The sequence below is a fragment of the Leptodactylus fuscus genome, chromosome 2 (genome assembly GCF_031893055.1).
Source record: "Leptodactylus fuscus isolate aLepFus1 chromosome 2, aLepFus1.hap2, whole genome shotgun sequence".
NCBI classification, from domain to species: Eukaryota; Metazoa; Chordata; class Amphibia; order Anura; family Leptodactylidae; genus Leptodactylus; species Leptodactylus fuscus.
Window position 1 is genome coordinate 121619292 of NC_134266.1, and position 60948 is coordinate 121680239.

Sequence of the window (60948 nt, forward strand, 5' to 3'; positions counted from 1 at the left end):
TTTGTCTTGGATGATTTTTTCCATGGACACCACCCTAATGTTGACATTTTTAAGTTAAGTGGTGAATGGTTACGATTTTCCAAAATGGCGACCTCCACTTGCTGGATGGTATGTTCATTAATAGCAGAGTGGGGTTGCCCTGGAATTGGAGCTGTTTCCACCGAAGTACGACCACATTTGAACTGACGATGCCAGTTCTTGACTACATCATATGATGGGGAATCATCACCATAGACCTCTTTCATCTCATCGAACATCTCCTTTAGTGTGTGGCCTTTCAAGGAGAGGAACTTGATGACTCTGTATTCCACTGGGTCCATTATCAAACCTCACACTACTTCAGCATCTGTAAAATCAAGACCGTTATCAGTTCCGAGTTGCAAATTAGCAAATATCCTATAGGGACTTATGTGCAGTTTCTGTATCCTGTGGTAAATAGCAGTGTGTCAGGGGAAATGTTTAATGAATGCCCCTCGTAATTACATTACGCAGCTCCTATGAAACAGGCGGCGTGCAATGTAAACAGTAAAGATTTCACAGCACTGAACACTACATCCCCTTCAATCAAGGTGCTTAGAAGGGATCCCAGTTTTTGGACTCCTAACAGATCTTTTATTAATTACCTAATCTGAAGATAGCTTGTCAATATAAATGAGTTGGACAACCTCTTTAACATCAGCAGAAGTTAAAGCACGAGCTGGTTGCTTTATGACATAGGTTCACAATTCACCAATTTATGTGATGTGAACCAGGGTATTTGCAGTCTGTGTTTAAAATTTCAGTTGGAAGATGGGCTTCTTTATCCAGTACATTTTTAAGAATTTCATTAAAGTGACTGGAAGCCAGGTTGAGACAGTAAAGTGAAGAGATGGGTGGGAGGCAGCGTAGAATGTCTGAGAGGTAATAAGTGTCAATGGTGTGTAGATTCCTATATATATTGTGGGAGGATTGTCTCAGTAGTAGCAGCGGACTCAGTTAGAGATGAACACACACAGAATTAAAAAAATAAATAAAATCAGGTTGCAACAGGTTTTACCCATACGCATATCCTATTAATATTATAAATGTGAAAGTTTGTGAGTTTGTGGGTTTGTGTGTTTGTATGTTCGGATGTTTGTTCCTCAATCACGGAAAAACCGCTCCACCGATTTGGCTCAAATTTTCCAAAAACATAGTTAATACACCCGATTGCACAATAGGCTACTTTTCGTCACAATAACGCACATACGTTTTTCCCAGGACCCACGCAAAAAGCCAACTCACATCACTATCTCTGCAATCTCACACACTTTGGACCATGGGAAGCCCTAAAACTTCATATTGCCCTCTACAGCCTCGCCCCTAACCCCACACAATCACATATACATATACGTTACCACTTTGCCCCTCACCTTAACGATACTCCAGGAGGCTCTCTTTAACGCTCCGGAGCAGCCATGTTTGCCGACCCTCACCGCTCTGACAATCCGCGACACCGCCCACCCATGTCAATACCCCTAGGCGGTCTAATAAATGCAAAAAAAAAAAAGTTTAAAAAAAGTAAAAAAAATATTTAAAAAAAAGGATTAAAAATTCAAATCACCCCCCTTTCCCTAGAACACATATAAAAGTAGTTAAAAACTGTGAAACACATACATGTTAGGTATCCCCGCATCTGAAATCGCCCGCTCTACAAATCTATGCAAATATTTTTCCTGTTCAGTAAACGCCGTAGCGGGAAAAATGGTCAAAAGTGCCAAACCGCCGTTTTTTCACTGTTTTGATTCAGATAAAAATTTTAATAAAAAGTGATCAAAGCAATAACATTTCCCGAAAATGGTAGAACTACAAAGTACACCCGGTCCCGCAAAAAAAGACACCCTATACATCCCCGTACACGCACGTATAAAAAAGTTACGGCTGTCGGAATATGGCGACTTTTCAAAAAAAAATTTTTTTAACAGTTTTGGATTTTTATTTAAGGGGTCAAAATGTAAATAAAACCATATAAATTTGGTATCCCCAGAATTGTAACGAAACACAGAATACAGGGGACATGTCATTTTGGTTGCACAGTGAACGCCGTAAAACCAAAGCCCGTAAGAAAGTCGCAGAAATGCATTTTTTCTTCAAATCCACCCCATTCTGAATTTTTTCCCTGCTTCCCAGTACATTATATAGAATAAACAATGGTGGCATCATGAAGAAAAATTTGTCCCAGGAAAGATTAAGACCTCATATGGCTCTGGGAGCGGAGAAATAAAAAAGTTATGGGGTTTAGAAGGAGGGGAGTCAAAAACGAAAATCAAAAAATGCCATCGGTGGAAAAGGGTTAACTTCAAATACTTCTGTCCCAAAGTCACTATGTAAGGTTTCTCACAACACCGTATAGCAGCTCAAATACAAATTAACTTCAACACAAAAGTCTCACATATTCTCTGAATTACAGCAAAAACAAGATACAAAGTTACATTTCATATCCCATACCTTATACACAGTACGAAAACCTTACCCGCGCCTGTATATACTCACTTCTACAATCACCGCAGACGAAGTCGTGGGTACCAGCTAGTTTTACAATATTGGCAAAAACAAATTAAGTCTTAACTTTCAGGCAAAAAAAATAACAGAACACCTGCTCGTCTGATTCTTCTAACTAAACAACTGTACTGGTGGCTAGCTTCAGCCACACGGTCAACATAAAGAGCAAAGACATCCAAACAGTGGAAGCAGATCACACTGGAGTCTCTCCAGTCCTCTGAAGGCTGAGACAGAACCCAGCTCCTCCTCTCCACCCCAAGAACTGAGGACTTTACAACCTTTTATAGGTTTTTAATGAGGCTAAACTCCAACATGTGCCTGAGGACCTCTCCCAATCAAGAACTTACATATCAACAGAAAAGAAACACTTCTCAGAGATGAGGTTTTATTACAGTTTACCTGTATTGTAACTCTACTTACCATACATAGATGAGGAATCTGGCGACCTTCCAGAACCTTACCTTTCACCCTCACAATATATATATATATATATATATATATATATATATATATATATATATATATATATATATATATATATATATTAGTGTATTCTTGTGAAGGACAGAAAGTACTGATTTTTTTTTAAAAAGAAAAAGTTATGATCAGCGAGAGAAAAGTTAGTAAATTTTGAAACTGAAAAGAGTCAAGAAAAGCAGATTAATGGTATTGCCATCTTTTCTGTGAGAGAAGTGGAAAGTTATGAGAGACCAAAACAAGTGGTTACTGATAGAAACTGGGAGGCAGCTGGTTTGACAGGGGTGTTAATGGGGATGGTGAAGTCAACTATGATGAGGGTAGGAATTTCACAGGCTATAAAGGGGGAAGCCAAGAAGCAAAGTGGTCCGGTGAGGTGGTAGATCACAGCTACTCGCAGAAAGGGTGGGTGGAAAAGTCTGATTATGTGGACCTCAAATGAGTAATGGTATTAAGAGAACGACCTCAAAAGTGCACATCAGCGATAGAAATATGCCTACCCTTCACCCTACATACCGTCCAGCTTAAAAAGAATGGGAGAAATGTAAACCAACACAGCAGCAACGGAGGCAGTATCATACTTCTGAATCCAGAGTCCAGTGAGGGCTTAAGAGATTTAGTAAGGAAGAATATATTCAAGCTTGTTGTACAGTGAGAGCGTTCCAGAGAGAACAGTTAAAAAGGACAGAAGAAGGATAAGGAGAGAGGATATGGTGAATATTAATTCCATTAATGGGAGTTCTATGTGGACTTGGAAAGTTGAAATTAGTGAAAGGAAGTGGATGATGGTTGGGAGAGATGTACCCTGGAGCTAGTAGGAGCAGAACAGTCAGAGACAGAAGGTGGGTCAGTGATTTATTTGTGCATTTCTGCTTAGTTCCACTCGTTAAAGAAAGTGGGGAGATGGAAGAAAAGAAGAACTGATGTATATATAGAGATGGAAGGTAGTTTTGAATAACAATAGCTTAAATAACAAGTGATAGTGTAAATTTTGAATAAAATTTGTAAAAACTTGTTTTTTGTGAGCAATTATAATTGATATTCTTTATTACCCGTCTTTATTTAAGTGCACTTGTGATGATGATGGAAATGCATCCCCCATAGGCCGTGCAAAAATTTATAAGGAAGCTGAGCTTTAGAACTAGGGCTAATTTAGGTAGTTAAACAATGAATCCATAAACTTTGACTATCAAGACATTTTGGACAATTATATGCTTCTAACTTTGTAGGGACAGTTTGTAAAAGTGCCCTTTGTGTTTCAGCATGACTCTGCCCCAGATGTATAAAGCAAGGTACGTAAGGTATGGTTTGATGAGTTAAGTGGGAGAAACTGACTGGTACGCAAAGGCCAATAATAATAATAATAATACATTTTATTTATATAGTGCCAACATATTCCACAGTGCTGTACAAGGTATCAGAATCTTCAAACACCATTAGGCTAAAGCCCCATGTAACAAATACTCCACTGTATGAATGGACAAAATTCCAACAACAAAACTCTTGTAGCTAGTCTTTCCAGAATAGAAGCCGTTTTAGCTTCAAGGAAGGGGCTAATTTTATATTAGTAAAACCTGTGGATTTAGAATTGATTATTAACCATTTTCTTGTAATGAAGAAAGGAAGGAACAGCAAAACAAACCTCAGTCTTTATTATACCGATTCTACAGTTTGTAAAAATATGCCATATGTGGCTCTAGTGCGCCAATTGACTCAAATACAGTCCTCAGAAATGAAAGCACACAATATGAATATTGGTGGTCGTTTTATTAGGACATTTTTCAAACCCCAGATCGCATTTGCAGAACCCCAGGTGCTATAAATCCACTAAAAGTGAACCCATTTTGGAAACTATACCCCTTAAACAATTCATCTTTGGGTGTTTGACCATTTTGGACTCAGGCTTTTTTATTGAACTTATTTAACCCCTTCCCAATATCCGCTGTAATAGTATGGTGCTGCTAGGAAGGACTTCTCACAAACCATCATACAGTTTCTAACCCAAAGCAATCTCAATACTAGACAAAACACATACATACCCAACACAGCACCAACTAAGTATCAATGTATGAATAACACACACACAAAAAAAATCAGTTTTAAATCTAAATAATTTATTGTTACAAAATTTTAAATGTTAAGCATAATGGTATCAGAAAAACACAAACACATAAAAACATTTAAAAACAACACATGTCAAACAACAAGAGTGGAGGTCGCATTGGAATAAGCAAATTCAGCAGATGTATAATCTGCTGGAATCAAGAAGTCTCAATAGTAGCGTAGGGGATGAAAACAGCCACAATTAATATGTGTATAGAAAGGACCTGTATTCTGTATATGTAAATATAAAGAGGCTCCTATTGCCCACAGTGTCACAAAATCAGGGCACCTAATTGAAAAATGTTTGTGACATTACAAAAATCATACCCACATCACCATTGTGTAGTTAGAGCATATAAGGTAACAGAATCAATGTGAAGTTACACACACATGCCAGTATTACACATGAGCCAGCCTACACAGGGCAAGGAATATAATGCATAAACATCTTTTGATCGTCCGCCTCAGGCAGCGCGGGGGAAGGGGGGGTTGGGGGTGCTAGTGGTAACATGACAGTGAATACAATGCAGTATTATTTGGTGCAGTAATACTCACAGGAGACTTCTTCCCACATTTCCTGTCTCTTCCCTTTGGACCGTCATGACCACTTCTTCCAGTTGTGACTTGACTCTGTAATGTTTGCAACACAGACATCTTTGACTCCTCACTTCTCCATGCACCCAACCCCGGCACAATAGACTGTGGAGTATAATAGAGGTTGCAGGGGCCACAGTGGAACCTTCAAGCTCTATTATGCTCCACAGTTGCACACCCATTAACTAATATTATACTCGTGGGTCTTTTCAGACCCCCGAGTATAATAATCGGAGCCCCAGGGGAGGTGAGGGAACATAATAAACAATGTTACCTCTCTAGGATCCGATGTTAATCCTAGCGGGCTTCGGGCCTATATGGTACTGCTAGCACAGGCTTTGGGCCTATATGGTAATATCCCAGACCACGTGACATCTGTCTGTATCGGTGCCTAATTTACTTAGTTTTTTAATCACAATAGGTTACGTATCTTTAATAAAATACGAGCACTTATTGTTCTTTCTTTATTTATTTTGGCACATTACCATATAGGCCTGAAGCCTGCTAGGATTAACATCAGATCCCGGAGAGGTGAGTAACGCTGTTTATTATGTTCTCTCACCTCCCCTGGGGCTCCGATCATTATACTCGGGGGTCTGAAAAGACCCCCGAGTATAATAATAGAGGTAGTGGGATGGTGGCCCGGGACTGCTCACTACCGCCCTCCGCGGCCTATAGTACAAGGGGAAGTGCGGGCGGCAGTGAGCGGGCCCGGGGAGGTTGGTAAATAGGCCACTACTTGCTGGGGATACTCCAGCAGGTAGTGGCCTACTATATAAAAATCTCGCCGCTGCTCCCGCCTCCTCTTCACCCAGCAGTAAGAAGTCTGCGTCTCAGCATAGGCGGCGTGATGACGCCACCTGCGCTGACACGCAGAGGTCTAAAAAAGCGCAAAAGAGGGGCACTCGAGTTGTTTTAAGAGTGGCCGCTCTCCTGCGTTTGTTTAGGGAAAAAAGTAAAATAAAAAAAAAATTGCCGCGGCTGCCACCGCCCATCCGGAGCGCCAACTGAAGCAGTTGCCTCACCTCGTCTCATTAGAAGTGTAGTGCTGTGTGGAGGCATATAATGTTAGGGTGACTATAGGAGGATTATACTGTGTGGAGGAACAAAGAAAAATGAGTGAGAATGGGCGTAGTCAATGTAAAAGTGGGTGGGGCTAAATTTGCCACACATTTTGTCCCTCTTTCTGTCATCTGAAAGTTGGGAGGTATGTACAATGGATGATAACGTCTAGGGCTTTTTCTTTGTTTTAACTCTTGTGTAAACACACTCATACTAGTATGCTTTCAGCAGTTCCAGGATCGTTTAAAGGGGCTCTATCAGCAAAATTATGCTGCATAAGCCCCACATATGCGTGAATAGCCGTTAAGGCTATCCAGGCACCATTAATGTTATATTAACCCCCCCCCCGTTTTAAAATAAAACCATAAAAACATATATACAAACTATACTTATTGTGCACGGTGAGCGGTCATGCAAGGTCCGATGTCGCCTTCCTCTTCTTTCGGTGTCACTCTCAGGTCCTGGCTCTTCCCCGGCTTCATCGTCCTCTTCGTCCGGTGGGATTTGTTGAAATCCGATGCATGCGCAGTAGCGCTCCCTCCCTCAATGGCAGTACGCTCACGTCTTTGAGGCAAGTGATACTGCGCACGCGCCAGATTTGAACCGATCCTGCCAGAAGAAGAGTACGATGAAGCCGGGGAAGAGCCAGGACCGGAGGGCTTTGCCGAAAGAGGAGGAAGGCGTGCCAGAAGATGGCATCGGACCGTGCATGACCGCCCACCGTGCACGATAAGTATAATTTGCATATATGTTTTTATGGTTTCAGTGTAAAACGGGGGGGGGGGGGGGGGCTGAATAGCCGTCTTATAGGATATTCACACATATATGGGGCTCCTACAGCAACATTTTGCTGATAGAGCCCCTTTAATATAATACTGACTATAATAATTTCATATAATACAGACTATAATAATAATAATTTCATATAATACAGACTATAATAATAATAATATAATACAGACTATAATAATAATAATATAATACAGACTATAATAATAATATAATACAGACTATAATAATATAATACAGACTATAATAATAATATAATACAGACTATAATAATAATATAATACAGACTATAATAATATAATACAGACTATAATAATTTCATATAATACAGACTATAATAATAATAATTTCATATAATACAGGCTATAATAATAATAATAATATAATACAGACTATAATAATAATAATATAATACAGACTATAATAATAATATAATACTGACTATAATAATTTCATATAATACAGACTATAATAATAATAATTTCATATAATACAGACTGTAATTTTGCCACCTTCACATCTCTTTGCAGCAGAGGCTATCGTTTATTTTACTACTCTACTGGTTTTGGAGTAACCTTTGCCATGTCCCGCACCTGCCTCAGCAGCCATGACGTTACCTGTCTAGCTTACACTGTGGTCCGCCCCTCGCCAGCACCTGAGCAAATCACGCAAAAGCTCGCGGTACCTTGTATAGTTTGGTGGCGAGATGTTGTTGTCCGCACGGTAGTTCCCAGCATGCTCTGCGCGCGCAGCGTCTTGTGGTGCTCTTCGCACTAGGCTTATCACAGAGTCTGCGCCGTGCCCGGAGCTGGAATAAGCCATCGGCAAAGACCAGGTGAGTGGAGACTACGGTGGGGACGGGAGGCCGTGTTGTATCCGGGATGTGGCTGTCTTCTTATTCACTGCGCCGTGTGGAATTGACGCCATTTTCCAGCTTGCTGGTCTTCCCGCCGTATCTTGGTGTAAGCCCGGGCATGTAATTGTGTCAGAGGCGGTCTCGGCATCGATAGTCTGTGATGTTAGGCCGCAGTTTTTGTGTATCTAATATTATAAACGTTTGCTTTCGATTTCTGTCGTGTCTGGGGCAGAGGGCTTAGAGGAAGGGGCGGGGGGTGCTTTATTAGGCCGGGCATGGGCTATGCAGGAAATGGGGAAAACTTCACCACATGGATGAGCAGAGAGGATGAGAATATCATACAGAAGTAAGGACTATCTCTTATGGCCAGTATAGGCATGTTGTGGTAACATTGCCGGGGTCACCAGTAAAGCCACCATTACTTATAGGGCTGGTTGTGTCAGGCCTGTTGAATGCACAAATAATAAAGCAGGTCGGAGATGGGGTAACATTTACCGTAAATAAACCAAACCCTTATACTCTCCTGTCTCTGGCATCTCCACCGCTGACCGTTGTGCCTTACTTTGCCTTTGTCGCTTAAAGAGGTTGTCCAGGTAATTTGTATATTTTGGTGTTGGTGGGGCCTGACCCTGGTGCTCCAGTGTCCTCCCAGCGTGGTCTGATCCTTCTGCTTTGGTGTGTTCATAAGGCAGATTACTCCCTGGCTGTGACTTGATGAATCCCTTCCACTGAAGTCACTGATTGGCCTCTAGAAGAGACTCATGATGTCACAGGAAGTGACATCACCTACCCTTCACTGTGGCCTGTGGCTGCTGATTGGCCTCAGCAGTTATGTGTGGTAGAAGCCACCAATGGACTGAGGAGACATGACTGTGCAGGGAGGCATCGGAGCACTGTGGAAAATGTAATTATGATTTTCTTTTAACTTTTTCCACTGCCCTGGCTCATTTAAAAATTAAACAGGTTGTCCATTTTTGCCTGGGCAACCCCTTTAAAGTCCTGCACCCCACATGACTGCTGAGGCCAATCTGGGATGTTAGCGGTGGCAGGAAAGAACCTGGCAACGTCACTTGTATACGTCACCTTTTCTGCTGCCACTGATCTCCGCTCAGCAGTCATGTTCGTCACAGGACTTCCAGCAACAATAGCACGGCGTATGTCCAATTGCCTAGTTTCTGAATGCAAACATTTTAATGATTATTACGCTGGGTTCACACCAGTGCTCGATCTCCGATTTCAGGTTTCCGTCTTCTGCCACCGCGTCTCTCTCGGTGTCAAAACCCACGCGGGCAGTTCACGTGTGAACTGACCCTAAGGCCCCTGACGCCTTGGTCAAAGTGGGCTGTTTTCTAATGTCCGATACATGAAAGAAAAATATATTATTTTATACACATTATAGTGACCATCCCTTCCTCATTTTCTCTACTACACAGCTCATACTCCTGTACACGGTAACATTTAGTCAGTGACAGGAAAAGCTCTCGATACAGAAACGAGAGAGAGAATGGAGGATTTCAAAGAAATGATCCAAATTTTAATATGTAATTTAGATTTTCAAACTGAATTAAACATTTTTGGAAAATGTAGTGCAGTTTTATTACTGTATTTAGTATCTGCCCCAGTATATAACACTTGTATAACAAACTTACACAAATGCTGTTTCCCTATAGGTAGGTATAAAGGAAGCAGAATGTCCACAGAGGAAAAAACTGCTGAATTTCTGTTTTTCCCCACAGCGCTATTTTGTTGTGGCCCACTACGTGGGACCTTAGCCCTAATGCAGCTTCAGGGACTTTGTGTACCGTATACTCCCGATGTATACCATTTAAAAGCATATTGTTACACATGTTGCCTGAAAGGCTTGCTGTATTGTAGATGTCAACACAACAAAAGTTCAAAGGTCATTCTGCTTCTGTTGGGTGAATGAGATATATGGGTACATTTATAATCTATACCAGGATATGGAGCTCAGGTACAGAGTGCTGTGAGCCTTAGTGATCACAGATAATGCACATGTGTTAATGGATTTTCCACAATATGTAACCCCCTAGACTGGTGTTTACTGCTCATCGCAGCTGTCCAGCATTGCTTTCTTCAGTCGGTAATAGTAGAAGCCAAAGAAAATATTTACATTGGAGCAAAGTGTTTGAGTAATGTGGAATTAAAATCCTCTCACTTGCTGAATCCCTTGCTCCCCCCTTAAACTATAGAGATGTGGAAGTCAGCATTTAATTCCGCATGGATGTAGTTGCAGAGTGCAGAAACTTCTCATAAAGAAGGCAGATATGTTTTATTACTGCATCTGCCTTCTTGATCACTGGACATATAGATCAGGAAGCAGCCAATATATCAACCTCAGTTGCTGGAGAAATCAGCAATAAAAAGTTTCTTATGGAGGCCCAGTGTTAAGACATTGACGTCTACTCAGTGTGTAACTGTTCACTGGTTGTGACATCACAAATCCCTTCTGGTGAAGCCACCAATGAGCAGCCTCAGGAAGAGATCCGTGATGGTAGTACTAGTGACATCTCAGGCCCTTTGCTGTGGCTGCTGATTGGTCTCAGCAGTGACGTGTGGCTAGGACTTCTCCTACATGTCAGCACGGGACCCAGAATACTGTACGTCTGAGGGAGGCATTGGAGCACTGTGGAAAGGTGAGTGTGATTTTTTTTTTTTTTTTTTTTTTTTTTCTGTTTGGTCATGTTGCTCCCCCCCCCCTCCTATCTTTAGGTGAATTCTGCCTTGAAGAACCCGTTTATAAGAATGGGAGAAGGAAAAACGCAACACTATTTTTAAAGGTGCTCTACCAGTAAAATTATGCTGTATGAGCCTCACATATGCCTGAATAAGGCAACTCAGGCACCGCTAATCTTATTTTAACCCCCCCCATTTAAAAATAATACCCTAAAAACGAATATGCAAATTATACTTACCGTGCACGATGGGCAGTCATGCACTGTCCAATGTCATCTTGCTGTCACACCTTCCTCTTCTTTCTACTTCCAGCGACGTCCTCCTGTCCTGGCTGTTCCTCTCCTTGATCTTCTGTTCTTCTGGCGGGCTTGGTTCAAATCCCGCGCGTGCGCAGTAGCGCACCCTCCATTTTTGTAGTAGTTCTTATTCCCCCTTAGAAATATTCGAGCATACTTCGCATGCGCAGTATGCTCGTGAACCTCTTAATTCCGGAAGAACAGAAGATCAAGGCGGGGAAGAGCGAGGACAGGAGGACATTGCTGGAAGAAGAAAAAGGAGGAAGGTGTGACAGCAAGATGACGATGGACAGTGCATGACTGCCCACTGTGCACAGTAAGTATCATTTGCATATTTGTTTTTAGGGTATTGTTTTAAAACGGGAAGGGGGGGGGGGCATTAGAATAAGTTTAGCGGTGCCTGAATAGCTAAAGGCATATGTTGGGCTCATACAGCAAAATTTTGCTGATCGAACCCCTTTAACACTGTTTTTGAGACTGTTTTTTGCAAAAACATCAAAAACTGCAAGCGTTTTTTTTTTTTTTTAAAGGGAAGTTTCCAGGGCCATACAGTTTGCTGGAGCCAAAAACTGCATTATGTTAATATTTCTTTAAAAAGTCCTCTTCGTGTGAACATACCCTTAAGTGAAGTATAGGTTCTTTGTTTGTTCTTTTATTTTGACTCTTCTGACACTAAATCTCTAAATACCATTTTATGTTATGCCAAAATCCTGTAATTATGTTCACGAACTCCCCATGTGGAAACACTATTGTGGAAACACTTATTACTTTTCTTACATGGTGAATGTTTGTTAGACCCCAGCTGCTTGGCGCTTGCAACTGAAACATGTTCATATTGATGCTCTGCAGCTGTTCTAGATGGAATCCATTTGTTGGGGTTATCTCTGGAATATAAATGTAGGTCATTGTTTGTAATATCATTGTGAAACTCAATTCTTGCTTATTAGTGCTAACTGATATCCCTTACATGAGGAACATGCAGAAGCTTTCCAGTTGCACAATGAAAACCCTTTGTCAGTGGTAAAATGTGAATTATCTGGTTTCCTTGCTAAACATTTTTTTATCTATAGAATTGTTTTCCTATCGTTAAACTTCAGGCCGTACCTGTCATTCCAGCTGATCTTGACCTATAGACTGTGCCCAGGAGAAGTTTGGGATAATTTTGTGATTTGCAAATGCCTATATACAATTAGCCTCTGCCCACAACTTTGTCTGTGTGTTGTTGGGGTTGATGATTTGCCTTATATTCAGCAAATTGCTGTCGAACTTGTTCCTTGTGCCGTGCTTGTGAGTTTTTCAGCATATCAGCGGTTGGCTGGGACGCCATATAATGAGCGTGTTTCCATTGTTCCCTCATACATTTGATTGTATTTAGGGGTCTGTGGAAAAAGGGCAAAATTAGGATATGACCTATATTTTGATGGTTCCTTGTCAAAATAATGCTGCTGTGTGATGTCTTTTAACTGAAGTGTTACGACCTTTATTCACGGTTATGTGAATGTAGCTTTGCAGACCCCATTCTAATGAGGAATACTCCTCTAATGTGTGCATCTTCTATGAGAACTGAGGATCTGGGGCTTCTTCCCAAATCTTTCTATCCTGTTATTAGCCTAGCCACAGACATCCCCCTGCAATTACCCTCCATGCCTGAAAATATTAATTCTCGTTCATAATGGGGGGGGGGGGGGGGGTCTAAGTGTTTGAATTGGTTTTCAAAAGTTCCATTCACCAGCTGTAAAATTTTAGGGTGCTTAAGTCACTCTGCGGTGACAGTGTTTGTACTGCTTTCCATATACCGACTGGACACATTCTCTGTAATGTAAAAAAAATAAATAAAAAAATTGTAGGATGGAAAGTACTACAGGAATCAGTCCAGCTATTCTGGGTAGGAAGACTTGGGTAGAAAGTACTTTGCCAGACAGGTGAGCTGTATTACTATATGTGTAAAGTCACTCCCATCAGAAAGTCCAACTGTGTACAAACTGAGCCATTTTTCAATAGAAGATGTGCCACTTGTATAGTTAAGCATTCATAAGAGTAGGAAGGACATTGCCATTTCTTATCTTCAATAGCCCTCATTGTGTTTAGAGTTCAAGGTTCTGTTGCTTCATTTCAGATACTTCAGCAGGAAAGTTGCAACTCCAAAGAGATTTATTGGTACTTTCTCTGCTGTAAATTACGTCAGGCCGGCTGAAGGGTACACTTCATTAAAACATTGTATCTTTTATAGTTTTTACAAATAAAAACCATGTATTTAGCAGTCCTTGAATTAAAGGGATATTCTCTCCTTGGACATTTAACATGTGTCCACAGGTTATAGCCACTACTGCCTGATTAGGCACGTGCCATATCTAAGTTGTAGAATGGTGGCTTTAGCCATACCTTTTTTTCTAACATATTGAAATAATGAGCAGTTGACTGCTACCCGTCCTTTTATTCTTGCTTGAATCTGGCAGACTCCTAACCTCTTACTGATGTGGAGCATATACACCTATCAGACGTTTATAAAACAGGATTGCCCCTTTGTGAACTGTCTTAACATTCACATGTCTTGGAAAGGGTCTTGACAGTTCCTTTAGAAAGTATAATTCTGAAAGATTTAAGGAGGTGTAGAATTTGTAACAACATGAGCATTACCCCTCATTCACATCTGCGTTTGTATTCCGTTCAGGGAATCTGCATGGAGACGAATGGAATACCAAACACAATTGCAAGCGCTGTGCAGTAAAATCACATGGAACCCCATACACTATAATGAGGTCCGTGTGCTTGCTGCCAGATCTCCGCACAGAACATACGGACAGGAAAGAAGTTGACAATCTACTTTCCTGTCTGCATGATTCGTATGGGCAGTGCGTGGCAATTGCACTTTGTACTCCGTTTGGAGGGTCACCATGCCCGAACGGATTACCAAATGCAGATGTAAACGAGGGGTAATCCAAGAACTTCTAATTAATGGTGGGGTTTCCTCTCTTAGGCTACATTGACACAATTGAGGTGAAAAACGTCCATGACATCTGAATATAGCTTAAAGTGGTTGTCCAGGCAAAAATGGAAAATCCATCTAATTTTTAAATCAGCTGGGGTCAGTGAGAAAAAAAAATAAATGAATAAATAAATCATACTCTGTCATACTCTCTCAGGTCTTCTCTGTCCTTTGCTGACGCATGGCAGAAGTCCCAGCCACATAACTGCTGAGGCCGATCAGCACAACTCAGGAGGAAACCCATGAGAAGTCGGCTTCATTAGTCCCTAGGCTGCTAGATCATGGGATGGCCACCCAGCAATCATGTTTTTGAGGCTGCCAATGCTTGACAACGCGCACAGTCTATCGCTTGAATGCTGCAGTCTCTATTGACATGGCATCTAAAAGGTTAAATGCACAAGATCAGACCTTTTCTGATCCTGGACGTTAAGTGCAGGTGCCCGGCACAAAACTCTTTTGCAAAGCTTTGATACATACGCTGTAAAAAGCAGAGCTATGGATTTCGTAGGCCAAACCACTAACTGGCTCCTTTATTTTTTCAGCCTGAGGCTAAGGCCACATGATGTGGAAACTCAGCTTTTATTTTTTTTTCTCTGTTTGAGCCAGTCAGGAGTGGCGTGTAAAGGAATAGAAAAATATAAAGGAAGTACCTGTACCTTTCCCTTCTGCTAAATCCACTGCTGGCTTTGGCTTGAAAAACACTTTTGTCACAATGTACAGCCTTTTGCCTGACAGCCGTGGTCAGTCAGAAGCAGTAAAGCGCCTCTAATTCATTAAAACAAGCTAATGATAAGTAACAAGCAACATGTAAGCAATTATATAATAACAATAGTTGTATAATCTAATTAAAAATAATCATTTCAACGTCACTCACTAACTTATGACTTCACCACATAACTGCAGAGTGTGGATGATATTGCAGCTTGTGGACTCTCACCAGCAATAACCTTCTCATTGTGGGCACTTAAAGGGATTCTACCACTAAACCGACATTTTTTTCTAATTACTACGTCGGAATAGCCTTAAGAAAGGCTATTCATCTCTTACCTTTAGACATGGTCTCTGCGGCGCCGTTCCTTAGAAATACCAGTTTTAACCGGCACGCAAATGAGTTCTCTGCAGCAGTGAGGGCGGGTCCCACCGCTCAAACGGTGATGGGGGCCTGCCCGAGAGCTCACTCCAGCGACGCCTCCATCTTCAGCTGCAACCCCGCCTCTTCTGTCTTCCGTGTCGGTCCAACGCCTGTGCAGTACGCTCCTGTATTGAACTACAAGAGCAAGAGCGGCCTCCCAAAAATGGCAGCAGTAGGGACGCCGTTTGAGCGCTGGGGCCCGCCTCATTGCTGCAGAGAACTCTTTTGCATACTGGTTAAAACCAGTATTTCTAAGTAACGGCGTGGTGGAGACCACGTCTAAAGATAAGAGACGAGTAGCCTTTTAAAGCTATTCTGATGTGGTAATTAGAAAAAATGTTGGTTTAGTGGTAGAATCTCTTTTAAACCTTGAGATGCCTCAGTCAGTTGCCCCTTTCACCGATCATCAAATAAACATGGTAGGTGTCAATGGATCTGAAAATACCTGAACTATGCGAATGATTAGTGAATACCATAGTGACTCTAGATGCACCACTAAACCAATGGTTACACGTGGAGCTCAGTGGACCCCATTGACTATAATGGGGGCGCCAATATTAAACTGAAAAGACACTGCAACAGTCTCCAACTGAGACTCTGTTGCAGATGTGAATTTAATCTGAGGGGCAAAAAAAAAAAAAAAAAAATAATTAAAAGGTGTCACAATTAAAACATCAAATGAATATAGTTTTTGTTATCACTAAGGTTGTACAGACCGAGAATATAAGCGACATGTCTTTACTACATAGTGGATATCTTTAGCAAAAAAACCTACAATTGTGGCATTCTCTTAGGGGGCGTTCACACTACCGTCGGTGTCCGACAGGTAGTGTCCCCTCCTAGTATCCGATCAAAATCTGGCACGGACATTAGGAGCGGACACTAGCTGTGTCCGTGACACCTGTCATTTATTTAAATGGGAATCGGGTGCTTTTGCACTCCGTGCCCTTCCTTCCCTGTCCGCAAGTGGAGAAGTCGGACATCTTCACTTGTGGACAGGGAAGGAAGGGCACGGAGTGCAAAAGAACGCACCCGATGCCCATTTAAATAAATGACAGGTGTCACGGACACAGCTAGTGTCCGCTCCTAATGTCCTGTCGGACACCGACGGTAGTGTGAACGCCCCCTTACAGGTTTTGTTCTTGTTTAATTCCACACCACTCTATTTTGCCAGTAGAATTTCCCATATACAATATTTCCCTTTTTTTTTTTTTTTTTTTTCCCTTTATTGCTTCGCTTTTTATAGTTGAATAGTAGTTGCTGACAATTGAATTGATACAGAAAGACAAAGTACAGTAGATTGGAAAATGATAGAGCTTTTCATTATACAAACAATTTATCCTTTGTCTCTGAAATCAGATAATCCCTTTCAGTTTCACTGCTGTCCTGGGGAGTGCTACAGTCTGAGAATGTGGCCCTCTGGAGACAAAAGTTTGCTCCTTTCCCTTGTTTTAGTCTTTGAGAAACTGATAATTCAGGTAGGGAAACCATGTATGGACCACTGCATGTAAATTCTAAACTATATTCTTTTTCTTCACAGCTTCAGAGACCTTTCTTCTACATGAGTTAACTGTTCTGAAGTGTCTGTCTGTCTTAAGGTAAAAACTTTTTTATATTAGTAACCTTTTTTAAAATTACATTTCTGTATTTCAGCATTAAAGGGGCTCTATCACTGGGAAAAGTCATTTTTAACTAATCAGATCCTTGCATAGGCTTTATAAATGCTATTCCACACTTACCTTTAGTATGTAAATTGCCTCAGTGGTTTCTGAATAAGTCTGTTTTTATTCATATGCTAATGAGCTTCCAGCCAGCACAGGAAGTTCCCACCAGCAGTCATCTCTGCTATTATCTCCTATGTGCGTGCAAACAGGAAGCTGAGTCATCAGCAGCAGCAGCCTCCCATAGGAAACAATAGCAAAGGGGTACACGATCTATCGTGCACCAGTCTAATTAGCATATGAATAAAAACAGACTTATTCAAAAACCACTGAGGCAATTTACATACTAAAGGTAGGTGTGGAATAGCATTTCTAAAGCCTATGCAAGGATGTGATTAGTTAAAAATGACTTTTCCCAATGATAGAGCCCCTTTAAAGGCGCTCTACAAGCTTAACAGACCACTTAACCCAGAATCTAAACAAATAAAAAAATAATTTTCCTGTGTGACATCTCACATTATGTCCTTAACTTTATTGCTGTTCTTTTGTCTTATAACATAAATTACACAAGCAATAGTAATCTTCTTTAGGGCAGCAGCCATATTTTAACCCCTCCTTCTCCCCTGTAATGCTAATGTACATGAACCAGGAAGGTTTGTAAGAGAAGAGTGGGCTTATACTTTATACTTTGGGTCTATAAAGTGCATGTGTCCATTTTGTCAGATTCAATCTCCCTAATAACTGTATGAAATAAGTACTGTAACAGTGCAGTAGTATCAGCGGTATAGCAGTAGCAATGTCAGCACTAGTGTACACACAGTGACACCAGCAGGCAAATGTGTAATTATGTTTTCCTATGTCCCTGCAGTATTATGCATATTTACCTTTCAGGAGCTTTGGAAAGATGGGTAATGACCAATGGATAGGCATTCTAAATACTAGACCTCATTTGCTGTGATACTGTATGTATATGTGCTAACTATTATGACATATAAGGGTCCTGATGCTTAGTCAGTGTAAGTTTTTCAGGGATATTACACGGACCCACTCTTTTCTATGGCTGCATATACATTCCTGTTTATTATTACAGCCGGTGTATGGGGCAGTACCTATACCTGTCAGCCTTGCAGCCTGAGCTCACTGAAGGAAGTGAATGGGTCCATGGAGGCACAGTGTGAACACACTGTAATGTGCATTTAGTCTTGTACGAGAAACTTTTTCTCTACATGGGTCTCCAGAAATAACAAGGTAAGTCTACATGCACAATACTGAGCAGTCACTGATCCGAACATTGAAAATGAAATGACAGAGCTGCAAGGACAGACAGGTATAGAACCTGCTCCATATTTTGCTGCTCTTCAGTTTGGCCTGGGCATAAAGCTGTAAAATCTATGGCTGTTTGTATGGGCCCATTGAAATGTACAGGTCTGTACTTTTATCTGCAATTGTAGATAAAAAAGTATGGTCGTGTGCATGTGGCCTAACAGAAGCACAAATGTAAATCCAGTCTGTAAACTTTTAAAGTTTTGCCTTTGAATTTTGCACTTTGTAGAATTTTTCGTGGATTTTATTCACTGCAGTACAGAGATTGTCTAAAAGCTTGTGGAATGCCTGCCATCAACTGAAGATTTTTAACAATGCATATCTGTAACAAATACCGTGTAAGGTCTATTTCATGACCTCACAAAATATGCTGCTACTAAAGCTATACCAGAATGATGCAGATCACACAGCTTTAGGCAGCCTGCACACCAGTTTGCGAGTTCAGTGTGCTGTCTAGGTTTTTCCTAGAACTATGAATACAAGTTTTTATACCAGATTCCCAAATAATAAAACAAAAAACAAACCTAAATGTAAATTAATTTTAAAATATCATTGAAGTCAATGGGAGTCTTATTTTTACACGTGTATTTTGCCAAAATACATGCGAGTTTACTCCATGTGAACGGGCCCTTAAACTACATGGCCTATAGGGAGTATGTTGTAGTCTTTATATTGGTTCAGGCTCCTGATGGGCAGTGCAGGGTGATGATTTCCATTAATGTATGTAAAGCATACACTACAAAACCTCCAGTGAGAGAACAGTTAGGACACTGCCACGCATACTGAGGTATAATAACACCTAGTAATGAGGAATCTTGCTTTAATGCCAACAATGTGTTTTTCAAAAATGTACAAAATGATTATTTGTACAGTTAAGTACAACTATACCCTCAAGCAATGGGGCATGGAGCAGATTTTCAAGCTTACCAAGTTTCACCCTGTAAGAAATTGTTGCTTCTCCATAATGCAGATCAACAGCATGTCGTTTTTGCATTGCTTATGTCTGCTTTTTATCAGCTAGTAAAACGACATAAAATATGAAATGCATAACAAACTGTCTTTAGTTTCCCATATGTGTACATTGACCAGTGTGTAGCATTTTTCTTATCTGCAGTGTCAGTGAGCTGGTGGGTGCCAACTGGCTGATATGGTGGCTCTCATATGCTGCACATAGAAGAGATTCTGCTCAGCCAACTCCTTTTTTTATGCTAGGTCTGGTACTCTGCCGGAGGACCATAACAATGGACAAATGGGCCACTAACATAGCGGATACAGACAGAACCCATTGACTATAATCAGGTGTGGATTCTTTACCAGATGAAAACATGCTTGTAGGATATGTAAAAATAAATGCATTGTGTGTGATTTTTGTGCATTTCATGGAGGGAATGCACAGAAAAGCAGAACTGACCACTGTACCTGTGAAGCCATCTCTAGTGAGCGATCAAACATTTGCTAGAAACAGCATCAGCATTTGTGTGGCTCTCTGCGCACCACTCCCCCCATATAAATCTATGGGCAGCATGTTACCTGATCATTTGGTAAGATATCTATCTTGTCTAAGGTCTGGTTCACATCTGCGTTCGGGAGTTCACTTGGGGAGACCAATACGCATTAAAAAGCGGTTACCTAAGAAACCACACAGACCCTGACTATAATGAGGTCCGTGTGGTTTCACTTTTCTCTCCGCAGATCCCATTATAGTTTATGGGGTCCGTGTTGGTTCTTAGGTAACCGCTTACTAATGCGTATAGATTTCCATTCGAGGGGGGAGACTACCCGAATGCTGATGTGAATCTGGCCTGATCTTTAGAAGTGAATTGAGGGTGAATGATCATTGCCTGAGAATAGTTGGGAGGATCCTGATGAATGGCGCTTTCCCTCTGATGAGTTTCGTATTCACATGTACTATTTCTTTGTACCATGAAAGAACGACTGTTTCACAGTTGAAGTTGTACAAACTATCTTATTAGGAAATGCTGACTTCAATACTGCCCCACAATTTGTCACTTTCCCTCTAGATCCCACATCTAATGGTATATGTTCCACGTATTATTGCTGTAATCTATACCTTTCTTATAGCATTTTTCATCAAAGTTGTGTTTTCTATCTAATATATAGACTTTTTTTTTAGTGGCAGTCCATCAGTTTGTGTTTCCTGATGAATTTCCAGTTTCTTTTGTGTTGCGATCCCCCATTGAGGATAACCTCCAAGCTGTGCTCTGACTTTAATAGGAGATTGGGTGGAGTTTCAACTCTGCAGATTTGCAAAACTGTTTTGTAGCCGAAACCAGGAAGGAAATTTGACCTTTCTGGTTCTGCTAGCGAGGCTCTCACATCATTCCTGCTTCTTTATTCACTGTAAGTTCTGGGATGGTTTCCTGACTGCGATCCTCGTCTTTAGAAAGTTTGTGTGCCTTGTAAATTTGTAAGCTTAGCATATCTGTAAAATGATTCACCGCTTCTAGTTATGATTACTTGTATATGTATTCTCATGGTGTAGTCCCATATAAGAGCTGCGGAGTACAGATTTACTCCAGTTTCAGTGTCTCTGGACAATCTAGATGAAAGGCGCACGATTACATTACATGCTTAACCATTTCCTTCTCCGTCTGTATCTGCAGCTCACTGCACTGTATATTTTTAGGGTAACAGAGTATTGAAAACTGTAAAGTTCTTTAATAGTACCTCCAGTTTTATATTTTTAATGCCTATATTTCCTTAGTAATTTGGATATATTATGGTTTTTAGTGTGAGTCTATAAGTTTATTTTAAGTGGTCTTTATGCATTAAGCCTTTTAGATCATCGGGAAACTTCTGTACATACAAACCAGATAAACGTTTGTTTTGTTTTTTAAACCCTATATGTCAGTTATCAGAGTGCAGGAGTTATACAAGTGCTAGTCTTCTGCTTCATTTTGTGTATTGGTTGTATTGCCCTTTACACTGACGTGGCGTATCAGTGTGTTGGATACGACCCAGGAGTCCTCTGATCCCTCAGGCTGTTTATTCCACCTTATGTCCCCAGGTGGGTGCCAATGTCTCTATAGTATCTAAGTAATAAACAGGTTTCAGTCTTTCACCTGCTGTTTAAGCTTGCCAGCTGTACCTTAGGGAGCAATGGCCTCACAAATAGACCTTTACAGCGTTGCTGAGCGAGCATCTTTGTAAAATGTTTTTATGTTCCGCTTATGGACAACACTTAGATATTACAGTAACTAGCTTTAGAAGTACTGGTCAGATGACAGCTCTAAGATCTATTTGTGACTCCTAAATGTGAAAAAGAAATTGCAACTCGCTGTGGTACAATTTATAATAAAGTAAATGGACGTGTCAGAAAGGGACGGTGTATCCTAGAGAGATGCTATCATTGTATGCCATGGGTTAAATCCTTTTAAGACTGAGGTCACGCATTGCACAAAAGTGTTTTGTTTTTTTGTTTTTTTTAAATATGTAAATGAAACCAACCTTAGGAGTGGGTATAAGTGCAATCCATTTCACGCTAGGCTTCGAGTAAGAGGAAAAAACAACAACAAAACCCCCCACATATTTAAATTATATTTACCTTTTAATAGAGGAGTAAAAGGTTATTCCCATGTCAGGCTATTAAAAAAATGGATGCAAAACAGATGACTCAGACATCAAAGACCTGGAACAGATGTTCAACGTCGCTAAATAAACAGTTTCATCCACTTTTCGTGGGTGAGAAGTTGAAACAGCTCTGACTAAAAAACCAACTGGAGGAATAGTGAAAAAAAGTTGTAAGGAAAGATGATGCTGTATTTAATCATCCTGCTAGGTCAGAGAAGGCAACTGGTCTTCTTTAAATAGGGTGTTCACTTGGAGCTATTCTCTTTGTCAGAAGGGTTCACACATAATAAGATGGTCCCAGGCTGTCCTGCCGGGATCTCCAGCGATCAGTTATAAACTGCTAGTAACCACATTCCCCTGTAGCGCCACCTTAGGGGAAATTTAGCATATTATAGGGCTGTCTACATGGACAGTTTGGGTTCTCCAGGGCGATTCATGTTCACTGTGGCCAGGAGTATAATCTGTAAGTTTTTATTCATTCCCTAATATAGGGCATTTAATAAAGTGTTTTCTAAACCAGGTATCCCATTTAATATATTTTCCAAAAGCTGGCCGATAATCTCATCTGGCGCAGTCAGACATGGAACATTTATTGGAGCCTTAAGAGTACGCTGGGCATTTTCTGCTGCCAACCACGTAATATTTCCATGTAATTTCCCAAAGAGAAGGAAAACTTGTGATGACCATCTAAATATAAAGCTTGTTCTGACTACAGTAATTGCTATAGATGGGGGGAGGGAAAGGAGATTATTAAATCCTTTCTGGCAGGCTCTTGGATACTAGTGATTTGTTGGAGCAATGCTTCATGTTCAACATCTCAGAAACCGCTTTAGAAGTGTAAGAATTAGGAGCCTGCCATTGCCAAACAAACAGATGTGCTATCCAAGTTCTCTTCAAAATAGAAAAAAAATATCTCAATGCGTTGAGATGAAGGTTTACCCTAGCTATGAACTTTATAAAAAAGGAGAACTCTGACCCTACTCTGCCATGTTGATTTTAGTAAATGCTTGTATTCCCCGTAAAGTCACAACCCTGTAGTATTTCATGGCCTGCCATCATTTGACTGTCCGTACATTTTTACATATCAAGCTACATTGGGATCAATTTAATGACCTCTGTGAAAGTTCATTCTTTCTGTGCGTTGACTACTAGATTTGTTTTGCTACAGCTGTGCTCTCATAATAACTTACAGCGTAAGCAGCCCGGGATTAGGAGAGATTAGTTCTTAAACAGGTGATAGTTTGTAAATATTTCATGAAACACTGCTTGTAAAATGGCTTCTTGAAAGGAAGGTGTAACTTGACTAGGTTCAGCTGTTAATTGTTTAACAGCAAACTAATCCACTTGACAAGTGACAGGAGGAGTATCTAAGTAACTATCGGAAGGCTGGGTTCACACATTGCTTTGCTTAAGAACTGCATGCTTGTTTTTTTTGGTGTGTTTTTTTTTTTGTTTTTTTTTTCTAAAATATTATTGCTGTAATGAAAAGCACATTTTACTATGGATTTCAGCGGAGTGTCATTTATTTTTATTTTTTTTTTTCTTTCAGTTTAATGCGATGAAAAAAAAAATCTTAATTTTAAAAAAAAGCATCATGTGAACCCACCCAGACTTTCATTTAGCTTTGCTGGGCACCATTGGTGTGTGTGTAGGACTGTGCAAGTAAAATCAATTTAATTTGCAGTATCAAAAAAGTAGAATTTATCAATTTCACTCTATTGATCACAATCGCCCTGCCCTGGCTTCCTATATATTCCATGTGGACTTTCTCCTTCCACTGCAAGAAACTGATCAACAGTGTCTTTGCTGTAGTCAATGGTTGGCAATGATGTCTGCGTAGAATATATCTAACTCCTCCTCCTAGTGCTAGCTCATTGAACTTTTAGTTTCTAGATGGGTGGTCCAATCTTACCCGGGCCAGGTCGTACCCATTTGTCCTTGTAGTGTTAAGCAGCTAAACAAAATTGTGCAGCTGCATCGGGTAGCTGGCTGTATCTACAGCTGAAGCTCCTATAGAGAAGGCAGGAATGATTTATTACCTTCTTCTTTTCCCAAGTGCTGTATACATAGCGCTCAATGAGGACTGTATATACAGCTATGGTAGTCGCCATGATGCTGCTTCCCTCGGACCAGGTTGTGTGATCTGCAGTAGAGCAGAAACTAAGGGTTGTTGAGCCCTAGAAGACCCAGATCAGCTCTGCAGTTTTGGTCAGGAGGCTGCATTCCTCCTATGACTGGGGCTAAATGTATTCGACCCAGTTACAGGGGAAATCTGCCCACAAAAAATACTATTAAAATACCCCCACATCCCCCACGTCCATGTTATAATCTTATGGGGGGGGGCGCGATATAGAAACAAAAAAGACAAAAATTAAAGTAAAAAAAAAATAAATTAATAATACCATTCCCACAACACAGATTCTAGCCCCGCCCCAAGCAGCACAAGTCTAAATACAGAGAGAGAAACTGTTTTAGGCTGGTGCCCCACATGTCCTATTTAGCGAATCCCATCCTCACAGGGTGGTAAAATACGTGCAGTGGAAACGTTGCAATTTCCAGAACGTGGTTTTGGAAATTACAATTATACCTACAGAAACTCCAGTGGTTTCCATATCCGTGTTTCCCCGAAAATAAGACAGTGTCTTATATTAAATTGTCGCCCTAAATATAGGACCTGTCTTATTTTCGGGGGATGCCTTATTACAATCGGCAGTCATGCCGGCACTTCCTTAGTGGAGCGTCAGCATGACTGCCGGTTGTAGGTAGTGGAGGGGGAAGGTATCATACTTACCTTTCCCATCTTCCTAGCAGCGCTGGTGCTGCTGTTCGTCCCGGCAGTGGTGGGCGGGGCTTAGCGTTCCCCATTTCACCGACACAGCAGCCGTGCTCTGTGCTCCGTGTGCACAGGAAAGCCGGCTGCTGCCACTGGGATGAGCTGGAAGAGCTCATCCTACAGCAGCACGGGCAGCAAAGGCAGGAGCCGGCTTTGCGCACGGATCACAGAGCACGGCTGCTGTGTCAGTAAAGTGGGGAACGCTAAGCCTCGCCCACGAAATCTCCGCTAAGACCTGCCCCCCGAATCCCCCGCTAAGCCCCGCCCACCACTGGCAGGAATGCCTTATTTTCGGGGGGTGCCTTATATTGGGCAATTCAACAGAACACCCAACCCATTACATATATGAAAACACAAAAGCAGACAATATATATGTAGGGGAACAGATAAACCCATGAGGTACAGTAATGAAGAGGTATTAAAGTGTCAGTGCATGCATACTGATGGGGTCACTCCTGTATAAAAATTGACCATACATGTGTAAGGGTTCTATCCCAATATCTAGTATATAGGGGATACAAACGGCACAAAAACAACAATGGAAACCCCACACACAGGAAGCAACATATGAACAGCTCATAGAGCCCCATAAACATATTACCTATACCGCCATTCAAAACCATACCATAACCAGACGTGCGTTTCACCCGACCAGGGCTTTGTCAAAGTAAATAGCACTATGCACCTGGATATTGTTTATTTTTTTTGTATGTTTATAGTTTTACAGTACCTGCAAAGTTGATGGGATTCTGTTTAATCCCATTCACACATTACAGAAAAGAAAAGCTGCGTTTTCAAGAACACTCTCATTTTTCAGTAGCTGCTGCATTCCCCCCCACCCCTCGGCTTATACTCGAGTCAGTAAGTTTTCCCAGTTTTTTTGTGGTAAAATTAGGGGCCTCGGCTTATATTCGGGTCAGCTTATACTCGAGTATATACGGTGGGTATAATGGTGGCAGAAAGTCGGCAGAGGAAAACTTTGCGGAATTTCTGTGAAAAACTATAGAAAAAAAGTGGTGGTTTTCTACAGTTGGGTTTTTTATTTATTTTTTATTTTTTGCTACTGCTTGCTATGTGGGGCCTTAAGTTCACACTGAGTAAACGCTAGCTTATGTTGTAGAGTAAAATTACACTTGTAAATTTTGCTATCCCATTGACTTCAATGATATTTTTTACACCTGTAAAAATACACCTGTAAAAATACGGCCTATTCACACGGAGTAAAATGGCGTGTAATTTGGAGTGTAATCTTTACACGTGTAAAAAATTTACATGTGTATTTTGGAGTGTTGTTTTTTTTTTTTTACATGTGGTGTTTCAGTAGCGTTTACGGAGCGTTTTTTGGAGCATTTATGCGTGTAAAAAAACGCTTCCGTAAACGCTACTGAAATGCCACATGTAAAAAAAAGAAAAAAACACTCCAAAATACACATGTAAATTTTTTACACGTGTAAAGATTACACTCCAAATTACACGCCATTTTACTCCGTGTGAATAGGCCGTAAGATACAGTATATGTCTGTGTGCTGGTTGTTTTTGTAAAGGTGATTACCTGAATGTTGTGGTCCTTTCAAGCAGCTGATGGTCAGATCAGTGATCTTCCTAAGGCTCCATGCACACAACCCATGTACGTTGTCCGTGTGCTAGTCGTGATGATTCATGGCCATGTATTATCACAGACTCCTGTATGGAGCAGTGAATAGGGCCACAGAGGCACATGGATGTCTATGCATTTCAGTCACGACCAGGTTATGTGGCCTAAGATAGGGCTTTGAAATAAGCCTGTAAAAGTTTTAAGACTAGACATTTTGTATCTATAATAGTTTGAGATGTGTTCAGTCACAGCTATAAAGGGTTCGTAGTTGTTTTGTTTTTTTGGGGGGGGGTTTTCTTTCTTTCTTTCTTTCTGTACTATAAAACCAGTTTGATGTTCTTGTGCATATAAAAATTAGAAGTTGTTTGGATTGTTTTATTGACTGCTATTCAAAATTCTGTTTAGATTACTGAACAAGGACTACGTGGTGGTTGAAAGATGTCCAAAAACAAGTCAAAGTCCAGGTCGGGGTCATCCCGCTCCATATCTCGCTCGAGATCTCGTTCATTCTCTAAGTCTAGATCCCGTTCAAGGTCTCTCTCACATTCTCGGAAGCGGAGACACAGGTAAATGTTTTCTCAAACTGTCAAACAAAGTAAATGCACATTAGCCACCATTTTAAAGTTGCAAAAAAAATTAGAAAAATTTATATAACAGATATATATATATATATATATATATATATATATATATATATATATATATATATATATATATATATATATATATACTCACCGGCCACTTTATTAGGTACACCTGTCCAACTGCTCGTTAACACTTAATTTCTAATCAGCCAATCACATGGCGGCAACTCAGTGCATTTAGGCATGTAGACATGGTCAAGACAATCTCCTGCAGTTCAAACCGAGCATCAGTATGGGGAAGAAAGGTGATTTGAGTGCCTTTGAACGTGGCATGGTTGTTGGTGCCAGAAGGGCTGGTCTGAGTATTTCAGAAACTGCTGATCTACTGGGATTTTCACGCACAACCATCTCTAGGGTTTACAGAGAATGGTCCGAAAAAGAAAAAACATCCAGTGAGCGGCAGTTCTGTGGGCGGAAATGCGTTGTTGATGCCAGAGGTCAGAGGAGAATGGCCAGACTGGTTCGAGCTAATAGAAAGGCAACAGTGACTCAAATAGCCACCCGTTACAACCAAGGTAGCCAGAAGAGCATCTCTGAATGCAAAGTACGTCGAACTTTGAGGCAGATGGGCTACAGCAGCAGAAGACCACACCGGGTGCCACTCCTTTCAGCTAAGAACAGGAAACTGAGGCTACAATTTGCACAAGCTCATCGAAATTGGACAATTGAAGATTGGAAAAACGTTGCCTGGTCTGATGAGTCTCGATTTCTGCTGCGACATTCGGATGGTAGGGTCAGAATTTGGCGTCAACAACATGAAAGCATGGATCCATCCTGCCTTGTATCAACGGTTCAGGCTGGTGGTGGTGGTGTCATGGTGTGGGGAATATTTTCTTGGCACTCTTTGGGCCCCTTGGTACCAATTGAGCATCGTTGCAACGCCAAAGCCTACCTGAGTATTGTTGCTGACCATGTCCATCCCTTTATGACCACAATGTACCCAACATCTGATGGCTACTTTCAGCAGGATAATGTGCCATGTCATAAAGCTGGAATCATCTCAGACTGGTTTCTTGAACATGACAATGAGATCTCAATCCTATAGAGCATCTTTGGGATGTGGTGGAACGGGAGATTCGCATCATGGATGTGCAGCCGACAAATCTGCGGCAACTGTGTGATGCCATCATGTCAATATGGACCAAAATCTCTGAGGAATGCTTCCAGCACCTTGTTGAATCTATGCCACGAAGAATTGAGGCAGTTCTGAAGGCAAAAGGGGGTCCAACCCGTTACTAGCATGGTGTACCTAATAAAGTGGCCGGTGAGTGTATATATATATATATATATATATATATATATATATATATATATATATATATATATATATATATATATATATATATATATATATAGTTTGTGTGTGTACACACTTTACATATATACATACATACATATATATTTTTGTGTACATGTACTACAGTAGGGCTTTTCAGTCTTTCTTCTAGAACCTATTGCTGCATTGGTCTCACTATTGGTCACAGTTTGCACAAAATGTTTTACAAATTATGTCAGTTTATATTAACACTTAGAAGATTTATCATGAGAATTTGTTTTTTGAACTTGCGTTTGCATTGCCAAATTTATCAGACATTCTAAGTCTAACACTTCCGTCCTGCGATATTACTGTACTTTCTATGCCACACCTTACTAGAATGAATTTGACACTTTTTTTTTTTTGCAAAAAAGTTGCATTTTATAAATCTACTTTCACCTACATTAGCTCGCCAGTATAACTGTCCATTTTCCACTCACTTTTCGACTTTGGAGTGGTGTAAAGGGTGGGACGGATTTCTTCTAGCCAATTTTGTGGTTTTTCTTTGCTCATGGTTTATATCAGCAATAAATATTGGGCAAGTTAAGGTCTGTCCCCAAGCACACTTCCCCTCATTTGCATATGAATACAACATCAATTTACATGAAAATGGAGCTACAAAGCTGAATAACACAGGCATATTTGGAAACTATAGAATCACAAGGTACTGTTTACTGCTGACTGGCTCAATTTAAATATAATACTTGGAATTGTTTTCCTAATTTTCCAGGTCCTTAGCCTTATTAAATCCTTCCTGGCATTGCCATACTATTATGGTGGAGGTTGGATATTTAAATCTGCTGGCAGTTCAGGAGTTGAGCAGTATTATATAGCAGAGGCCCGGCGCTAACACCCTGATCACTGGCATTAAGGCCTTTAGTGCCTCGGACAAATTTATTTAGTTAGTTATTATGCTTACTTACAAATCTGACCAAGACACCACTTTTGTGGAGCTGCACGGGTGCCTCATGTTGTTGTAGACGTCGGGAATAAGATCTCGGTCCGGTGAGCAGTTGCCATGACACCTAGAGACTAGGGTTGAGCCGATCTTGAAATTTCAGGATCGTTTTTAAAATCTGATTTCCGATCATTTTCCATTCGATTCCGATCCCAATGCAAGTCAATGGGATTTTTTAAATAATCGGAGATCGGATTTTTAAAACGATCCTATTCACTATACAGCATGTAGTCCAAAAATTGATTACATTTTTGGACCCCACGCTGTGTAGTGATTAACCCCCTTCCCCCACCAGTGTCCGCTTACCTGCACAGCTGCAGCTCTCTGTTCTTCTTGGTCTGGTCCGGTCCTCTGTCCTTCACATGTCTTCAGAGTGTCCTGCGCCCCGCCCCCGCCTCCCTACACTAGTATTGTAAAGATGCAGGGAGTAGGCGGGACTTGGTGCAGCTGGAGGGTGTGCGCGGGAAGACGTGAGTGCGTCACTCATGTCTCCCCTCCCAGTACCTGCCCACACTCTCCTAGTTTTGGATTTTTTTTTATTTTTTTTTTTAAGGGGTTAAAAAGTAAATCTATTTAAATTTAGTATCCCAGGAATTCTAAAGATCTGTAGAATATAGGTCACATGGATGCAGGTTATGAGGTTTGAAAAACAAAAAATCTTGCTTTTTCCTGACTGACCACTGAGCCTTACAAATAGGTTACCTCTTCCTGGTCTCAGTAGGGATCCTTTTGTTACAGACCACCTCTAATGCAGACCTGTAACTAGCTTAGACCTGGTTCACATCTGTGCATTGACAAGCGGTGAGCAATGAAAGCGCACGGTCCCCATAGACTATAATGGAGTCCGTTTGATTCCTGCGCGGTCTCCACACGAGCCATGCGGAGAGGAAAGTAGTTCATAAAGTACTTTTCTCTCTGCATGTTCCATGCGGACACCGCGTGGAGAACTCACAAACCCATTATAGTCTATGGGGTCCACTTGTCAATGCGTTCGGTATTCCATTCGGGGGGGGGGGGGGGGAAGGGGGGTCCCCAAGCGGACTTCCCGAACGGAATACCAAACGCAGATGTGAACCGAGCCTTAGATGGAAGTCGTAAGTAAAAATAGGTGGTGAGTGCAGCACTGCTCCTCCTTCCACAGTTCAATCACCGAACACTGTCCCATAAAAATCATTGAGGCTTTCCCTTTCTCACAGGGCAGACTCCAACATGTGTTTGACATTAATGTCTGTGCAAATAGACTTGGGTTGAGTCTGCTTGTGAACTTTTTACAGCTATAGCACAATAAAGTGATACTCCCATGACTCTTTGAAAACTACTATATGTATATTATATTCCAGTGAAATGTATCAATCATTTCACAGGTTTTTCCTACTACAGAAACTTTGATAGAACTATCTAGTAAGAGGTTTTCTCATTTCCTGTACTAAGTATGAAACTGCCTGTCTGACAGTGGTCTCTGGTTTTGAGAGTTTGAGCCTGACTGCACATCTTCTGTTCTACTCTACAGTAGTGGTGTGCATACAAGACAGTAGACCTTAAAGCAATGTTTCACAAACTGTACTCCGCGAGTCATCTACAGGTGCTCTGCAATATGGTGATAATAAACGGTTAACAATAAAAAATAGATAAATGTGAAGTGTTTCAAAATACTAGTTCACATGCACTCCTAATATCCTAATATATGAGGCCTGCAGATTAACGTTTCACGGTTGGACGGCACTTCCAAATTGATCTCAGACCGCCCCTTCCAGCTTAATACGCCGGTCTCGTATATTCGCCGAACAAGCTGCACCTACGGACTGAAGTTCTTTAGTCATCTTTCACGCTAGTATGGTGCAGTCACTCGATCCTTGCTGTGTCAGTTTAATTTTTTATGCATATTTGCAGTTATTCGCCACATGTTATTAGCAAAACATTCCTAATTTGGTTGTTTAGCAATGGATCGCTGGGTGAAGACTGGATCCTTCAGAAAAGCATTAAAGAGGACCTTTTGCCTCCTGGGGCACATGCGGTTTTATATACCACTACAAAGCCGACAGTTTTCACGTTCTGTGCACCCGGTGAAGAGCTATCGGTGCCGGTACCGTAGCTCTTCACCTTCAGAAGGGCGTTTCTGACAGTCAGTCAGGAACACCCTTCCTCGCAGCAGCGTCTATAGCACTGTACTGTGAGAGGGGACATTGCTTACCGCCCAGCAATGACGCCCCCCAGTACTAGTCTATGGACGAGTACTATCAGGAGGGGAGGGGGCTTCTTCACCGCTCTCACAGTACAGCTCTATAGGCGCTACTGTGAGGGAGGGCGTTTCTGACAGTGAAGAGCTATAGTACAGGCACTGATGGCTCTTCACCGGTGGCACAGAACGTGAAAACGGATATTCAGCGCACTGTCTGCTTTCTAGCGGTATATTACTCTGCAGGTGCCTTGGAGGTGAAAGGTCCTCTTTAATGCTTTTCTGAAGGATCCAATCTTCAACCAGCGATCCATTGCTGAACAACCAAATTAGGAATGTTTTTCGAATAACACGTGGCGAATAACTGCAAATATGAGTAAACTAAACTGACACAGCAAGGATCGAGTGACCGCACAATACGGCTTTCTAGCAGTGTATAAAATTTCATGTGCCCCTAGTGGTGAAAGGTCCTCTTTAATACCACTGACACAGACCCTCCAGTAAGAGCAGCGGCTTCAACATCGAACAGGTATGTTCAGATATTATGTTAAAAGGTTAAAATATGGATGTTGTGATTATCCAGAACCAGATATAAAATATCTGATTTGATTTAAGAAATAGGATCTGTGTTTTTGTGGATTTTTGTTTTTCATTATATGTAGTTAAGTTCCTTATTTTTTTTAACTGTGACTGAAAAAGAAAAATTTTGAATATCGCTCGTTATCTTTGGCACCTATGTAGGTTTTAGGTAAAATATGTTAAGTGCTCCCTATAGAATTTCTGTCCTGATTAGTGCTCCTCCACTCAAAAAGTTTGGGAAACACTGCCTGAAAGGGGTATTCCTATAACTCTTGTTCTGCAGGCTATGTGCTCTCTTCACTTCCTGGATTTGTCGGCACATTGGTGGGCGTGGTTTCACTTGCTCTGCTATCTGCTATGTTTGCAGTCAGTAATGAGGGATTGGTTGTAAATGCATTACCACAGTATGAAGCTGATGTAGCAGAGCTGGATTTGAGTCAGCTTGCATTACATACAGAGGTAACGGACTCCCTATCTCAGCCCTTATCAGCCAAATTCAATTAAATTAGCTGATAAGTGGAAAAGCTGAAGATAGACAGCACAGTAATCCGGAGCTCTCACCTCCCCCCTGCCCTATCTGAGGAGCTTCATTGCTTGTCAGACAAACACAGCTCACAGCTGCTCTCAGCACTCAGCCCCTCCCTCCCCCCTGAGAGTAGGCAGCTATGTCACTTGGGAACTGAGCAGATAAGCCCAGTGGCCATAGAAACGCAGTGCCAACAATGAAGTGAATAAATTAAGATGGCGGCCAAACAAAGCAGTTTTGATAAAGCAATGTATTTATGAAAAGTCTTAAATCCGCACAAACTATTAGTATGGATGGGATGCTTTTCATGGGACAACCCCTTTAACCTTTTCCCGACATCTGCCGTACTAGTACGGTGCATGTCGGGTGTTTAACTATGGCAGCCGCCATACACAGTAGACAGCCAGCGCTAATGCCTCCGATCCGCCCCGGAACGATTGGAGGCTTTAACCCCTCCAGCACCGCGGTCAAAGGATGCATGCTCCAGGGCCGACGTCACGTTTCCATGGGCTTGTCAGCAGTGATTTCCTTTTGCAGGCTGGTCTATGCAGCGTGCAAAAGAAATGAGGATTTTTTGCAATGCATTGCATTAGTGATCAGACCCCCTGAACCCTAAGGGGTCTAATAAATGCAAAAAAAAAATGTAAAAAAAAAAAAAAAAAAACAATTTAAAAAGTATTAATTCAAATCACCCCCCTTTCCCTAGAACACATATAAAAGTAGTTAAAAACTGTGAAACACATACATGTTAGGTATCCCTGTGTCCGAAATCGCCCGCTCTACAAATCTATAAAAATATTTTTCCTGTACGGTAAATGCTGTAGCGGGAAAAATAGTCAAAAGTGCCAAACTGCTGTTTTTTCACTGTTTTGATTCTGATAAAAATTTGAATAAAAAGTGATCAAAGCAATAGCATTTCCCGAAAATGGTAGAACTAAAAAGTACACCCAGCCCCGCAAAAAAAAGATGCCCTATACATCCCCATACATGGACGTATAAAAAAAGTTACGGCTGTCAAAATATGGCGACTTTTAGAAAAAAAATTTTTTAACAGTTTTGGATTTTTTTTTTTAAGGAGTTAAAATGTAAATAAAACCATATAAATTTGGTATCCCTGGAATCGTAACGAAACACAGAATACAGGGGACATGTCATTTTGGCTGCACAGTGAACGCCATAAAACTGAAGCCTGTAAGAAAGTTGCAGAAATGCATTTTGTTCTTCAAATCCACCCCATTCTGAATTTTTTTCCAGCTTCCCAGTACCTTATACAGAATAGTTAATGGTGGCATCATGAAGAAAAATTTGTCCTGCAAAGATTAAGACCTCACATGGCTCTGGGAGCGGAGAAATAAAAAAGTTATGGGGTTTAGAAGGAGGGGAGTCAAAAACGAAAATCAAAAAATGCCATCGGCGGGAAGGGGTTAAAGCATCGTAGGTCACTATCATACACGGAGTTCAAGTCCTAGCCGATGTGCGAAATGTTGCCATAGTGCAGACCATATTACCCAGGAAGCACAGGCTTGTCTAGATACATTTTATTTTGTCTGACAATGGATCTTTAATATGTCTGCGGTTTTGTTCAAGATGTGTTTCGGCTTCTTGTAATTTCCTTGCTGTTTTAACATATAGCCAGTCATAATTCCTTTTGATTCTCTAATCAAATCTACTTTCCTGTCTCCTATCTTTATTCTCATTCTTAACACCCAGAAAATCAGTATTCATTCATCATTGTGATATTACTTGGCCCTTTTGCTTTTATTGGTTTGGTTTTGTTATAAATCTCGCTTAATTTATTTTTGTCATTCTACAGGGAATTCTTGCTTTGTATTGCTTGTATACCTGTATGCTTGTATACATGGTTTATAAAAGGGTGAAAAACAAGTGTATGAAAGTGATGGATTTGGATCCAAAGTGCCTTGCTTTATCTTTGTCTGGTTTAAATTTAAAATAAATAAGTATATATAATATATAGGTATATATCAAAGCGGCAGCACTCCAGCAATTCAAAGGATCAGTTTTGGTTCTAGAATCTTTCTCAAGCCTAGGTGAGAATGGAAATGTCACCTTGAAATAAATTTGCTGCTCCTTTGAATTGCTGCCACTTTGATATGGTAGCTTTTATGACCTGAATGCTCCACGCCTTTTGGGATGTACACAATGATAGACGGCTTGGGATTTGGAAAGTGTACTCTTATTTTATTCTACTTGTTGCTGATATCTTTTTGTTCAGGCGACTCCTCTATTGCTTAGTATAAAACATAGCTAATACTAGTTAATGTACATATTAACCCTCAGAGCATGTGGTGGATGAGATGCCTGTAGCTGTATTGTAAACCATGAAAGGTTAATGTTAGAGAGTACATAGGGGACATGAGCGCAATCCCTGTGAGACATGTGTGACATTAATTGAATCTTACGGGCGGAGGCTCAGCTCCCTTGTATCTGCCATTTATGTCAAGTGCCTTAAATTGATAGTGTCTGTCCCATGTGGTATCTGCACTTGGTACTTGAGTTTCTACGCGAGTTAACTCCTCCTCAGATCTGTGTATTGTGTGACATGTGTTAGTCGTTCTGCGAAACTTTCTGTTCTTTTTTTTGCCAATAGCTGCTAAAACATCATCTTGGCTCAGGAAGTCAGTGAATGCTCTTCATTTTCCTGCTTATTTTTCTTGAGCAGAACTTCACTTTTTCTCGCAGCTCTAACTTCAGCTGTTCATAGCAGAATTCTCCTCTATTCTCTTGTGCCCTGTGAGACCAGCGATGCTCCCAAGGGTGCGTTTTCCACAATCTGTGGTGAAGCTATAGATTTAGCTCAGATCTCTGCAGCAGCTCAGGCAACAGAATATGATCTTGTTCTGCTGGTAACACTAAAACTTGAATCCAATGAAATCGAAGAAGAGGTAAGAAGAACTGGAATTTGATCTGATGCCTTTTAATCCGTGTCTTCCATTTATTTGCATGTAGCAGTATTAGGGTTACATGGATATGCGTGTTTTCGTTAGAGTTTAGCAGAAGCCCTTAGTACGAAGGATTGACTGCATTGAAAGATCATGGATCATTCCCAATAAGTGTTGATCATCGCAGGTTTAGTAAGTTATTTCTTTTAGCCAGTGTTCTTCATGAGTGTTCCTAGAGTTGCATGTAATACAGAGTTTGTAGCAGTTTTAGGGGGATCCATATATTTGATGCAAGACATTCAGTTCTGGATATTATCTTGGCATTCCCAGCAAATGACTGTAGTTTAGCGTTTTTTTAGATTGAGCATTTTGAGTCAGTTCTGTATTATCTGGTCACCTTTCTACCCTGCATCCTGTGCATTGTTTCGGGTAATTTTGTTTTCTTTAACACTTTGTACAGTAAATGCACTTCACCAATTGCAGACCTTGTAATCTACGTGGCATAATAGATATATATGTATATGACAGCATTCCAGTTATACAGATCTTATTGTTCTGTTTAAATGATTATTACATGGATATATTTTGCTGCAGGCTATCACAGTCAGTCTTTCCTTTACACTTGCATGTTTCAGACTAGCTTGTTGGCAGCCCTTTATTATTTCACAGAATTTTTGCATGTAGCCCAACGTTCCGTAGATCAAATTTTGGCACAGGTTTTTTTTTTTTTTTTTTTTTCTTCTCAGCCCTGCAACAAAAGGCCCCTGCTGTGCAGAATCTTAAAACTTTTTTTTTTTTTTTTTCCTGTAGAACGATTACATAGTTCAGTAGATGCTTGCAGTTTCATATATAAGAACACATTCAGATGGTTTGCATAAATGTGTTTTGCATTTGGATTACCTCACTTGCCTTTTTCTTTTTCTTTTTTTTTTTTTTTTTGGCAGCAAATGTCTTTTGTATTTGAAGATAGATGTGAAAATTGTTTGAACATAATTCATATGTGGTCCCTAGATATTTCAGCAACTTGTGTTCTCTATAGAAAAATGGTTGCTGTGTATTTTGGCTGCTTTTTGCAGCAAAGTATACAGTTTTATTTATTTTGTAGAAAGTGTGTGTAATATAAATATATACGTATATTAAAAACATGACTTTTTCATTATTTCTTATTATGTCAGGGCTAGAAAGAAACCTACCTAGTTACAAGGACCAGCAGAGAGGGGGGAAGAAATGTAGTCTTATTAAAATGCAACGCTTGTGTGGAAGAGGGGGAAAATAAATCTGCATTACCAAAATAGGATATTTATATGTGTGTGTGTGTGTATATTAAAATTTAAATTCTCTTTCCCTCCCCCCTGTAAAAATCTTTTGTACATTAAAGACCAGACCAAACTTAGAGGCTCAGTGCATGTATCTGCCACACTTTTCATACCACAAACTTCCATGAATCCACCCGTAGTATAGCATGCATGATGAATATGACAGTCATGCGCTTTGAGTGACCTTGAACATGAAGATTGAGGCTCCCGTTATTATGCCCAGAGTTAGATGTGAGTTAAACATGAACCTATTACCCACTGCAGCATCATGGGGCACCCCACTTCATTTGTTGATTTAGCCAAACTCTGAACTGAAACTGATGTCTCATAGACAGCCTAATTCTTGTTGCTGCCTTTGCACACTGAGCTTTTGTGCAGAAGATAGACTACAGAACTGTCTGGCTCGGGTCCACCATAACAAATTTTGTAGTCCCTGTAGCAACCTGGCAGCCAGGATTTATTGTAAATGCATGTATGTCTTGGCTATATTTTAGCCTCCCAGGAATTACCTTTTATATTTATATATATATATATATATATATATATATATATATATATATTTTTTTTTTTTAATAGAATTGCTGGTAATATTATATGTTTAGTTCCTCTTTCTTTACAGCTGGAAGACATTGTACATGTAAAATTGTGCATCAGGCATGTCTTTCAGCTGTGGGAAACTCCCGAAAATCCGTGGGTTGCTAATGCTTGGAACATGCTGTTCACAAATGTTTACTTGGGTCACTTGGGTATTGGGAGTTGGTGTAATTTTCTAGCATGTTTTTAAATACTTCATACAAAGTCGGAAAACGTTGTTTCAGAGATTTCTGTGCTAACTCATATTTAAAGGGGAATTCCTTTCAATTAAGTTTTGATAAAAACAAACGTTACTATGAAAGTCTGGGAAGTTAACCACATATCTTCATGTTTTTGAAATTCTTACAAAAAGGCTCAAGATTGTAATTCCCAGATTATGTAACAGGATGGCGGCTTTTTGTCCTTGCACAAGTGCCTACTGTAAATTAATTTTTGGTCAAAGACTACTAATGAGTGTTTACATTATATGTACATAAAAATTTTGGCTTCAGTTTTTAAGTTAAATATACATATATATATATTTTTTTTATTCTCTAGTTCTCGATCACGCTCAAGGTCTTACTCACCTGGTTACAGAGAAAGGAACCACCCAAGAGTGTACCAAAATCGTGATTTTCGTGGTCACAATAGAGGTTATCGGAGGCCATACTATTTCCGGGGTCGTGGTAGAGGCTTCTATCCACGTGGTCAGCATAATCGTGGTGGATATGTGAACTACCGCCCCAACTGGCAAAATTACAATCGCCAGCCATATAGCCCGCGCAGAGCTAGATCTCGTTCACGCTCTCCAAAGAGGAGATCCGTATCTCCTAGATCCAGAAGTCGTTCAAGAAATTCAGACAAGTCCTCATCAGATCGCTCTCGGAGGTCATCATCTTCTAGGTCTTCCTCTAATCATAGCCGAGTGGAGACTAAACGTAAATCAAAAAAGGATAAGAAAAGTCATTCAAAGGATCAACGGTCCTCCGCTCAGGTGACAGATGATGATTCGAAGGAACAATCCACATCTGTGACAGCGGATCCTAGTAGCAAAGAGGGAAGTAAAGCCTGGCAAGATATGGAAGCTTATGATGAAAGCCCTGCACCCCAACACAGTCCTACAGAACGTGCACCAACACTTAAAAGCTCTGTTCAATCTGTGGTGGTTAGACGCTGCTCTCCTAGGCCCAGTCCTGGACAGAAGCCTAGTCCACCTTCACCCACTGTTTTACAGAGTAGCGGTTCCCTCAGGGCATCTTCTCGGCAAAGCCCATTTGAGCATAGCTTGAGTCCACCAAGGAAGAGTCCTTTGACCAAGAGCCCTCCCACACTAAGTTCACTATACGGCAATAGCCAAAAAGAAGATGGTAGATCTGGAGAGATGACTGCACCAGTGGGAACTGGCTATAAGAGGTATATTTTTGTGATCTACCCATTTTAATGTTTTTCCATATTACTCATTGACATGTATGCTATACACACTCCCCCCCCCTTAATTTTACATAAATGATTTTCATGTATTTTCCTTTTTATGTTTTAGTTCTAAACATTGTTATCAGTCTAACTATAAAAAGTTCACATGTAGAATGTATACCGTGCAGTATACATTTATTTATTTATTTTATTTATTTTGGAAGAAAATCATCTTAGGAATGAGTCTCTTGGAATATATTAGGTGTAGTCTAGGGGCTGTTATATAAGGCCATACAACTTCTTTCCGCATACAGCTCAATTAATTAGGGTGAACATGTTCACATTGATGATTTCAATTGTTTTGCATCCATGTCATCCGTGTCTACCATTGGCTAAAGGATACGTCACTAACTCTATGCCATCCAGTCAGGATTGCTGATATGCAAATAACCCAAATCCAGTAGCATATATACAGGGGGTGTGGCATGTTAAAAGGGATTGTCCTAAAATAATTCTTCAATTGTAATTGAGGTAAAATATTCAATTACCGTATATACATGAGTATAAGCCGACCCAAATATAAGCCGAGGCTCCTAATTTTACCACAAAAAACTGAAAACTTATTGACTCGAGTATAAGCCTAGGGAGGAAATGCAGCAGCTACTGGAAAATTTCAAAAATTAAAATGGCCGGAGGTTTTGGGTGCAGTAGACGCTGAGGAAGGGGAGTGGGTGTTTTGGTCGTCTGTCTGCCCCTTCCCTGAGCTTGAGGACTGTTTTTTGTTTTTTGTTTTCCCCCACTTGGAATTCAACCCGGCTGAATATAGCGTATCTGCAGTGCTCTTATTAACCCCTTCCCGACGGAATATGAGCAGTGCAGATACCCTATATTTAGCCTGGATGTAGTGAGGCTGAATTCCAAGGAAGGGGGGGGACTCAGTCTCTGGGAAGGGGCAGTTAGACAACTTTTTTTTCCCGCTATGGCATCTACCATACAGGAAAAATATATTTATAGATTTGTAGAGCTGGCGTTTTTGGACACAGGGATAACTAACGTGTACGTGTTTCACAGTATTAACAGTATTAGTTTTATATGTGTTCTAGTGAAAGGGGGAGGATTTGAATTTTTAATTCTTTTTTACTAATACTTTACTAATCCTTTATTTTTTATTTATTTTTTACTTTTTTTAATTAATGTTTTTTTTTTTTTTTTTTTTTTGCATTTATTAGACCCCCTAGGGGTCTTGAACCCCAGGGGGTCTAATCACTAATGCAATGCATTGCAATGCTAATGCATTGCAATACATTGCAAAAATTGTCATTTCTTTTGCAGGCTGCATAGAGCAGCCTGTAAAAGAAAAGCACTGCCGGCCGGGGAGCCTTTACAAGAGCACTGAGGGGAATCCCCGGCAAGAGCTCTGAGGGGACTCCCCAGCCGGCCGGACCTGAAGGAGAACTGCAGCCGGCCGCTGGCAGGAGTGCTGAGGGGAATCCCCGGCAGAAACGCTGCTATCTAAAGGATCACACTTGAGAGAGCAGTCGCACACGCTCCCTCCAGCAGCATGGCGGCACCTGCCCGGACCCCTCGTACCGGGACATCGTAGAGCATCTCCGCTGTAACACTTACAGCGGAGATGTCCTAGCTCATGTATGCAATCTCTGATTGCAGGCATGATTGCAGGGAGCTCTGACATTGCCGCTGTAAAAGTTAAAGCGGAGGTGCCAGTTGGTATGGTGACCGCTCTGAAGCAGAGCAGCGCCATTAAAGTTACAGACCCGGCATACAGACACCGGGGTGGGTGCCGGGGCCGCAGCATCGCCACGCTCATAGCAGGAGCGTAGCGATGCTAGCGTAGCGATGCTCAGGCCCGGAACGTAGATGCATGTCAGGTGGGGTCCTGAGTTTACGTGGCCACGTAAAGACTGTGCTGAAAAACTCTGCTTATACTCGAGTATATATGGTAATTTTGATTTTGGCCCCAATCCTAGTACTGGGTGTAACCTAACCTAAACATTTTCTTTGCTTCCAAGTTTGGTAGTTTCTGTTTTTATGTTTTATTTACAGATGGAAATCCATATTATTAACCTTTTTAATTTTGGAAGGTCCTATTTGTTCTAAAACTGCATTTTTTCAAGCGCAGTAGTACCTCAACACCTACAGTTTCCAGCAAATGAAAAATATAACTGAAATTGCTCAAAATGGTTCTCCTAACATAAAGTAAAACTCTGGGTGATCACATCATGCGTACCGTTCTGCGCTGGTCTCTCTATATGTTCTGCCAGGGTATTGGTGGGAGTCTCACTTTTTTATGTTAGGACTCTTATTCTGAGAAGTTTTAAATATATTTTTTTAAATATATTTGACTTTCTGGAAGCTTCCTTTTACCCAAATTTGAATATATGTATCCTTTTTAATGCACATGGTTTTTATATATCTATATTTTTGTTTTTACTTTGTTTACAGTGTACAGGCAATTTTTAACTCCTCTAGGAAACTTTCATCCTTGTTGAAGTATTTTTTTTGCCCGTTGAGGCATTGTATTCCGCTTTGCTCTTTAAGAGAAACGATCCGAAGCAGAGGAAAAAAAATATATATATCAAGGTCTTAGAATTCAGACCTAATAATCTAATCAGATATAAAAGCTCTTTCAAACCGGCCGCTCTACTCAGTTCAGGTTGGTACAGCGACTGCTGTAGTTTGGATAAAAAGCCTAATCTCTCTTAAGATCCAGAGATAAGTTTAGGACAAGCAGTGGTAAGTATCAATGTTTTTGATTGCATACAGATAGGGTTCACGTGAACTTTCATTCTCATATAATCCTAAAGCAGCAGTTTTACTAAATAAATTGTGAAATAAAAGTGCAACTCAGCTTTTTATAGCACTAGTGGAGCTGTAGTCTTCAGGAATAACTAAAACCGAGGCTAGAATAATATTAGACTGAGCTGTCTATATGTTTTTCTGAAAGGCAAGTCTGTGATAAAGTAGAACTGCTGCTTTCACTTGGGCCATCCAACTGTCTCCATATGTTACAACTCCTTCCAAGCCAGAATTCTGTGCGAACCTACCTTCATGTGGTAGTTTAATGAAACTAAATGTTGTTCAGTTTGTAATCCTGGTGGGCCATAGATATCACCTATTGGTTTCAAACACAGTTGACACTAGGGGTTGTGTTTTTTTGTTTATCTCCTGATTTACTCAGAATACCTCCATGTCTAAAACATTTCTACTATGAATTGTACAGGTGAATATAAGAAATATCTTATTAGACAAAAATGCATTGTCCATTTTCTCCACTTTTGAGCATCCATTCACCTCTGTATCGGAGCCTCGGGAGCAGTCGGAAGTCCTTGAAGAAAAAGCCCTACAAGCCCAATGGAGATCTCTTTGTGAAAAAAAAAAAAAAAAACCTACAATGAATCTAGGGCTGGATAATTATCACCTAAACCAAAATTGCAAATCGCCCATTTATTTATTTTTAAAGTAAATAGAGTCCTTTTTGGAATCTGTTGAAGTTGGACAATGATCTGGGTGGTGGAGAAAAGTCGTGAGTGAATGAAAGGAGGAGGTAACTGCAAATGGAGAGAAAAAATATAAAGTTTTCTATTCACCTGTACCGATTTAAGTTTTGAAATGTTTTTTATAATTGGAGGTACTGTTTAACTCAGCCTTCCTAATGTATCTGCATTACACATAAGAACTTTGTATTAGTCTGCGTTAGAAATTTTACGTATATCTTCTTTCCACTCCAAAGGTTTATGGAAGAGCAGAAAAATAAGGCATCAGAGTTGGAGAAAGAGAATGGGAAGGAAAAGGAAAAGCTATCTAGTTTGGAGAAAATGAAGGATCGTAGCAGCCCTACTGATTTTGCTATGAGCGAGCTGGAGAGGGCATATAAAAAGAGCATATCCCCAAAACGATATAAAATCCGTGAGGATATTGAGAAAATGAAATTAGCAGAATTGCGATATGCAAAAGAGGAAGCGGAACAAGAGAAAAAGAGTCGGGCAAGAAAAGACTCTGATAGCGATTCTAGGAGTCAAGATCCATATGATCCGGCCAAATGGGAAGAATTGTCTTTCATACCAAGCACTAAAGAAAAACGTAAAAAGGCAGAGGAAATGGAGGATGAATTATATGCTGAGAAGTCCAAGAAAGAGGAGAAGTCCTCCAAGTCTACTCATAAAGGTTTTCTACCTGAAAAAAATTTTAGGGTTACAAGTTTCAAGGCATCAAAGGAAAGGAGTGAATCTCCCCCACCTAGGAAATCCTCAGAGAGCAGGGAAAAGCTTTTATCCAAGGAGGACATGGCATTTTCCAAATCAAATTTCTCTGTTAGTAGAGAAACTGGTCCTAGTGTACGTTTGGATTCATTTGATGAGGATCTTGCACGGTGAGTTCAAGGGAGTTTTGTTCTTTCCTAATGGTCTTGTGGTCCATGGTTTTGTGCTTGATGTTACAGTGGATTTAATTTCATACAGCTTTTTGTACAGTGAATATTGTGCAATGTTTTCACAGATAGCAGTAGGACAGAGAAATTTCTGCTTTTGTGCATTCTATGTATGATTTTATACATAAATGCATTACTTGAGGTTATGTTAATGTATATAATTTACAGGGATATAGAGAAATGACATCAATCTTCCTGGCAGGCTGTAACATACAACACAAATGAGCATTTTGTTTCTGGGTAATAATTTGTGTTTTGTTTGTTATTCAAGAAATTAATGCTTTCATTTCCCCTTTCACAAATTCAGTCCCAGTGGAGTAATGGCTCATGAACGGAAACTGTCACGTGATCTCGTTCACAGTAACAAGAAAGATCAAGAGTTCAAGTCGATTTTCCAACATATCCAGTCTGCACAACCTCAGCGAAGCCCTTCTGAGTTGTTTGCCCAGCACATTGTGACCATTGTGCATCATGTTAAAGGTAAACTATTTGGGGGGGGACCAAAAAAACTTTGCTTATCTTTCCAGGACCAGTTATCAGGTTCCTCACAGCTCAGCCATGACACTGAGTCACAAAAGTCAGACACAATACTTCTATATATGTAGCAGATTTTCTAGACCTAAGCAGCTGTGTTCTGGTGTTTAACCACTTAAGAACTGAGACAATTTTTGTTTTTGTTTATCTGTTTTTTTCTCCCCACCTTCAAAGAGCTATTATTATTATATTATTATTATTTATTATTATTATTAATTTTTTACCACCGAGTCACATGATCACATTGTTTGCGGGACAAATTGTAACAGCACCATTCAATATCCATTCAATACCATTCAATTGGGGAGAAAAAACACATTTGCGACAACTTCTTATAGGTTTAATTTTTACAGCATTCACCGTGACACAAATTACACGTTAACAGTATTATGTGGGTCAGTACGATCACGGTGATGCCAAATTTATATAGTATTTGTAATTGTAATCTTTTTGATGCCTTATAAAAAAAAAAAAAAAAAAAAAAGCGAAGTACAAGAGTAAAATTTTGCATTGTCATGTTCTGACACCTGTAACTTTTTCATATTGGGTAAGGCATCTCTTTATGAGGAACATGGCATTTTTATTGATACAATTTGGGGGAAGGTTGATTGTTTGGTTTATTTATTTATTTATTTTAAGGAAGCAAAGTGTTGTATAAAAAAAAAAAATCACCATTTGGCTATTTTGATTTTTGTAATGCAGTGAATAGTAAAATCCTTGGCAGCATGTAATAGGAGCATATTAATGACAACCCTGGAAGCTTTCAATAGGCTCCCGGCTGTTATAGCAATTGATTGTCGCCCTCTTTTGACGCTCTGGAGGCTAGCAGTCGAACAAAGATGGCAATAGCATCTATAGTGTTAACAGCTGTGATCGGTGTTGACACCGACCTCAGCTGTTAGTGGTGGTTGCTTGCTGTATTATACAGCTGGCATCCGCTGTGGATGGGGAGAGCTCTGCTTCTGAGCCCTCTCCATACATCCCCATATGACCAATGACTTATATACTGATGGTCATTAAGGGGTTAAAGAGGACCTTTCATTACTTCCATCAACTCTAGTTGTCTGCATCAGAAGCTTGCTGGTTCAAGTCCATTAGTGGGAATAAAAAAAAAAAAGTTTAAAAACCATAAATTCATTACAATGTTACAACAAAGTGCCCTTTGCAATACAAAACTTCCTAGTAAAAAAAATAAAAAATAACCTGAACAAACCGTAGAATAAAAATTAAGTCATATTTAAGCCACATGATGAACACCATAAATAAACTTGAAAAAGCAACAGTTTTGCACTTCAGCTCATGAAAAATAGAGTAAAAAACGATCAGAAAGTTATAAGAACCACACAACACAATGATGGCAATAAAAAGTACACCTCTTGCCATAAATTAAAACAAGCCCTCAATCAGCTCAACTAGAAGATGACAAAGCTAAAACACCTAAGCTCTCTCCCCCCCCCCCAAAAAAAGGCCAATTACTTGAGTTGTATGGTTAAAATCCCCATTCCCAGAGATATTTAATGTAGACAATAAGTTATAGGTGCCCCAAAGAAAAATGCCTTCATATTGCTGCATCACATAGCTTTTATAACAAAACAGAATGGCATTATCTTTATGGTAAAACTGGCTGCAGCAGGATGGAACATGTATAAACTGTATGTATGTTATGAGGGAAAGCACAGAAGACCTGGCCATGCAGAATAACCCCATCTGCTAGTGTGAGGGTATGTTCACAAACAGGAAAAAGGTTGCAGAAATCTTTTCCGCCTTGTGAACATTACGCGCAGCTAGCAGCGATGGTATGCTGATGCAGCATCAGCGTTCTGTCGCGGCATCCCACTCCTAATTAGGCCTGAATGAATGGGCTTAAACAGGAGCGTCTATCGAGCCGCGGCAGCAAGATAGGTAATCTTGCTTATTTTTTTCTGCAACTAGCTAGAGGCAAAAAAAAAAAAATTAAAAAAATGAGCGGCTCCCAATGGAGTCAAAGGTGGCTATTTTTGCAGGCAGATTTTGACTCGGATTCCACATCAAAATCCGCCTGCAAAAAACTCAGTGGGGACATACCCTGAACCTAGCAATACTTAAAGGGATTCTACCACTAAACCCACATTTTTTCTAATTACCACTTCGGAATAGCCTTAAGAAAGGCTATTCGTCTCTTACCTTTAGACGTGGTCTCCGCCGCGGCATTCCTTAGAAATACCGTTTGTTTTTTTTTACCGGTATGATAATGAGCTCTCCGCAATAATGAGGGAGGGCCCCAGCGCTCAAATGGCGATGGGGACGTCCCCAATGCTGCCCGAGAGCTCTGTTCCAGCGCCGCCTCCATCTTCAGCTGCAACTCCGCCTCTTCTGTCTTCTGACGCGGTTTCACTTACGACGCCTGCGCAGCTCAATACAGGAGCGTACAGCGGCCTCTCAAAAATGGCCGCCGGCCGCAGTACACTCCTGTATTGAGCTACAAGAGCAGCCACCCAAAAATGTCCGGTGGAGCCTACTGCGCAGGCGTCGGAAGTTGGACCGCGTCGGAAGACAGAAGAGGCGGGGTTGCTGCTGAAGATGGAGGCGTCGCTGGAACAGAGCTCTCGGGCAGCAGTGGGGACGTCCCCATCGCCTTTTGAACACTGGGGCACACCCTCATTTAATAATTTCATATTCATATTTTAACTTGACAAAAATACTGCGAAATATTCATCATAGGGTTCTTTTCTTACCTAGCACCCTTGAATATCGAATTTGCCAGTTGACTCCTCAGTCATGGGATATCACATAAATTATTTTCAGCTATATTGAACCTGACTGGTCTTTAGACTCCTTTTTGATTCTAGCCACCCCCTCATTTCAAAGTGAAAGGGACAAGGGAAGTATATCCTATGTGTTGTGTAAAGCCCCAAAATCAGAGAATGATGCACATTAAATATCAGTTTGTCGCTCACAGGTCTTGCATATCTTTCCTAAAGATGTGGCAAACACATAACATGTTGTAGAAACCTTCAAGTATTAGCTTTGCTAGTCTTGTGTATAGTAAAGCTATTGTAACAGCTCAACAAATTTGATTTAATATGGTGGAGTATGTACAGGTGGGATCTATTGCTTCTATGTTTTGTTTTGTTTTTTGTTTGTTTTTTTTAATCCTTCAATTGACAGAGAAAATTTTTTTCTACTGTTTCCCTCAGAGCACCATTTTGGTCCATCAACAATGACACTGAGTGAACGTTTCTCCTCTTATTTAAAGAGGGCAAAAGACCAGGAACCATCAAAAACTCGAAAGAGTCCAGAAATTCACAGGTATGCCCTATGCAATGCATTTCCATTGTTACACCACTCTGTTCAATAGATTGTCTGCCTAGTTTAGTTTCTATCTCTTACCTTCTGGATTTTTTTTTCCACTTTTTGTTCAGGAGAATTGACATTTCTCCTAGTGCTTTTAGAAAACATGGGATTTTACAGGAGGAAGCTAAACAAACAAAAGAAGGAAGCCACAAGGTAAAGACTGCATTTTTTTATATATAACTTTAACCTAAAATAAAAATCCTGCAAGCTGCTAGGTATATTCTATCTTTACAAAATGCTTCTCCTTGCTCTCTACTTAAGTTTGTGTTTTTCTTTTAAGGATGTGAAATATGTCTAAAAAATGAAACTGCAAAGTGTTAAATGTTTAATAAATCAAAATCTATATATCAACAACCTTTATGAAGTGGTTTAGGATATGGTAAAAAATGAAATCACTCCAAGGTCTATTGTGGTTGAACTTGAAAAACAGAGGAATTTTGGAACCAATATCTCCAGTGATGAGCAAATGACCCTAATGTATTTTTGGGTTCTGCTTGTAAGTATTTCACTCTATTGTCTACCAGACCAATTTTGTAAATTACAGCCGGTTGCATGCCCTGAACGGTGGAAATTCCAGCCAGCCGTTGGTAGTATTTTGGTAACTCTTACCTTTTCACTGAACTGTGTTGCTGTTACCATGACCTTGCATTACATCTGCTTCCGACTTGAAAAGTATGAATTCACAACTAAGTGACAAAAACATGTTCATTCCAGTATGGTTACTTGAACCAAAATGCTGTGTTGCAAAGAAAAATGGAGCCTCACTATGCTAATGACATCTACCTTCTGTTAGAAAAGGAAAATGAAAGCTAAATGGATGACTTTTTTTGATCGCATTTTAGTTGGAATCTGTTGTCAGCAAATGACATTTCTTTGAAGTCAAGTGTTAAACTTATTTGTGGACATTTTAAACTTTTTATCCTTTTTTTTTTTTTTTTTTTTTTAAAAAAACACAATAACAACCCTGCCATCTGAAATGTTGCAGGTTTTTTTTTTTTGTTTTGTTTTTTTTCCACTGGCCCACATAGCTCATGATAGGCTGACACTTCTTGTTTTGTAGAGATCACTTCTTATCATCAAAGACAGGATTGCAATGACTGGTAATGTTTATATTAAAAAAATAGAGGCATATAATACTGGAACTACCATTGACAGTAGGTAATGGTGACCGTTCCCCATCCCTTTTCAGTACATGACCTGCAATCTGATATCTTAAGTCTGTAAGTTGTATGCTCTTGTTTTTTTTTTTTTTTTTTTTTTTTTTTTGGGGGGGGGGGTTCCCTGTTGGTGTTGTAGCAGCTGTGTAAGACATTTCTGTAAATAAAATAGAATTAAAAAAAAAAAAAAAGCATGTAAACTGTTTAGTATACAGTGCTCCAGACAAAATAGATTTATTGGACACCTGTCACTTTAAAATTGGGAAAAGTAAACTAAGATGAAACAGATATAATTGTTACAATAAAAAAAAATACTTAAATGTGTCCTGTAGGACTCTCCATGTTCAAGCCTCTTAAAGTGTAAGTAAATTTTTTTTATTTTTTAATCAACATCAATAGTGCTGGTGAGGGGAATAAATTTTGCATTACACTTGACTAAAGAAAAGTACCTGTGTCTTTATGACGCTAGGTTCACACAGGCGCTCAGGATTCTGTTCATCAGGGGACCCGAAAAATGGAAACCCAATCTACTTGAAAAATGCAGAGTCCACTTTTTAAGCGGTGTGTGGGATGGAATTCCCAAATGGAAACAGACTGCTGGTGTGAATCCAGCCTTACTCGTGTATTTACATATGAGTATTTTGGTCTGTACGCTGCAGTGAACTGTATGGACTGGGGAGGAGGAGGAGAGATGGAGATGGATTCCTAATAACCCAGTTATATTGTGATAGAGAACAGTGCAGATTTTTTTTCTGCTTAGAAAAGCTTTCTTATTCCTCCTGCCCTCTCCATAGGTCATTGTTTGTAAGAAAAAGTTGTACAATTTTCCAATATACTTTCTGTAGAAATTCCTCATGGTTTTCTAGCTCTTATTTATTCTGTTAATTCCAGTGGATAAAAATCAGTCCTTGGTCATGTGATGTGCAGTCCATGGTCATGTGATGAGTACACAGGTGTGCAGTTGTTATGATCACCGAACAATAATCAGACATCTGCCTGGTAACGAGCAGGGCACCTGTGTGTCATCACATGACCATGGACTGACTTGTATCCAATGGCAGTAAGCCGAGTGAATGACAACAAGCCGAAATCTAGAAAACTGTGAGGAATTGATACAGAAAGTATATTGGAAAATTGTACAACTTTTTATTACGCAAACAACCTTTATCTCTCTATATTTGTCTGAAAGTGGCCATCTCCTTTTAAGTATATTACAAAGTTTATTACCCTCACCTGCATTATGGATTTATGGAGAGAAAAAAAAAAACACTTTGAGGAAGTTGTATGATACAATGATTACACATGTATTATAACATACTCACACATGAATAGACTTCCTGCAATCATAGTAGTAGTTGTGTAAAAAGAAGTTATACAAAAAGATATCCCATGTTAGCTATGTATAACTGTCTATCTAATAGCTATATATAACAGTCTAAATCTATATGTGTTTCAAAACTGTGGAAAATAAAAAACGAAACTGTGGAAGGAAAAATTGCTCAGTGTACCAAATGGGCAAATACAACAATCTACACTGTTGTGGTATCTTAAAGATTATATCCAGCCCAGAGGCAAATCAGGTGACAGCTGCCTGTTCCCTTTTCCATAGATTTCTGTTATGTGAGTAGAGTGAGTGAGAGAGATGAATTATATACAAATAAAAATTCTGAAAGGGGGTTTAAATAAACACAATAGTTTGTATTAACACAACAGGTGTGACTAGCTGTCAGACAGAAGTTGAGAATTACTTGGGAATGTATAAGACGATAAGTATTATGATGATGAAAGCAATGGCTGACAATCACCATGTCCCATACACCACAGTATCATGCTGGCCACATTCATTAAGCTGTTCTGCTCTTCAGGTACAAGCATGTCCTTGCTCTCTGACATCTGTGTCCAGTCTTTGGGCTGTGGTACAGCAGACCTACTGGCTTTGCCTTCTATTAACTTGCCAGAGATGGACAAGAGTCTTAAAGCGTACATAATCATAATGTACATAATCATTTTTAAATTTGCAGATAATAAAAAAGCAAACATTTTTTGCAAATATTAATTAATCATTTTACAGATTTTTTTTCTAAATATTTTGTGGTCGCAGCTTTGTTGTCTTGATTGGTTGCCAGTGGATATGACCATGAAGGAACTTTCTAAGGTCAGAAAATCAGCCATGATTTCCTTATTGTGGTCGGGATATCTTTTGATACATGTAGTGAGTCCTACCTGATAACCCTGAGAACTTGACTGGGTTCCTGACAACTCCCAGACCATAGAAAGCTTCTGCACTCATGGTCGTATCCATTGGTAACCGATCAAGACAACGGATGTCACCACTAAGATGGTTAGAGAAAATCTTTAAAACTCTGCACAACTTTTAACTACTTATATTTGGAAAAATGTTTAACTTTTATTTATCTGCAAATATAGATAGGATACCCCTTTATTTTCTCCCCACTACACAAAATGTTTGGCAGGGACTCCTAGCCCCATTCTCAGGGATCTGTCCTGGAAGTAAGGTTGACATCTGATATGTATCTCCTGAACCAAATCAGTTTGTGTTAAAGAGGATGTTTCATGTCCTCTTGCTCATGCGGCTTTATATACTGCAAGAATTCGGCACAGCTTTCCCATTATCTCCTGCCCCAGAGCACATATCTGTGCCGTTAGTTTCGCCACCGATTTCTGCCCACTGTCAGAAGGGCGTCCCTGACAGTCTAGCTGTGCTGTGAGGAATGCCTTCATATCCTTGTACTGGAGTGGGGAGTTGTTCCTCACAGCTTAACGTCATCCTTGAGCAGAAAGCAATGCCCCTCTGACGGCGGGGAGGACATGAAAAGTCCTCTTTACATACGCCATAAAGAAGTGTACATTTATGTTACTATTTTGGTCATCTAAGTTACATGTGCAGTTGGTTTGGCTGTCATCTGGATCTTGCATTGGAGTCTGTTTGCCTGAAGTTGTCAGATGAAGAAAGTCCTGCAAGGACATGATTTTCATCTGCCGGTTTCAGGTTTAAAACTTTAGACCCGATTATAGTCAATGGAGTCTCCATCTGCCCATTATTGTTGTTGTCCTCTGAAAGACTTGAACAATAGGCAGGCTGGCACAGATGTCAAGCTAAAAATTGCTTATTTCCTTCTTAAAGTAGAAATTGCTAAACTGATTGGATAGTTTAATTTTATACTTAGAAAAAAAAAATCGGGTGAATTCACGTCTTCATCATTTAATTCATTCTTCTGGAACAAACAGATTAAGTAATACAACTGATCCATCTAATGACAGGATAACTTAACAAACAGATCCCATTATGGTCAAAGGGAGATATCCGTTATTTTCACCCTGTCATTGACAGACAAAAACATTAAGACTTCCAGAGATTTTTTTTTATCTTCAATTTGTGTGGCAGACGGACACATATGTAAACATGTAGTCAAAGCTTCAAGCAGCTTTTTTTAAAATTTTATTTAAAATCTTATTGAACAAAATACATTAGGCTTTTGCAACAAAAAATTGATTGATAGACCTAGCCAGTAATTTCTTTCTTTCTAAAGCTGGCGTTACATATAAGATGACAGGGTCTCTCTGAACAGAAACCTAATCCGCTTAACCGCAGGACCCCATAGACTATAATAGGGTCTGCTGGGTTCTCGCCCGAAAAGGGCTAAAAATGCTGTTTGTAGCACTTTTCTCTCAGCATTTTTCAAGTGGAATGAGGAATGGAATTCCCCAGTAGAGAGCAGGCGCAGCTGTGAACCTTTTCTTGTTTGCTTGTAATTTGGGGAGGCCCCTCTGGAGTGCCTTAACTCCTGCATATAGATCTGGTATTATACAATCCCACATGTCTAATCGCTCTGTCCCTCTACTATCTTCTCGTGGTGCCAAGTATAGAAGCCATAATACACATAAGGTAATCGGTTGATCCTGCTGAAATTGGACAGACAATTATCATATGTGCAAAGCAGCTGAAGTTTTATAACACATCTTCAAATGTATTTTACATTAAATGAATTTCTGAATACGAAGTCTGTTTGTGGCATAGTCATTTACTTTGGTTTCATTGCTGGAAATTATGACAGACTTAAAGCAAGTAAACTCAAACAATAGAAGCCTATTACTCTAGAAAACCTAGTGTAACACTAATATCATACTAAGAACTGCCTATGTAATTGCTCTAAGGCTACATGCGCACACACATAGCACAGACAGCACATAGATGATATCTACGTGCCATCCTTGACCTCCATGGACCCATTCATTTCATGTAGTAAGCCCAGGTCTCTAAACAGACCTGTACTGAGTTTTGCCCACTGGCTCACAGACCCTTCATGGACCTTGATAATACACAGATATGTGTATGGGGCCATATAAAATAATGGGTAAGGCATGCAATCCTATAAAGTAGGATTGCATGCCTTTTAAGGGACCAATCTTGTTTTTGGGGAAGAGGAGAAGGCTACACACACACTGCTTTATCTACATGTCAAACTGTGACAGCATTTTTGTTTTTAGCCATTTCTTCTGTTCATGTTAACTTTATTTTGCTTGCTTATATAGCACCAAAGTTACCATGAGTAATACCTATCTGTATTTTGTCAGTATCTTGTAAGAGGTAAGGGTGAACATTTGTATGGCAAATTGTGATATGAGTAAGATTTGAAACCTTAAGAAACATGAATCAAACTGCTGAGATTTTTTTACTTTACTTTACATAAGGTTTAGTATAATATTTTCTTGTGTTACCATAGGGGGAAGGAAAATATAGAGAGGAGCCTTCAGATCTGCGGCAGGACATTGAACGCCGCAAAAAACATAAGGACAAACGTGACCATTCCCGTGACTCTGGGGATTCCAGAGATTCAAGCCGTTCCAGGGAGAGGTCGCCTGAGAAACCAGAGAAGCCCAGGAAGTCCTCCAAAAAACACAAGTATGTGGTAGTGTATTGGTTTACGTGTGTGCTGTTGTGTGTTTAAATCTGCACAGCTTTATGCTTGCCTACTTCTAATAACAAAATAAATGATATGTGTGTGTGTGTGTTTTATTTTTTTATTTTATTTTTGTATATTTTTATATGTATAAACTAATATGGTGGTCTAAGTAAAGAAGAATAAAGGTTTGACACTATTTGCTAGCTTGGTGTTTTGTACCCATTCACTGGTGCACGGTTTCAGCAGTTTCCAGAAACTTAGTGGGTTCAAATAATCATCATGGGTCCATTGTCCTAATCAGTCACAGGATAAGTACAACGGATGTTAGAGGTTATCCAAGGAGTTTTACAATACTATCCCTAGGGATGTATGTATATAATATATACATCCCTATTTATTATATAATCTAATATTGGACCTGAGTTCTAGGCTGGTTCTGACCCGGGGTCACGTGATCTGTACCTGGCACCCAGGTCCATCTTCTGCAGTTTTCACAGATGGTTATCAATGCTGTGGATGCTGGAGGACCTATAATAAAGCTAGAAAACAGGTGTGAATGTAGTCCTGTTTTTGGTTAATTCTGATCTTGAAACTGTTCTTCCACTGTGCCGTAGGAAACATAGGAAAGTGCGTGAGCGTTCCCGTTCTTCCTCCTCCTCTTCACATTCCTCCCATTCTATGCGGGCAGCAGCAACAGACGAATTTCCTACTGAGAATGAAGACAAAGATGAAAATTCCTCAAACTTTGAAAAGGCACGTTTAGGAAACAAGGATTACCAAGGATCCAGTGACAGAGGAAGAGCTCGAGGAACTTTTGTAAGCCTTTCCTGTTTTTTGGGTAGCAGAATGTTTTAAGCTGTGCTATAATAAAATTCTTTTAACATCAGTTTGACAATCTGGTTGACATATTGTGGCATGTTTATCAATACTTCTTATAATTTGAGGCATATTTATTAGTTTGTTTTGTGACCTTCATAAATGTGGAGTGTTTCTAGAACCTCCGAAATTCTGAATAGACATATATTTGGTTCATGTGAAATTTTGTGGTGCTTTTTAGAAAAGTAGACACATGGAAATAGAGAATTTGAAGTTAATATCATAATAAGTGAATGAGAAATACTTAATCATAAAAATAACACACACAACTTTAATTGCTATAGACAGCAGGAAAAATATAAGAGGGCATTTTCATACAGATGACCTATCCACAGATGGGTCGTCATTATATTAAATTGGGAAGTTTGACACCTGCAATCCACACAGATCGGCCTCCGTGCATCGGAAGCTATAGCAGTAGACAGGAATTATGTGCAGGCTTTTCTTCATGTAAGAGGAGTGATGCTGCAACTCTGTCCATTGTACAGCAGTGGTCCAGGGAATTGCAGCACCGCTCGTTTTACTTGACTAGGAGCAACCTGCACAAAATCCCTGTTCACTGCTGTAATCCTGTGGATAGGTCATCAGTATTGAAATCCATTTGGGAACAGAAAACCTGTTTAAAAACATGCTAAAGCCAATTTTATTTAACTTGAGTTATAACCTCTAAACCTGTCTGCACAGCAATACAGAGCAAGAGGTACAAGACCCTGGAACAGGGGTGCATTTTCAGGAAATAACAATAACAACAACAATGACTTCCAGAAACGCAATCGGGATGAAGATTGGGATCCAGAATACACCCCTAAAAGCAAAAAGTATTACTTGGTATGTATTGCCCCTTCTTTCCCAGGTTATCATTAGTATAGCATTTATTTGATTTATTTCTATGCTTGCTCTTCAGTGTTTGCAGGGAGAAACATTGTCCCTTTTTATGTCTTTGCAGCAACTTGCACATGGGCATTGCACCTAATTTTCTGCCTATTCACCACCCTGTCAACTTATGAATGCCCGGGGAGACCTATTTAGTTGACACAGAATTGTAATTTTTTTCTGTCAGTTAAAACAAGATTGGTTCTCACAGTTGGTATCTGCCTTCTACGGTTAAGTTTTCCATAGGTTCATAGAAGTACTGTGTTGAATTGCCAGTAACATGAGATAGTTGTAGAGCATGTTTATTGTATTATATATTTTTTTTCTCTTAAATATTATGTGGAGGAACAATCCATTTTAAGGATGGTTACCATTTTATAGCGACATGTTCATTTTCAGGTGCGGTGGTAAACTAAAGAACAGTGCAGTTTGTGGAGGCGCCCGTTCATTACAGTGACTTTCAGTATCCAGACCCCGTCCTGATCCATTCTCATCTCTCTGCAGCACGACGACCGGGAAGGGGAAAACGAGGAAAAATGGGTGAATCGCGGGAGAGGCCGCGCCAGTTTCTCTCGTGGAAGGGGGAGGTTCTTGTTTCGAAAACCGGGCACCAGCCCAAAGTGGGCTCACGACAAGTTCAGCGGGGAGGAGGGAGAAATAGAGGAAGACGAGAGTGGAACAGAAAATAAAGATGAGAAAGGCAGCTTGTCACTGGATTAGACTAATTTAAGGTTCTGTTTGCGGGGAGACACTTTCCTATCATTCTATGTCCTGGAACAGACTCTTCTTTTTTTCCACAAAAACAGATTATTCTGTATTAAAAGATCTTTGATTTTATATTTTATTTTCTAGAATTATTCCTCGTTTCCCTAAACCCATTTGTATACATGCTTTCATGGTAAATAGCTAAGGGACTACCACCTTCTTGGATATTGATGCTGCTGCCATCCCTCATACCTGTGTATTGGATATGATCAAGCAAAAAGAACTTGACTTTGTGTGTGACTTCAGTCAGCAATTCTCTTGTTTTGTTTTGATCTCCTCTTCCTGAATTGATGATTTTTTATTTTATTTTTTTTTCTCTGTACCTGTTTTAAGATTTGCGTAGTAATACCAGTTACTAAAGCTGTGGTATTCTTTTTAGAAAAACCTTCAAAGCCCTTTTCCCTAGGTAGGAAAAGGGCATGCTGAATAAATGGTAAATGGGTACCCACATTGAGTATATATGTTGACTTTTTTTGTTTTTATTAAATCAGTTCATTTCTTCAGTGCGGTCACACTTAACTTTGAAGCAAGATTTTAGAAAGGCAGAGACATTACAACAGTGACTAGGAGCAAGAAAGGTTACCTTTTAGAATTGAGTTTCCGTGCAAGAACTAATTTACTAAATGTATGGCATTTAATTACCATTTTAGGCCGGGACCCCATATGATGTAAAAGCCTTGGTTTGCTTGTGGCATTAACGCCACGGGAAAGGGGAAGGTTGTACATAAAGAACAGTGATTGAGAACAGATGGTGGGAATGGAGATAAGAAAAACAAGGAAAACAAAATATGGAAAGGGGCCAGTTTTGGTTGTCTAAAAGGTTTTAAAGTACTCTAAAATGGACTGCGTAAAAGTTTTTTTTCTCCTTTTTATATACCAACAATTCAGAAGTGGCTAAGTGTCAGAAACGCCCTTCTGACTGTAAAGCCCTACGGTACCGGGACCGATATCGCTTTACACCGGGCACAGATCGGGAAAGCCGATAGTGCTCTGAATTCAGCGCACTGTCAGCTTTCCAGCAGTATATAAAACTGCCTGTGCCCCGGACCCTGAAAGGTCCTCTTTAATATGTTAAATTTTGTAGCACAAAAAGGGGTAGTCTTCATGAGTCACACTGATTTCATGATGTTTAAAAGCCATTAGGCATATTTACTAGTACTGTCTAAACGCAGGACAAAGTGTAAAGTTAGACTAGGCCGCATGACTTTGAAGTTGGAGGAAATAGTTGCTGACTCTACTCTGGCTTCAAAATACAATTACATACACAATATTAAAAAATTCCATCATTAAAAGTAAACTTTTTTTTTTTTTTTTTTTTTTTACACACACACATACATTTTGGTTGATTTCTCAGGTTCAATGTAAGTGAATTCATAGGAAGCGTACACAGTGTTGCAACAAGAAAACCCACATTGTTAAGCCACAGGTTTTTTTTGCACAGGTCATAAGTGTCTAAAAACACTTGATAAATGTGGTGCAAAATTAGTTACAGCATACATTTCCATTGGGTTGAAAGAATCAACACATTACAGGTTCACTGTACAGAACATGCAGATGCAGTCTATTCTACATGCTGTGCAATTGATGTTGCTGTGGGTTTTATATACCACTAGAAGGCCAATCGGCTTTCCCATGATGTATCTGGTGAAGAGCTATCTGTGCCGTTACTGTAGCTCCTTCAGGAGGGTGTTTCTAACAGTCTCCTGACACCCCATCACCTGGGCGGTAAGGAACGCCCCCTCTGACAATACAGCGCTATGGACTGTCAGGAGGGGTGTTCCTCACAGACTGTCAGAAACGCCCTTCTGAAGGTGAAGAGCTATTGGTAACGGCACCGATAGCTCTTCAGCAGGGGCACATAATGGTAAAACTGATAGTGCGCTGAATTCAGCACACTGTCAGCCTTCTAGCTGTGTATTACACTGCAGCTGCCCCAGGCCACATGTACATGGAGAAATCTGGTCCATACCTAGTTGGAGTCCTTGCATCCTGGTGATTTATGATACAAGGAGTTCACTGCTTGTCTACAGCTGTACTGTTGTTTGATATGTAAATGATACAAGAAAACAAAGTATTCTAAACACTGATTTATTCTGAGGTTCATATGCAGAGACACCTTTTATGCACCTTGAGATTATTACTAGTGCTCTAACACTAGGTTCACACACCACCACAGATTCCACTTAAAAATCAACGTAAGGAGATTTATCTCTGCTGTTCACAGTATAAAATCAGAAACTCTTATTATAGTCCCCATTATATGGGGTCCGCAGGTAACCAATTTTTAAGTGGCTGGGGACCCGAGAAACAGAAATCTTAAACCGACCTGAAAGACCAACGCTAGTGTGAACCTAGTGTAAGTAATGTGATGTTGAATGTACTGGGCTTCACAAATCTTAGAGATTGTCTGCTTTACTTACCAATGATGCGGTCAATGGAAGACTAGTCTGGAGCCATGGTAGCATGTTTAAGCCATGCAGGTTGCTCACAATAGCAGTTAGTCTGGCATTATCCTGTTCAAAAATGGATCCTTGGAATCTTTGGAGAAAGAGTTGTACTACTGGTTCCAAAACCAAATCAATGCAATTTGGTTAGTGTACCTGAGATGAAGACTAAAGGAGCCATGCTACTGTACATTATGCTACCCAATGCCATAATCCTGGGAGTAGGTCTGGTGTGATGTTCACTTGTTCACTCTTGAATGATGTTGCCCATGTAGTCTACAGACCAATCACCAGCTATCATTGTGTCCAAGACTAAAGAAAGGACTTGATGCTGAAGAGGATAGACCTCCATTCCAGCCTTCATTGTCAACTTGCCGTCTACTAAATTTCCCATCACTAAAAACTGCATCAAACTCCATACGCTTTGCTCGTTTTTTGGTTTTTTTTTTTTTTTTTTGGGGGGGGGGGGGGGGTGCTGCAGTTTCACAAGTAAAGAGGGAAATAAATGTGTTTTAAAATAGCAGCAAAACCTATGTAGGTTTTTTTTTTGTCACTAGATAAATGCACCCTATGCTTATGTTCACTTGTGATGTAAGCTGCAAAAACTTGGCTACATCACTAAATAACTGAAAAATAATATATGTATGTACAATTTTTTCGCTAGGGTTTTGTTTCTGCCAAATCAGGTGTGGATCATAAATGCAGAGAAAGTATAAAATGACAGATGCTAATCCCCTCTCCCCTCCTGCCTCCCTCCTCTTCTCTCTCAGTACACTTTCGGTTTAGACTTCAGAAACTACATGCAAAAACTTTAACATGGAAACCCAGTCCGAGTTTCATGCTGTAGCTGTTGATTCTTTACATATCCTCTGAGATATGCCTAGTTCAGTCCTCTCTTATGTGGATGTGTCTGTAGTAGAAATACATGCTGGGTTTGAGGCCTGTATATCCATCATTCTGCTGCCATCGCCAGCTCTCGTTCTAGTGCAATGGGGAGAATTTATCCTAAACCTATGCTAGTTTTAGTCTTTTTTTTTTTTTTTTTTTTGCATAGGAATGATACTAAGGTGCATGGGAGGGAGGGGGGATGCCTCGGTCTGATTTATTAGAACTGACGTAAGTGTTCTGCCATGAATTCGAATGGAAATCTACTCCAGTTGCTACGAGAGACATGTGCCTGACATATATGAAGAGACTGTGGCCTGGGAAAATATACAAACTCCTTGCAGATGTTGTCCTTGGTTGGCAAGGCAACAGTGCTAACCACTCATTTTGGCTTACACTAGGTTCACACCTGCATTTGGGTTGCCATTCGGGGACTTAGCCTGGGCACCCCTTGAAGGGACACTTAATCTGCAATTAAAGACCAAGCTGGCAGTGTTTGTGTCATTAATAAAGTTAGTAATCTACTTTAACAAATTTTGTCTCCTTTCTTTGCAATCCCCTTGCTTCTGTATTGAAAGCTGTTTCTGCCTCTCACTGAATGTTACTGTGTAGGGGGTGGGTATGGGGCTGTGTAGCAGAGAAAATGGGGGGAGGGGTCACTTTAAACAGTTATATTGTGGACATTATAAAACAGGTTGCAGTTCTAGATTTATTAGTTTCAGAGATATCACTGGTTGAAAACACAGTTAGGATATTTGTATGTAGCTGTGTAATATAAGATATAAAAATCCCAATCCCATTTGTGTTTTCAACCAGTGATATATCTGGAAATAATGTGCATAGCACTTCAACCTTAGTAGTACATGAAAGAAGAGAATCTGACACAAAAAGCAAGTTTGTAGGTTTTGTAAAGTCCACAATATACCGTATTTTTCGGACTATAAGACGCACCTAGGTTTTAGAGGAGGAAAATAGGGAAAAAAAAATTTGAAGCAAAAACTGGTAAAATATGTAATATATGGGAGTTGTAGTTTTGCAACAGCTGCAAGGCCACATTGACAGGTGACCCTGCAGCTGTACGGGGATGCATAAAGCGTTTTTTTTTTGCGGGGCCAGCTGTACTTTTTAGTTATACCATTTTGGAGGATATCTATTGCTTAGATCACCTTGTATTGAAAAAAAAAAGAGGAGGTGATTTAGAACTTTTATTTATTTCATATTTTTAAAGCTTTTTTTTTTTTTTTTTTTTTTACTATTTTATTCCCCCCCGGGGGCTTGAACCTGCGGTCACTTGATCGCAAGTCCCATAGACGGCAATACAACTGTATTGCCGTCTATGGGACATTCTGTGTATTAGTATTACGGCTGGTCATAGACCCAGCCGCAATACTAATATAGCCGTGACAGGCCGGGGAGCTTCATTAGGCTCCCGGCTGTCACCCGAACAGGTCGGCTCCTGCGATATCGCCGCGCAGGAGCCGGTCTGCAACTTTACAGGTACGGGGCCGGTGGGGACCGGCCCCGGGGGAGAAGGGGCCGCTGATACTGACCCGGCATCCGCTGTACTAGAGAGGCGGATGCCGGGGAGGGATAGACGCCGGGGCCTGAGACATCACTACGATCCTCTCCCCTGCATGAAGCCAGCGGCGGGGGGACTGAGGAGCCCCTGCCGCTGCTGGCTTCATGCGGGGCAGAGGAGCGCAGCGATGTCGCAGGCCCCGGCACCTGTAATGGCGTCTATCACTTACACGCTTCCGCCTCTCTATTACAGCGGATGCCAGGCGCCACCTTCAGACTA

General features: G+C 40.3%; 1 protein-coding gene across 6 annotated transcripts; it reads left to right on the forward strand.

Moving 5' to 3' along the window:
• The first annotated feature begins 8285 nt into the window (after window positions 1-8285).
• Window positions 8286-56269, forward strand: THRAP3 (thyroid hormone receptor associated protein 3). 6 transcript variants are annotated; one of them, XM_075264504.1, is made up of 12 exons: window positions 8286-8380; window positions 17050-17107; window positions 26917-27077; window positions 38057-38911; window positions 42663-43301; window positions 43666-43838; window positions 47069-47180; window positions 47294-47378; window positions 53128-53306; window positions 53922-54123; window positions 54868-55011; window positions 55130-55449. In XM_075264504.1, the coding sequence occupies exons 3-12, from the start codon at window positions 26950-26952 to the stop codon at window positions 55154-55156; spliced, it is 2544 nt and encodes an 847-aa protein (XP_075120605.1). In that variant the 5' UTR covers window positions 8286-8380; window positions 17050-17107; window positions 26917-26949; the 3' UTR covers window positions 55157-55449. The 6 variants fall into 6 exon arrangements, with proteins under 6 accessions (XP_075120605.1, XP_075120601.1, XP_075120606.1 ...); XM_075264500.1 differs by lacking the exon at window positions 55130-55449 and adding an exon at window positions 55561-56269 and having other exon boundaries at window positions 8287-8380; XM_075264505.1 differs by lacking the exon at window positions 55130-55449 and adding an exon at window positions 55456-55698 and having other exon boundaries at window positions 8287-8380.
• The last annotated feature ends 4679 nt before the right edge of the window (window positions 56270-60948 follow it).

Coding starts and splice junctions, on each gene's coding strand:
- THRAP3 (XM_075264500.1), top strand. CDS start 26,950: ATGTCCAAAAACAAGTCAAAGTCCAGGTCGGGGTCATCCCGCTCCATA. Junction 47,379..53,127: donor CAAAAGAAGGAAGCCACAAG/GTAAAGACTGCA, acceptor GTGTTACCATAG/GGGGAAGGAAAATATAGAGA. Junction 55,012..55,560: donor AAAGCAAAAAGTATTACTTG/GTATGTATTGCC, acceptor ATCTCTCTGCAG/CACGACGACCGGGAAGGGGA.